Source organism: Zingiber officinale, chromosome 6B (assembly GCF_018446385.1).
Source record: "Zingiber officinale cultivar Zhangliang chromosome 6B, Zo_v1.1, whole genome shotgun sequence".
Lineage (NCBI taxonomy): Eukaryota > Viridiplantae > Streptophyta > Magnoliopsida > Zingiberales > Zingiberaceae > Zingiber > Zingiber officinale.
Genome location: NC_055996.1, coordinates 104,692,952 through 104,762,987, shown reverse-complemented (window position 1 = coordinate 104,762,987; position 70,036 = coordinate 104,692,952). Strand labels below are relative to the sequence as shown.

Below are 70,036 nucleotides of genomic sequence, written 5' to 3'. Positions count from 1 at the left end.
TCCCTTTAGCTTTACCATGAAATATCCGGCTTTAAGAAAAAAAAATACATAAGTTGCTCATAAGGTGTGCATCATAAGATAGACTAACAAAATATAGAGTAAAATATTAACTTACACATCCAATGGCTCACACCTTGTGAGCACCAAGTATATTTTCTTTATTTTTTTTTTTAGAATTTAGAATTTAGAATTTATATTATAATATTTAAGCTATAGAAATTAAAAAAAATACACAGGGTACTCACAAGATGAGCAACATGGGTATATAGGATAACATTCCTCATATACATGTATATATATATATAATTAGTTACTTTACTCACTCATTTATAAGCAACTCATATGATAATTTGACTAGTATTATTTATTTTTAGGGTTTAAAGATGAGATTTTGTCCAAATCTAATTTTCAATTCACACATAAAGGAAGTGAGAATTTAAAATGAAAAAAGAAAATTTTAATAGCAGGCGCTCATGGGTTGTCCATAAATGGATGAGTAGGCTAATAACATATATATATATATATATATATATATAGCGATGATATACTCCTCACCTCAATTTTTTTTTTTTTTTTTAAATTTACTTTTCCTTTTCGTAAGCGATGAAACTAAGTTTTCCCTCATAATGCTCCGTCCCTCACCGCACAATGCTCCATCCCTCATCATCTGGCTCTCGGTCCCTTGTCGTGACCGCTCCATCCCTCGCCAAGACAAAGGAAATGAGAATTTAAAATGAAAAAGAAAATTTTAATAGCAGGTGCTCATGGGTTATCCATAAATGGATGAGTAGACTAATAACATGATTTTATATATATATATATATATATATATATATATATATATATATATATATATACTGCTCATCCATACATGTACGCCTGTGGCCACTTGCCACCGTGGCATATCCTAATCAATTTTTTTTGTTTTTAAAATTTACTTTTCCTTTTAGTGAGCGACGAAACTAGGTTTTCCCTCGCAATGCTCCGTCTCTCGTCGCGCGATGCTCCATCCCTCATCATGCGACGCTCAGTCCCTTGTCGTGATCACTCTGTCCCTCGCCACAACCACTCCGTCATCTGTCCCTTACCACGACGCCGTCTCTGTCCTTTGTCACGAGCCTCTGTCCCCGTCCCTCACCGTGAGCCTCCCTCCCTCGCTGCGAGCTTCAATCCCTCATTGCTAGCCTTTGTCCCTTGCCACGAGGCTCCGTTGCTCATCTAATTTTGGGTACCTTGAGCTCCAATTTTTAAAAATAAAAAAATGACTATGATATGCCACGGTAGTAGGTACCCATAGACGCGCATATATGAGTGAGCAGCATATCATCGCTATATATAGAGAGAGATTTGTTATGGTGTGCACCTCACTTTCGCGAATGCGCTGCAAGACTAAGTCAGTCGAGACACTCAAAAGTGATTCGGGCACCCCGATTCCAACTCACTCGAGACACCTAGATTACTTCTAGGTGCCCCGACTCACTCAGTCGCGCAACACAGTCGTGGAAAGAAGGTGAGTAGAATATTAAGACTATATATATTTGATACCATGCACACTTGACACTACAGGCACACCCCATGAGCACTTAAATTTTTTTTCGATTAAATTTTTTTTTTTTGCTTAATGCTATAACCTAACCCTTAAACCATAAGGTAAAAACTTATTAGCATAACCAAGAGCTTAAAAAAAATAAGTAAAGAAAAAAAAATCAATGTTTCGATGATTCACTATGTCGCCCACGAGTGTCACTCATGAACGTCACCCACGGATGTCGCCCATGCTATATATATATATATATATATATATATATATATATATATATATATAATCATGATACCTTGTGTGACTTGTTGTCCGTGCGAGTGCGCAATAGGTACTCGAGGCACATGGAATTGATCCAAGCGCCCTAAGCATTTTTTTTCTTGTTGATGAGAATTTTTTTTTAAAAAAATCACATTTCATTAAATCTTAAACTCTAAATATACATAATATCCTGTGAATAACTAAAAAATTTTAGTGTTAATTTTTTTTTAGCTTGAACACTATAACTCAACCCTTTAATCCTAGAAGTAAATTTAATTGATTTAACCCCGAAGCTAAAAAAAAATATTATTAGACGCCTAAATATATATCTCATGAGCCTCTAAAATTTTTTAGTGTTATTTTTTTTACTTGAACACTATAACTCAATCTTGAAATTCTAATTGACTTAACTTCGAAACTAAAAAAAATACGACAATTTACCAAAAGGTGTGCCTTGGATATTGTATTTACCAAAAGGCGCATCTGTCACGCCCAGAGGAGTCCCTGTCCGAAGAAATTTCGGCAGCATCTCCCCTGTACAGCGGACAATCTGAAACTTTTCTACATCTCATATACCTCAGCCACAGGCGGCTGGAATAATAACAATAAATAAAAACACATTCCAGACCATCCAGCGGTTATATAAAATCGAAAAGTACTAATACTCGACTCAAAAACCACCTATTCGACTACAAAAGCTCAAAAGCGAACTCACCTCTTAGTCAGTCCAGTATTGAGTAAATCGAATCGTACGAAAGTCCATCAGCGGAAAGATTCCATCTGATATCCGTATGTAAAGTCAAACAAAACTAAAAGCAAAGTCGATGGCGGAAGCTAAAATAAAACAACAACTCGAAAACCGGTAGGAGGTAGCTACGTCTTTGTGGGGACCAGCGGTTGGAACTCCTCTGGCGGCGTCGACACGAAATAACAACAATAAAGGCGGGGTGAGTCCGACACTCGGCAGTCAATTGATATGCAAAGTAAAGAAACAACACCTAGCACTAATCATGCGTCTCACGATAAGAAAGATAAAAATGCATCCGAGTAAGCAGGAGAATCTTCTAACCAGTCTGAGTATAAGGTCGAGCGATCAAGTGGTATAGGGATCTGTGTGCATGTATCGACATAGGTATCGAACAATATGCGGCGTATAAATGCGTGACCCGCGAACCAGCAATAAACATCGTGCGTATGATGCGATGATCGTCTGGTCACCCCGGCGATCGATCATCGTACAAAGTGAGGCCGGTGGGTAGGGTGACAATGTGCCTCTGTCGTCACTACTCACGATGGTGGCCAGGTGGGCGGGATCTTTGTCGAGTACACTATCCTCTACCCCAATCGTAGATGGGGGCCTTGATGCTCTCGACTCCGGTACGCGAGAGGAGGAATCCCTGTAGGATAACTCGTTGTGTCACACACCGTGGCGGACCAGCGGTGCTAACGAGTCCTATTGTTGGTGCGACCTTGGGTCGAGTTGACTGGTTGACCGGCTCGAGTTGACTTGACTCGGGTTGTATTTTGATGTTTGACTTGGGAAGATTGTTGATGCGACTTTAGGTCGAGATTGACCTAGTTGAGTTGCGTGTTGATGTTTGACACTCGTGAGAGAGTTATTCTTGATATGGGACGAGAATAGATGTTTGGGAGATTGTGGAAGCTGCATAGTAGTCGAGGTTGACTGGTTGACTGATTCGGGAAAAAGTCAGTATGGAGACTTGCGGCGGAAAAGTCAGCGAGGAGCTTGGCGGGAAAAAGTCAGCAGGGAGCTTGGCGCGTGGGAAAGTCTAGCTGGATGTTAGGCGTGTGGAAAGTCACGGTGAGTGAAGCCAGGCGTGGGAAAAATCTAGCGGGATGTTAGGCGGTTGGAAAGTTACAGTGAGTGAAACAGGCGAGGAAAATCCGGATGGATCGGGATGATCGGACTTACGGTGTTGGAAAGTCAGTAGGTCGAGGTGATCGGATACTTGGCACGAAGAGGAAAATCGGATGGATCGGGGATGATCGGACGTCGGTGTGGAAAAGTCAGTAGGTCGAAGATTGGCCGGACACTTGTGGAGAGTCTTAGCGGTCGAGGTGGCCGGATGTTAGCGTGATATACCAACAGTCGAGTTGACGGATGTTGGCTTGGAGACTTGGGACTTGGTTTGGGCAAAACGAGCTCGGATCGATCTGAGCCGATCGGTGTCTGATTGGTATCGATCGGTGCGGTGACCGTCGGATAACAACAAGCGATCGTGGTTACGTAGGCTTCTTGATCGATGCAGGGACGTCGGCATGGGTTGATCGGTCCGGGACGATCGGGGGCCGAGTGGGATCGGTCCGAGGACGATCAGATTCTGCTGAGAGTTGGCGACTCTCGTGAAGCCTTCGATCGATGCGGGGACCCGATCGGTAGTTGATCGGTCCCCGGCCGTCGAGCGCGATCGCGGAGTTCGGGAGAAAGCGGCGATCGATGCGTGAGCCGATCGAGCTCTGATCGGTCCGCGACCGATCGGTGGCGATCCTTCCTCCACGGGTGCGGACCGATCGAGTTCGACCAACGGCTAGTTTCTCATTGTCTTCTTCGCGGTATAAAGGGTGAGGCATCTTACGTGCGAAAACTCTTCTTCCTCCTTCCTGTTGCTAAGTCTCTTTGTGCTTGAGTTTTGTTGAGCTCGTCAAAGCTTCGCGTGAGCTTCCCGATTGGAGCAGTGCTGCTGTTAGAGTTTTTGAAGCTGCTTCATCCGGCACTCGACGAGAAAGCAAATTGGTAGAGTGCTTGTGTATTCTTATTGTATTTCTTGCTTACTCTTTGTTCTTGTACTCTTTGTTTCTTTGCAGGAGTTGCAGTTTCTCCACCCACAAGGAGTATATTGTATTAGCAGGTTCTCCGGGGACTCATCCGACGGATTGAGTGGACTCGTCCACCTTACGGACATGCCGAGGAGTAGGAGCCCTAATCTCGAACCTCGTTACATCCTCGTGTTAAGGTTTGGTTTCTTCTCTTTCGTTTCTTTGTATTTTCATTGTATTGAATTGTAGGAAAGAAGCGAGAGATTTAAGGTTGTATTCACCCCTCTCTGGCGTCTGAAGGATCCTAACAAGTGGTATCGGAGCAAGGGCGCTCTTCGTCGGATCGACACCCGTGGGAGCAAAGCTAGAGATGGATCGATTCGGAGAAGACATCACGATTCCACCCTTCTGCAATGACTTCACGTATTGGAAGGTAAGGATGATGTATTTTCTTAGGACTAATATGTTGAACGGTTTTGTGTACAAGGTTTTCTCCTCGATGGATAAAGAAGGAGAGCCTCTGCAGAAGAAGCAGTGGACGAAGGAACAAGTCCACGATCCACGATCAACAATGAGGTAACTAAAACAATTGAATTTTCATTACCTTACTAATATTTTGTGTAAGATAGGTAAATACAACAATGCCAAGGAATTGTGGGATAACTTGGCGAAGTACCGTGAGGAGAGCTCCACTTCAAGCCATGAAGAGGAGCGAATTGGGAGTTGAGGGCTACTCGACATCCGAGGAAGAAGAGGAGGAGAGTTCCTCTTGCTCGAGTTCGAGCAAGAAGAGGAAGTTTCCACCTCAGGAAGGGTTGAAGAAGAAGCTCGTCTCCGTCCACAACCCTAGGTAACTCGAACACCGTGATTTCAAGCAAATTACACATAATGTGTTTTGAGTGTAGGAAACATGGGCACTTCTGAGTAAGTGTCGAGGAGGTTAGGAGACTCCCAGGCACGAAAGTCGAGGGAGGCGGGGTCCGACCTGTGAGGCAAGAAGCACGTGGTGTGCTTCAGTCTGGCGAAGGGGACATTATCGGTCGATGTCGAGGAGGAGCAACCTCGCGAGACGAGGGATGCCATCGATAGGGGGCTAAGGCGAACCACAAGGTGCCTTTAAGGCACCTATTGCAGATTGAATAAGAAACATGCTAGTAGTTTTATTCTATTGCAAATAATGATGAGCGTGTTAACACTAGAAATCAACACGTGCTTGGGTGCTAAACATGTTAGCTTGGGTAAGGATAACACTAGAAATACCAACCCTAGGTTTAACGCTTCCAAAATTAAGGAAAACCTGGGTAGAAATCCCAAAAGACTAGACATATGCCTAGGAATAGAGAAAATGACAAATTAAAACTTGAGGTATGAGAGGAAAATCAAGTCTTGAGGTCGAGACTTGATAATTTAAAAGGCTCTTAAAAACATGGAGAAGTCGTCTCTAGGGTTTGGGTGAAAACGATGTCGAGACGAAAGGGTTTGGTCATGAACACTAAGTCCCAATAGTCGAGCCCTTATCACGATGTTCCGTTCGATTATGGAGCAAAACCTAGGGCTAGGAAGATCACGAGGGAAGTCACCCCTATGGTTGACCTTGATGAGACCCAAATGACCAAGGCTTCAAAGCCTAAGAGGGTCGTTAGGAGGGTTGCTAGGGAAGTTATCCTAGTGAATATTTAGTGAACGATGAGCTCTAATAGGTATTGGGTTCCTAGGAGCATTTTCTTAGAAGGGTTAGAGTGTCAACTCGATAAGAAGGGTAGTTAACCTAACTTTGAGGAAATTGACACTCGAGGAGCATTTTAAGGTTTTGGGAACCTTTGAAAATGAAATGGAATAATCTTTGTCATTCACTCCTTGGAAGAGTAAGTTGTGCCAAAGTGAGAATATATTAATCTTACTTTAAATTGACACAATTTGGAAAAACCTAGAGAAATATCAAATTGGGATTTTGATATTCTCTTAGGTAATCAAGGCAATCCGGGCCTTAACTTAGAAGTGCTACTCGTGTAGAATTTTAAATGGTATAAATCAAACAAGAGATCAAGAAATGTCAATTTGGGTTTTGACATTTTCTTGGAGCACTTTGGGCAATCTAGGATTAGAATTTAAGTTAGCTAAGTGATTAAGGATACTTAGATAGATAATCTAGGTATTTTATTTGTGTTAACTTACCATGGTTGTTTGCCATATGCCATGTCATGACATCATATTTAATTTATGATCATTTGAAATGCCATGATAATGCTTAGGTTATTATATGTCATGTGTTAGTTTAGTTTGAACTTTATGCCATGACATTGGCACATGTTTTTACTTATGATATCATTATATGCCATGTCATCATCTCTTGCATTATAATCAATAAAATTGATTTAAGGATGACAAGCATAATTTGATATTGAGATCAATTGATGTTTAGAAAATGCGTGAGAACTTATCTAAGATAACCTAAACCCGTATCTCACATCAAAATTGACTTGGATGTGTTTGATACACTTTAGATGTGTGTGAGATATTAGGATCATGAGTTAGGATCAAGGTGCATAGGTCTTGTACCTAGATGAGCCTAATTCGAAATGAAGGATCGTAGGGAAAGCTTGTGTACAAGTCGTGTACATTTAGCCCTAAGATTATGGTCCTAAATTGAATGGTTTTAAAAGAATTTTAAAATTGATTTGAAAAACCTTGATGAAGCTTTCGTAGTGATAGCATTCATCGTTGAACATTGTGATCTGAAGTTGACTTAACTTTGAACTATTTCAAAGCTTTTGAATTTTGTATCAAGATTGAAAAATGGAAACTATTTTCATAGAAAACTATTTTTCCATGATAGTGTATGTTATGAGGAATGTATCCTCAAAATTTCACGATTTTTGGAATTTTCTGGAATTTATTAGGAGTTTCTGAATTTCCGGAAGGGGAAATCAGAAATTCTGATTTCGATGGCTGGATCGGTCCGGGGACCGATCCATGGGGTTCCTGATCGGTCTGGGGACCGATCAGTGTGTGCCAGTGTCTGATTTTCAGCTGTTGGTCTGAAATTTCAACTGGAAGTTGGGTTTTGTGGATTTCTAAAGGTTTGAAACTCTCCAAGACATTGTTGGTGCGATGGTCGGGGAGTTGACCTTTAGGGGAGTTTTACCTAATTGTCAAGGGGAGTTGACTTTTAGGGGGAGTTTTTACTCTTAAAGACTTGAGTGATATGGAATTATCACTAAGTTGGTTGTTGAGTTTAGTATCAAGGGGGAAATTAAGAGTTTCAATGAAAGGTATGGGACTTTCATTAGGAAGAAACTCTTGACCTTGATATCCTCCTTTTCTTTTTGATGTGTGTCAAAAAGGGGAGAGTGTTCATTGGAGAATTATTGAAGAACCCAAGCTAGGTTATCGGGTTAACCTAAGCTAGGGGAAGAATGTCAAGGAATGTTCGAGGAAGAACATTGGAATACTTTTTGATGTGTGTCAAAAAGGGGGAGAATTATTGGAGAACCCAAGTTAGGTTATCGGGTTAACCTAAGGGGAGAATGTCCAGAGAATGTTCAAGGAAAGAACATTGGACATTGGAAGATGGTTGGAAAACCTAAGTTAGGTTATCGGGTTAACCAAACTTGATTATGGTTTTGTCAAACATCAAAAAGGGGGAGATTGTTGGTGCAACCTTAGGTCAAGGTTGACCTGGTTGACCCGACTCGAGTTGACTTGACTCGAGTTGTATTTTGATGTTTGACTTGGGAAGATTGTTGATGCGACTTTGGTCGAGATTGACCTAGTTGAGTTGCGTGTTGATGTTGACACTCGTGAGAGAGTTATTCTTGATATGGGACGAGAATAGATGTTTGGGAGATTGTAGGTCTGTTAGTAGGTCGAGGTTGACACAGTTGACTTGATTAGGAAAAAGTCAAGTATGGAGACTTGTGACGGAAAAGTCAGCGGGGAGCTTGCGCGGGAAGAATCAGCGAGGAGCTTGGCGCGTGGGAGAAAGTCTGGCAGGATGTTAGGCGGTGTGGAAAGTCTGGTGAGTGAAGCGAGCGGTGGGAAAGTCTAACGGGATGTTAGGCGGTTGGAAAGTTCAGTGGTGAAGGCAAGGGAAAATCCGGATGGATCGGGGATGATCGGACTTACGGTGTTGGAAAGTCAGTAGGTCGAGAGTGATCGGATACTTGGCGAAGGAAAATCCGGATGGATCGGGGATGATCGGACGTCGGTGTGGAAAAGTCAGTAGGTCGAAGGTTGGCCGGACATGATGGAAGTCTTAGCGGTCGAGGTGGCCGGATGCTAGCGTGATATAAGGAGTCGAGGTTGACGGATGTTGGCTAGGAGACTTGGGACTTGGTTTGGGCGAAAACCAAGCTGCGGATCGATGCGGACCGATCGATGTCTGATTGGGTATCGATCGGTGCGGTGGCCGTCGGATAACAACGAAGCGATCGTGGTTACGTGGGCTGCGATCGGTGCGAGGGACCGATCGGCATGGAACTGATCGGTCCGGGACCGATCGGGGCGAGAGTGGGATCGGTCCGAGGACCGATCAGTTCCACGAGAGTTGGGCGACTCTGCGTGAAGCCTCCCGATCGATGCGGGACCCGATCGGCTGTCGGTCCCCACGGCCGTCGAGCGCGATAGCGGAGTTCGGGAGGCGGCGATCGGTGAACGGTCGGGCACCTCTGATCGGTCCCGGGCCGTCTGGCGATCACTTCCTCCGATCGGTCTGCGGACCGATCGAGGGAAGGTTAACTTCTGGCTAGTTCTCATTGTCTTCTTGGCGGTATAAAGGGTCGAGGCGTCTTACGCGAAAACTCTTCTTCCTCCTTCCTGTTGCTAAGTCTTTGTGCTTGAGTTTTGTTGAGCTCGTCAAGCTTGCGTGAGCTTCCCGCTGGGCATTCCTTCTTGTTAGAGTTTTATGTTTCTATTCTTCATCGGACTGAGAAAACTAGATTGGTGCTTGTGTATTCTTATTGTATTTCTTGCTTACTCTTTGTTCTTGTACTCTTTGTTTTCATTGAACGTTTGTGAGTTTCTCCACCCTGAGGAGTATATTGTATTAATGGTTCTCAGGGACTCGTCAACGGAGTTGTTGGACTCGTCCACATACGGACCTAGGGAGTAGGGCCAATCTCGAACCTCGTTACATCCTCGTGTTAAGGTTTGGTTTTCTTCTCTTTCGTTTCTTTGTATTTTCCATTGCACATTATCAGGAAGAAGTGAGATTGGGGTCATTATTCACCCCTCTCTAGCGAAGGATCTACAATCACTGATTCTACTGAATCGACCACTAACCCATGGTGGTGGTGTGTGCGAGATCCATGTAATGGTGTGCTCAGCAATAATGGGCGGACTATCGTGAAGCAATCATCAAATGATGCATGCGATAACCATATAAACATCGACCTAATCCGTATATATGAAAAGTACCCTAGGTCGTGAATCATATCGAATCAAAGGTACAGGTATAAAAACCTAGGTCCCGAACATGGTGAAGCATGGTATATCACTACCCGTATAAGCATGTATAGACAGGTAAAGTATACATGGGATGCAAAACAAATCAATCAATCAAACATGTATCAAGATTTGGGTAGTGATTAACCGAAACAGATAAGAAACACAATTGATGCAATATGTTAATTTCATTACTAAGCATATCAAAGACAAAAAGTCAAAAGTACCCGCCTCCGAAAATAGAAAGGTCCAATCTGACTCCGAGATACTCGTCTCGCGTCAAAGTCCTGTGTTAAATCGCACAGTTTAGCTAATTTAATCATAAATAAATAGCTAAACTAATTTCTAATCCACTAACCAGTTAGGGTTAGTTTCATTAACCCCAACTACACCGTTATACAACTTCTAAACCTAAATCAATATTTATTGCTAACACAACTAGCAACAATCTAACACAAAGATCAAAACCGTAAACCTTACCTCAATTCAACCGGATCAAGAAGGAGGAAGTGGTGATCGACCACAGCTACTTTCCGCAGCAAACAACCTACTGTTGATGCTGGAACCAAGCAAATCCACAGATCTCAACAGAATGGAATAGAATCTCCTCTCTGCTGGATTCTTCCCTACCATTCGGATCAAGGTGAGATCAAGAACACCACAGAACATCATAGTAACCAAAACTCACCTCACTGATCTCAACCATGCATACCCAATTCTATGCTAAATCCCTTCCTCCCCAAGGCTCGGCAGAAGGCTCGGCAGTGTACTGCGGGGTGACGCCGTGAGATGAGTGTCGCGGCTGAGCACAGAAGAAAAGGTCGGCACTGTGAGTTGTGGCCGGTGGTCGGCTGGCGTCACTGTGCTGGCCTCGTGCGGGAAGAGGACTCAACAGTGGCACGTCAAGGAAGAACTCAGCACCTAGGTCTCGGCTAGGGCAGAAGCGTTTGGGGATCGGCGCCAGCAGAGGAAAACGGTGGCCGGCACAAGGAAGCAGCCGAGAGGAGGCAGTGGCGTCGGCGAAGATGCTAGGGCACCAGGGTGTGAGGCACTGCTCCTTGCGTCGCCGGCGGCTGCACTAGGTCGGTGGCGGCGAAGCAAATCTCAGCGGCGGCACAACCCAATTAGGGCACGGCGTCGCTGTGGTGGTGGCAGAGGAGAGAAGAAGAGGAGAAAGCTTCGGGTGTGCGGCTCGGGATGAAGAAAATGAAAAGAAGAAGAAGAAACCGCAGCGCGGCGGTTTGGGCAGAGGAGAAGGTCGCGAGGGGGAAGAAGATATCGGGGAAGAGGAAAACGGCAAGGGAAAAAAAAATAAAGGAAATAAAGAAAATAAAAGAAAAAGGAATTGTAAATATAAACATTTCCTTACTTAAATGGGGTAGCCTAAACAGGCTTTTCCGGACCCCGTTTTATCCCCGTTAACTCGTCCGTACGAGCTCCGAAAAATTCCCGAAAAATTACCAAAAATTCCGGAAAATTCCTTTATTCATATTCGCCTATTTTCCGGTATTTTACAGCATCGTAGTTTGGTTTTTATCAAAAGGCGCAGTTTATTCATGTGAAATTCCCATTTTTAACCCTACCGCCAACGTCCCCTCCTTCGTTGTGAATTTCCAGGCATCCGACCCACAATTTGAATTATTTTGACTTTAAAATAATGTTGCGTTCATTTTTCTCCCTCCGTCTGTCAACTCGGCCATGCCTGGGTGTTCTTCGTAAGTCTCCAATTTCAGCTCTAATATTGTGGCGAAATCGTCCCCCTAGTGAAACCCTAAGTAATGTGTTCGTACCTTGATCAAGCGACATCTAGCATTTAGACCTTCTGATCCAACGTTTGCGAGGCTCAGGTGTAGGGTTTTAGGGTTTCCGTCAATAATCTTCTTTTATAATGGCGCAAAGAAAGGGATCCGGTGTATCGTCCTCTCCACTTCAATTATCTGTAAAGGTATCACCTTTTGAAACTCTGTTAATCTAAAACTCTGTGATTTTGAAAAGCTCAACGAGTATGATTTAAAAATTTTTAAATTTTTAAAATTTAGGGTTCAGTGGATGTTGGTTAGAAACTACACTGGAACAGTGTATTAGGTCACTTTAAAAGTTTTTTTCAAGCATCCACAAAGAAAGGAAAGCATCATGGATCTGTGATTTTACATGACCGACACATAGTAGTGATCAAACAGTCACCCTTTAGCATTTTTTTGGACATACAAGATATGCAGCATATCCGTGGTATTTTGGTCAATATATTTCAAAATTTGGATTCAAGTACTCAAACCTTCAAATTCTCAGGTATAATGTAATTTTATTACGAAGTAGTTGTATAGTAAAATCAAATATTTTGTAAAGGTGAATAATCTGGTCAGCTAATGGCAGTGATAGTGGGTTCTTATTGCAAACGAGAGGTTTTAGGCCTGATACGATATCGTATCAGGCCTAACATGATCTTGATACGATATCGTATCAGACCTAACGTGGGCCTGATACGATATCGTATCAGGCCCAGCGTGTGGCGAATACTTATGTATATGTTTGTAGATGTCAACTAATCATTTAACTTGGTCAGGCGTTCCGGTTGCCTTCACAAGAAGAGACGTTTCATTGCTCCTTGGTATTGCAAATCGAGGAGCTTCGATTCCGATCAATTCAAATAAAGCATGTGGTGACCTCTTTCTAACATACTTCTCAAACAAAAAAAGAAGCTACTAGATTAAGAATTGAGGAGTTGCTTAGATTTTATGGCAATCGCGTTGAAAGAGAAGATGATGTTTTATTATTTTGTAAATTCTATATTTTGTATATATTTGTTTGTGTCTTATTTTCTTTTAGTACATATAAGGTCCCGTTATGTCTTATAGATATAGTAGATGATTTTGAGAATCTTGCTAGATTCAACTGGGTTAAAGCTATCCATGAATTTATGGCTCCACAATTATCTAAGATTGGGGACATATTTTCTTCAACTCGGACAATACATTCTAACACCAACCTCTCTTACCTAAACGGCGTTGCTGGTCTTTTGGCAGTAAGTTTAATGATCCGTGCCACTTGGCACGGAACGGTGCACCTCTTTTCTTTTTTCAATGATATATATATATATATATATATATATATATATATATATATATATATATAGTACTCTCATCTAAATTTATTCTAGTTAATAAAGAATTATAATTTATATCTGATATTTAATTACCATTTACATTTATTTAATTTAATTTTTTAAAATAAGGACTATAGTAGCACGTTTACTATTTTATAAAAGGGGATATAGAATCAAGTTTTATGAAAGAAGACTATACCAGGCCCACATTGGGCCTAATATGCTCTCATATCGGGCCCAACAGAGGCTGATTTTTTTTTTTTTCAATACTTGCTACAACACCTACAGAGCTTTAAATCATGAATTGCTAGCACCGTTGGAGTGCTTGAAATGTCAGAATCCCACTCGAACTGAAATGAGTCCAATCAAAGGTGTCTAGGTCCATCAGTGGGTTTTGACTAAAACCCACTGATGGCCCTCCCCTACTTGGATTTACCTGAAATCATTTTCTCTGTGAAGGTCTGAGTGGGGAGATGGTATATATATGATGTCAAACCTTATTTATACCCCCTGTATAAGAAAGTCTTGCTCTGTGCCACTTGGCACGGAACGATGCACTATATATATATATAATACTCTCATATGATCTGAATTATTCTAGTTAATAAAAAATTGCAATTTATATTTGATATTTGATTACCTTTTAAATTTATTTATTTATTTTTTTTTTAATAAGGACCATAGTAGCACGTTTACTATTTTATAGAAGGGAGATATAGAATCAAGTTTTTTGAAAGGAGACCATACCAGGTCCACGTTAGGCCTGATATGCTCTCATATCATACCCAACAGAAGCTGATTTTTTTTTTCAATACTTGCTACAACACCTATAGAGCTTTAAATCATAAATTGCTAGCATCGTTGGAGTGCTTGAAATGTCAGAACCTCACTCGAACTGAAATGGATCGAATCAGAGGTGTGTAGGTCCATCAGTGGGTTTTTACCAAACCCCACTTACTTGAAATCACTTTCCCTGTGAAGGTTTGAGTGGGGAGATGGTATATATGGTGTCAAACCTTATTTATACCCCTGGATAAGAAGATCTTGCTCCGTGCCACTTGGCACGAAACGGCACACCTCTTTTCTTTTTTCAATGATATATATATATATATATATATATATATATATATATATATATATATATATATATATATATATATATATATATATATTTGTACTCTCATATGATCTGAATTTATTCTAGTTAATAAAAAATTATAATTTATATCTGATTTTTGATTTCCTCATATTCTCGTTCAATAAGAAGGTTTAAGTGGGGAGGAGCTATAAATTTAAAACAATGCTTTTGTAGTTTGGAGAACAACAGCCACCATTTTATTTTTAAGTCAAATATGAGGTAGAGAGTAAAGGTATGTTACGATACTATTAGTCGTATCTGACTCCCCGTGATGTAGACTTAAACCCTATTGGAGCACCTTTTAAATTAATTTTATTTACTTTTTTTTAATAAGGTCCATGGTAGCACATTTAAAGTTTATGGAAGAGGGATATAGAATCAAGTTTTTTGAAAGGAGACCATACCAGGCTCACGTTGGGCATGATATGCTCTCATATCAGGCTCACGTTGGGCCTGATATTCTCTCATATCAGGCCCAATAGAGGCTGAATTTTTTTTCCTTTTGCAACCCTTGCTACCACATCTACAGAGCTGTAAAATCATGAATTGCTAGCATCGTTGGAGTGCTTGAAATGTCAAAATCTCACTCGAACTGAAATGGGTCCAATCAGAGGTGTCTAGGTCCATCAGTGAGTTTTGACCAAAACCCACTGATGACCCTCCCCTACTTAAATTTACCTGGAACCACATTCCTTGTGAAGGTATGAGGTGGGAGGAGCTATATATGGTGTTAAAACATATTTATACACACTGGGTTAGAAGTTCTTGCTCCGTGCCATTTGGCACGGAACGGTGCACCTCTTTTCTTTTTTAATGAACGAGAACCGCTGTCCAATTATATTTTTCAAGGATCACTACAATCCCTTTGTCCGAGTTTTAACTCATTTATATTTCAAACCATATTTACATGACTTTGAAATTACAAACCCCTTCTTGTTGAATTGAAATGTAGAGATATGCTAAACCTATTATGTTTCTGAATATTCACAATTGGTAGCGCATTTTTATTTTACAAAATGGATATATGGTGTGAATTATTAATTATGCCTTGCAGGTGATGGTTTACACTTCTCATACATACAATAACACTGTATCATAAAATAAATACTACATAAAAGGATACAACAATAACATTACTTTCCACGCCTGTTTTTCTTACAATTCTATGTATGTACTGCATACAAAACACATGAATCAACTCCTCCAATTTATAAGTCAAGACCCAGGGGCTGGCGGTATTCTACAGGTCATCCGATTATGACCCAGTTGTTTGCACCTGCTACATTTGATTTTTACCTTCCCAGTATGTTTCGACTCGATTCTTGCCTTCTTTTGCCTACCCGGCTGCACAAGGCTACGGGACATAGAATTATAATGTTGTACTATAATGTTGTTTACTCCCCTAGGCCAAAATTCCTTGCTTCGATAGGGATAAATACTATCCATGTATGTTGCATTCCAATTTTGTGAATGCAAATAATGTTCACAATATGAGAGTGTATCCATGTTCCGGTGAATGATAACGGCAATTGCATGTGAGCAAGACAATCCTGAAATTTGAAACTCCTCGCAGTTACAGTATTTTCTCTCCAAATCAATAATGTATGAAGCACTCCATGTCTCTACTTCCATTTCAGATTGAGAGTAGGGGTGGACTTTATATCGTCTAGCTTTCTCCCTCCTTGATTCCATTTCTTTGGTAGCATGTGGTGTCAACACAACATACCATTTCATGACTTCCTCCCTACGGTTAAAGAACCATTGAGCTACCTTTCTTCTGGTATTATCAATTAACTTGTTTATGGGAAGTTCACGTGTCTCCTTGAACAAAGCATTTAAACTCTCTACACAATTGGTGGTTAGCATTTTGTACCTTCTGCCACTAAAGTGTGCATTAACCCATCTTTTAGGGTCAATGTTCTGAAGCCACTTATGAGCATCTGGATGTTTTTCAAGCATGGACTGCATTATGAGAACATATTGGAGTGTTGTGTTTGCACGAGCTGCTGCCCAAAATAGGCCTAAACCTGACCTACTGCCAGTATTTGTTACCATATTGCAAGACATGTGGTAGCAACAGAAAGCATGATGTGTGGTAGGGTATACTTTCCTAACTGTTGATATAATGCCGCGATGTCTATCTGATACTATGCTCATTGACTTTGGATCAACATCAAAGAATCTCTTCGTATGATCCAAAAACCACTCCCATGCAGACCCACATTCAACTTCAGCAATTCCAAAGGCTACTAGGAGGGCATTGTCATTAGCATCAATTGTTGTAGCCATCAACAACACACCCGGATATTTACCTCTTAGGTGTGTGGCATCAATTCCAATTAATTTGCGAAGATAAGACCTGAATACTCTTCTATAAGCTTCAAAACCCCAAAAACATCGTTGGAACTGATTATCCTCATTCCTGTGTAGTGCCACATAGATTTCATGATCCCTAACTCTTAACTCACGTAGATATAATGGAAGATCTCTATATGCTTGGTCATAATCTCTAACGACTTTCTTCATTGCTTTCTTTCGAGCTATGTATGCTTTTCTGTATGATATGGTCACTCCAAACCTAGCTTTTATATCTGCTATAATCATACTTGGCTTGTATTGTTCATTAGCAAGAAATTGCTCTTCAACAAAAGAAGCTACAAAGGATGAAGAGCATGCTTGATGATCATCACTTTCCCTAATGGTGTCACATTGGTATTCCTTTATATATTTCGTAACAATGAACTCTACATCCCCCGGGCAAATACTCTCCATTTACACGGTTGATTGAAGTAGACGACTTTTACTTTATTTTTCCGAGTGTCGACTGGGTTATATCTCATATGTTTAACCATGTCATGTTTCACAAGAGCATTCTTGAACTCTTGTTGAGACGGAAAACTCTGTCCAACAAAAAATTCATGCTCATATGTTGCCTCTTCAATTGGCCTTTGGAGCAATCGAGAATTTAGAATATATGAATCATCAGCTATTGGGAACTTCTCCTCTAAGTCACTGTATTGCTCTGAAGATATTTCATATTGTTCAATCTACATATCATCAGCTAAGAATTCTTGTACATCTGTATTACATTGCAATTCCTCTCCAATTTGGTTATAGTACCCTTCCTCCTCCCTCCAAGTAGGCTCAAAGTAATCACCAAGTGTTGTACAAGGATTTAGAACATCTTCTTAAATACTAGCTTCTTCATTTAGATCAAATGTGAAATTACTGCTTGTGTTTCTATTTGTGTTAGACACACAACTATACTGCGAAGATGATGGAATATTTGTTCTGGATAATTCTCCTACATTAGCTCTATATCCAATGCTAGAATTTGTATCAAGCGTATTTCATATTTCAGAGAGAATTTCTTCAGTTAGATGATCGTCTCTGATAAATTAATTACAAACTAATTTAGTAAATTTGCAACTACATAATCAGGTGTTGTTGTTAATTTGTAATTTTGCTCAATACAAACTACTAGGAAGGGTTGAGCGAGGAAAACATCAATATTTTGTAAAACTTAAGTTTTAACCAAAGATTACGTTGGGCCTGATATCGATGATATCATACCCAACGTGGGTCTGATATCATCGATATCAGGCCCGTATTGAAGTAGACAATTCTTGTTTTAAACTTGGGCCACCACTGACAAAATGCGAGGCCTAAATAAAAAATGGTTAGCCCAACTTAACTAACAATCTCATAAACTAGCAATACTTAAATCGATTAAGTATTCGATTACATCATATTGCAGGAGTTGTTGAATATTTATTCCCCACACAACCAAAATAAACGATAATAAAGATTTTTTCCATCACCCATTGCAACAATATTGTAATTTTTTTTATCATCACTATCCTATTTTTCAGTAATAAATCTATAACATACATGACTAAATCTTTACATGTATTCTTCTACTAATTTCCCTCTTGCTAGAAGTTTGTCCTTCTCGGCTGACGTTCTTAACTGCAGTTGTCCTTTGGTCTCCTCTTGAAACTCTTACGGCAATATCGCAAAACCCTAACTCGTCTAATGCAATCCCGCCAACCAGCACGAGCAGGAATGACAAGTGCAAGAGGTTCATATTTCTTTTGTGTTTATAACACCACACAAAGGGATGAAGGGAGAGAGACGGTGAGAGGACGTGTATCCGAACCACAAAATAATGTTCAATTCTATTTGTGGCTTGGATGTTTGGATAATGGTGATTGAAAAAGGTGTTTGCCAGGTAGCCAGAGGGGTAATCTGAAAATTAAAATTTTAAATCTGCGTCTTTTGATATAACCCTAACTACCATATGTCTTTTGGTAAATACAATATCTAAGACACACCTTTTAATAATTTGTCAAAAAAAATAAACAAAAAAGAACTACGAATCGAATCAAGGGTCTCAATCATGCACAGACTATAGGAATGAGGATATATATATATATATATATAGAGAGAGAGAGAGAGAGAAATGTTAGTCTACGGACTTTTATTACGGAATGGTACGGACCACCCACCAAGTCATTTTTTTTTTCATACAATCTTTTTCTCTTCTCTGTTTTTCCTTCGTTCTCGCCGAACCGAAGCAGCTCACCGCGCCTCCTCGCGCGCCCGCCACCCGCCCGGCCGCTGGCCATCTGCTCACCGCCGGTGGCCTCCGGCCGCCTAGACCCACCCACACTATAACCCGAGGGGTGAACCCGTCGGGGATCGCAGCATGGATTCTGGCTGCTGCCGCCTACCCGCCGCCGAGCTGCTTCCGCTGTGTTGAATTCCTACACGGTCGGGCGGTGGGCATGGAGGAGTCGCAGAACCACCATCCGTGCACGTCCCACATCACGTCCACCGTCGACTATGACGAGGTAGAAGGCCTTGCTCGACTCGAGCCCCGACTCGTAAGTGGTGGCAGAGGTATCCTAGTGAAGGCTGATGGCGGAATCACTAGCAACGAAGGACCTCCTGCCCTACTTTTTCCTCAACAAATGGGCGTGGGGTTTCAAGGGTGAAATTTCATACTTTACGGTGACGGAGAGGAAAGCGCCACCGACTTGGTTGGCGGACCAAACAACTTGGGTGAACAGCTCCTTGCCGGAGGAAAGGACGGTGCGGTAGAAGCAAGTGATGGCGTCCTGGACGGTGACGAGGTGCAGTGACGAGGCGGCGAGCATGCAGCGAGAGAACGAGGAAGAAGAAGAAAATAGAAAGAGGAAATATTGTATTAAAAAAATAAAATAATATGACATGACAATTAGTCCGTAGCATAACAATTCTATATATATATATATATATATATATATATATTAAATAATTTAACAATAAAAATTTAAAAAATTATTGCATATCGTACAATCGTGTATATATTAGATTAATAATAATTAATCTTATTATATAATTGTTGAGCTTGGTTTTGAGCTCCATAAATTGTTTAATAAATGAGTTTAAACAAATGGGATTGGACGCATGGCTTTGGATCTTGGTCAAAAAGTTTTTGGATTATTACTTATTTTAAATTTATGAAACTATTATTAACTAGATCTATCTCTCCACATGTTTAGTGGACAAAATAGGCATTGCGAAACATCTATTTAAAATCAAAATTGGACTAATTAAAAAAGTATTGTTTTTTAAAAATTTAGCCTTCCACTCATCACTCTCACTCAATTGTTTTCTTATTAATATACAATAATTGTCCGATAAAAAAGAAAATTAAATAAATATATGAAATAATTGACCTTCTTCCACAATTGGTTTCCCTTCGCGGAGCAGCTTACCGCAAGTAGTCGGGTCACCTCCTTTCCGTTTATTTTTCTCGTTCCTCTCTGTTACTTTTACCGCCTACTCGACTCCCAAGTTCGCATCTTTTTCTCCACATACACCAAATTGAATCAGGAGCTGCGGCGACCAGCGAGCCGAGGACGTAACTGGCACCAACCCTAACCCTTTCCGCTGGAGCTCCGATCCGCCTGACGCCTCTACATTTCCTACCTCCCGGGCGGCGGTGCCGCGATGAGCTGAATGAACCATGGGCTGCTTCCTCACCAAAGAGGCTTCCGCTGCCCCCACCCCATCCTCCCTCGGCAGCCGCCGCCGTGGCCGAGATAAGGAGCGACCTTCCGGCGCCGTCGTCTCCGAACTACAGTCCCAGGCGGCACCTCCAGGGATCGACACCGTCGCCGTTGCTGAGGTCGACTCCCATGCTCGGAAGGAGGACGCCAAGCGGCCGGATGGAGATCGCCCGACGCGGCGTAGGCGACAGAGGCTTGATCCCAGGCTGAGCAACCCACCTGGTCATGTTCAGGGGGAACAGGTGGCCGCCGGGTGGCCCTCCTGGCTCTCAAATGTTGCTGGGGAGGCCATTAAGGGCTGGACGCCCCGCCGTGCTGACACCTTCGAGAAGATCGACAAGGCAATCTTTCGTTTTTCGCTCCCCCATGCTTTTGGTTCGGTGAGTTTGGCTGCTAAAAGTGGTGCCTTTTTCCTGTTTATTTAGATTGGCCAAGGAACCTACAGCAATGTTTACAAGGCGAGGGACATGCTGACCGGAAAAATCGTCGCTTTGAAGAAAGTTAGGTTTGACAATATGGAGCCGGAAAGTGTGAAATTCATGGCGAGAGAAATCCTTATTTTGAGGCAGTTGGATCATGTCAATGTGGTGAAACTGGAAGGTTTAGTGACTTCCAGGATGACTTGCAGTTTGTATTTAGTATTCGAGTATATGGAGCATGATCTTGCTGGTCTTGCTGCGAGTCCCACTATCAAGTTTACTGAAGCTCAGGTTACACTACCATGATAGCCATTTTATGCGTTTAATAAAAGCATGATTTTTATCATGATATCCATCTGATATTGATTTCTTCCAGGTTAAGTGTTATATGCGTCAGTTATTGTCAGGGTTGGAGCACTGTCATAATAATGGTGTGCTGCATCGGGATATTAAAGGTTCCAATCTCCTAATAGATAATGAAGGGTTGTTGAAGATTGCTGATTTTGGCTTGGCTACATTCTTCGATCCAAGCCGCAAGCATCCCATGACCAGCCGGGTAGTAACACTTTGGTATCGAGCACCGGAGCTTCTCTTGGGAGCCACTGACTATGGTGTGGGTATAGACCTCTGGAGTGCTGGCTGCATTTTGGCAGAGTTATTAGCTGGGAAACCTATCATGCCTGGGAGGACTGAGGTACCATGTGGGTTTAGTTCACTGAGGAAAGTGTTAGCTATTCCTCCTTTATATGTAAAGTAGCTGCTGTTCTCCATAGCATTACTGATACTAGAGGATAATAATGCAAGGATTCAAGTTAGGCAGGACAAATATATCGTTGTAGAATTTTACTTGTATCCAAACATGTAGAATTCATGCTCTTTTGTTGCCAGAAACACATGAATGATAGTGTAGATTGATAATACATTATTATGAACATGTAAAAAGGGATTAAAAAAAATTCAGAAGAGTATGAGGTACATTGATTTTCATCTCCTGAAGTAAGCTTTTAACATAATCTCCGAACCAAAGACTCGAATTGGCAACAGCTATGCCAGGAGTGACCATTTTTTTTTAATCCAAACATCAATTTCATGTTAGTTTTGAATTTTTGGACATCATTTTCAAGGTAAAAGGTGAGGTTTGTAAATATAGAAACTAACTTGAGGTGTGTCTGCGTAGAGGCTATACTATTATACAAGCTATAGGCTGTTTAAAATGTTTGCTGAGTATCATCAAGACCTTACTACACTATGCATATACTACTTGAATATACCAGTATTAAATTAAGATTTTTTGTTTTGTCTTAAACGTGTCTTTTATTATGGCTGGTGTGTTCTGAAATCTGAATGTTTCCATCTTTATTAGGTTGAGCAGCTGCACAAGATTTTCAAGCTTTGCGGATCCCCTTCCGAGGAGTATTGGAAGAAATCAAAGCTGCCACATACCACTATTTTTAAACCCCAACAACCATACAAACGCTTCATAAAGGAGACATTTAAAGACTTTCCACCATCTTCATTGCCACTGATTGAAACTCTTCTTGCAATTGATCCAATTGAACGTTTAACTGCAACAGCTGCTCTAAATAGTGAAGTAGGTGCCACATGATGTGAACTTGTTTACGCTCAATATAATGTTTTTGTTTTCTTTTTTCTGCTATGAAGAATATTGCAAATTGTACTAGCTGCATTAAAGAAGGGTCTCCTAACAACCATCTTCATATAACAACTATCTACTAATAATAATTATCTTCTAACATTTATTTTGTTATGATATGGTTCATTCTGGCCCAAGTAATGTATTTGAAACTTTTGCATTTTTGTTTTGTCTGTTAATATATATTTTTATACTGTAATCACTACCTGTTTTGATTTGTGCAGTTCTTTAACACTCCACCATACGCATGTGAACCATCAAGCCTCCCGAAGTATCCACCAAGCAAGGAGATGGATGCTAAACTGAGAGATGAAGAAGCAAGAAGGTATTCACAATCATTCCTACTGATTTCTTTTGTTTATTACCAATGGATCATGGAAAATGAATTCCTCCTGAAATCACCTTTTAAAATATAATTTCCACTATGGCTACTCTTTTTTGTTAAAAAAAATATGGTTTTTTTTAATGAAATATATGGTCTTGCATCTGCCGTTTAAGAAAATAATACTATATTCTGCATGCCTGCGTAGCTTTTGGAATATGTTGTTATCTTGGAACTGCTTTTCTATGGGTGGTCAAGGTACTGCAAAGACACCATAATGAAACTCAAGATAGGATGGAATGGTAAAACAAACGGCTTAAGTAACATGGTAGCTTCTTTTTAGAAATGTCTTTCCTTAAACTCTACTTCAAGCTCCCAACTCCACGGAGTCACACTGAAAACAACAATCGATATGGATAGTTGAGACATAAATGGACTCGAAGTCACTTAGGAAGCTGCAATTTTTATTCCACATATTCCATGTGTTTAATGATGCCAATTTTTGTAGGTTGAGAGCTGGTGGTGGGAAAGCCAATGTTAGTGGAACAAAGAAGATGCGCACACGAGAGCGAACTACAAGGGCAATTCCTGCCCCTGAAGCTAATGCGGAACTTCAAGTTAACATTGATGTAAGTGAAACAGTCTTTTAGTTTTTTAATCATTTGATTGCAAAATAATTTAACATTGGTTTGCCACTGTGAACTGTTGTCTTCCTACTTTTCATTTATAAGGAATAAGATTACATTCATTTCCTAATCAGAGCCTAATTTACACAACACCCTGCAGACGACACTAACATATTCTCCATGGTGTTTAAATCTTGATTGGCTAAAAGAATTATTGTAAACTGTAAATAGGTTCCCTTTGGTAGTTTAACCATATCAAAATATAATTTTAAGAGTATATATCAAAGAGTACAAGGAGGAAATAGAGAAGGCAATAAAAATGCAGTGCTAGATTCAGTTGAGTTTTCATGTACACATTGAATCAGTAAGAGCCAACTTTGCGAACTGAAATGTTCATACACATGTTATTGCACTGTGCATCTTTTACATTAACCTAAAGAGGGTGACAAATCCAAAGAGAAGATTTTTGTGGCTGATTCTTGCGGCTTGTTTTTCTTTTGTATTTTGTTTTTAACCTATGCAAGGAAACATGGGTGCTAGTGAATTTTTTCCATAGTTCACATGAGAGTCATTATGTGCGTGTTGTTTATTTTCTCAACACTAGTTTTTCTTTGTATCTAAATGACGGCATTTGTAATGGTCAGTAACCTTCCCAAATGGAGCTTACTATCAATGAACAGTTCAAGTAGAGCTATTTGTATGCCATTTGGATTTCTAGTTAAGATGTTAATTTACCCTCCTGTGTGACTGACAGAGACTGCGCCTGATTACTCATGCTAATGCAAAGAGTAAGAGCGAGAAGTTCCCACCACCTCACCAGGATGGAGCACTTGGTTATCCTTCTGAGTCATCTCATCCTATGGATCCTGCATTCGAACCGCTAGAGTCCTCGTTCAGCACAGTATTTCCCTATCAGAAAAGTGAATTGGCAATGTGGTCTGGCCCCTTGATTGATCCAGCTTCCACCGGTGGCCCAAGACGAAAGAAAAAATCTGCAGCGACTCAGATGCCTGCTAACTTAAAGCATCTTTCGAGTGCTAATGCTACCAACGAAACATAAAAACAGTCGAGAGTCGAGACCTTCACTCAAGTTAGATGAACAGCGGTCCATATGAACTGGATAGATCATCCATTGCTGCTGGTTAAAAACCCCTCTAAATTAAATTGGGAGTTAAAGCAGCTCCCTTCGTCCCCTTATTCGATTTCTTCTACATCTGTTGATTTTTTTGTATGGTTAGCCTTTCGATAGATGGCTGCAGAGAAATTATTCTTGTCATGTATATTGTTTTTGTTTTTTATGCGATTTGCTTGTTTATAACTGGATTCTGGCATTGGATTTGTTCAGTGAAATAAGTGTTCGGAATCCTGTTATTGCATCCATTTGTATATTACTCTTGCCCATGCCATTTAGATTTCTGTCTGATGTTGACAAATGCCACATTAAAAACCTGATTCATGTACTCAGCATAACTTAATGTGGTCTTAGCTTTTGAAGAATTGATATATATATTTTTCCAATATTCATATGATAATAACTCTGTCCATGATGATTGGTCATGGTCGATTTCAAGTCCGGATAAGAGGAGGGTTATGTTAGGTTGTCAGTCAGCGTCAAAATTATAGTAAATATTTAATAAATGAATCTATTAAATTATTGTGCTAATGTTAGGTTGTTCTTCGGAAAGAACGCGTTGTAAGGTCTGATTGTAATGTCTCGGTAAGGATCGCTATATCTCCAGAACTCAGGTGTAGTGCTTAAATATGTAAGAGTTTGCGTTACAATGTCCGACTGTAACGTCTTAGCAAAAATCGCTACATCTCTATGAGAACTTGGATGTAATGTTAAATAGGCAAGAGTTCTCACACCATAGGTTCAATAGGAATAAATATGATAAGAAAACTAATAATTTAATATTTGGAACATGGAACATAGGAACTCTCACCGGTAAATCAATGGAGGTAGTAAATATAATGATTAGAAGAAAGATTAATATTTTGTGTATACAAGAGACAAAATGGATAGACGAGAAGACAAAGATGATAGAGAACTCGGGTTTAAGTTATGGTACACTAGAAAAAGTAAAGCAAGAAATGAAGTTGGTATTATTGTAGATAATTTGTTAAAGGATGAAGTTGTAGGAGTAGTTAGAAAAGGGGATAGAATTATAACCCTTAAGATAATAATGGAGAAAGAAACTATGAACATAATTAGTGTATATGCACCACAAGTAAGATTAGATGAAGTTACAAAATCAAAGTTTTGGGAGGACTTAGATGAAATATTACAAAATATTCCACCAAATAAAATGATTTTAATGAGAAGTGATCTAAATGGACATGTCGGAGTGAAAAATGAGGAATATCAGAGGGTACATGGGAGTTATGAGTTTGGAACGAAAAATGAGGAAGAGAAAACTATATTAGATTTTACGATAGCATATGACCTTATATTAGCTAATATAATTTTTTTTAAAAAAAAGAACACTTAGTCACATTCAAAAGTAGGAATAATAAATCGTAAATTGACTTTCTTATGGTTAGGAAGAAGGATAGAAAGATTTGTAAAGATTGCAAAGTCATCCCTGGAAAAAACTTAACTACCCAACATAGGTTAGTAGTATTAGATATACGCCTCAAATATAGTATCAATAGAAAGAAAATATATACGATTCCTAGAATTAAATGGTGGAAGTTAAAAGATGAAAAGTAAAATATATTTAAGGAGAAGGTAAGTACAAGCATTAGGTGAAATATACGATGACTCTAATACAACATGGGATAAGATGATATCAAAATTGAAAATAGTATCTAAAAGTGTACTTGATGAGTCAAAGGGATATGCACCACTAAGTAAGGAATCTTGGTGGTGGAATGAGAAAGTATAAGAGAAAGTGAAAGAAAAACGAATAGCTTATAAGGAATTATATATTTGTAAGAACGAGAAAAACTTTAAAAAAATATACAATAGCCAAGAAAGAAGCTAAGAAAGTAGTGAGTGAAGCAAAAAATAAAACTTTTGAACGATTATATCAAAAATTAGATACAAAAGAAGGAAAAAAAGACATTTATAGAATAGCTAAAGTGAGAGAAAGAAAAACAAGAGATCTTAGCCAAATAAAATGTATTAAAGATGAAAGTAATAGGGTATTAGTAAACGATGGAGAAATAAAAGAGCGGTGGAAGAGGTATTTTTATCAACTTTTTAATAAAAGTTTAGGTGGCCAACTTAAATTAGGTAATTTAAGTAGGTCAAATGAGCATAGAAATTTTAATTTTTATCGTAGAATTCAAACTTCAGAAGTAAAACAAACTTTAAATGAGATGCACAATGAAAAAGTCGTTGGACCAGATGATATTCTGATAGAGGTATGGAAGTGTCTAGGGAAACAAGGTATTGAATGCCTTACAAAATTATTTAACATGATATTGAAAACGAAAAAAATGCTTGATCAATAGAGGATAAGTACTCTAGTTCCCTTATATAAAAACAAGAGAGACATGTAAAATTGTACAAACTATAGGGATATTAAATTAATGAATCATACTATGAAACTTTGGGAAAAAGTAATAGAAAAAAGATTAAGGAAGGAGAGCATAGTGACCGAAAATCAATTTGGGTCATGCTTGGAAGGTCGACAATAGAAGTTATACATCTTTTTAGATAATTAATTGAAAAATATCGGGAATAAAAATAAGATCTATACATGGTATTCATTGACTTAGAAAAAACTTATGATAGAGTCCCAAGAGAAATTATATGGAGAATTCTAGAAAAGATAGGTGTTAGGGTAATATATATTGATCTAATTAAGGATATGTACGAGAATATAACGACCAAAGTAAAGACTTCAGACAAAATAACTGGAGCATTTTCAATAAAGATAGGGTTACATCAAGGATCAGCTCTAAGTCCCTATCTTTTTAAACTAATTATGGACGAACTCACTCCACACATTCAAGACACAACACCGTGGTGCATGTTATTTGCAGATGATATTATTTTGGTAGATGAAACACATGAAGGAGTAAATGCTAAGCTAGAATCTTAGTGGAAAATACTAGAAGGGAAAAGTTTTAAACTTAGTAGATTAAAGACAGAATATATGGAATTTAAGTTTAGCAATATTAGAAGTAATGAGACAATTGTTAAGATGAGAGAGGATGAGTTGTCCGGAACCGAGAGATCTAAATATTTAAGATCATTTTTGCAAAACGATTGAGGGATTGAGAGAGATGTCTTACATAGAATACAAGCAGGATAGGTGAAATGGAGGGGAGTGTCGAGTGTTTTATATGATCGTAAAGTATCTCTTAAATTTAAAGGTAAGTTATATAAAACCGCAGTTAGACCTGCTATATATTATATGAATGTTGGGCTATGACTCGAGCACATGAGCAGAAGATAAGAGTTGCAGAGATGAGAATGCTAAGGTGGATGTATGGACATACGAGGATGGATAAAATAAGAAATGAGACCATTAGAGAGGAAGTTGGAGTTGCATCTATTGAGGAAAAACTCTGAGAGAAATGTTTAAGATGTTATGGACATGTACTTAGACGACCAATAAATGCTCCAGTTAGGCGATGTGAAACTATAATAAACATGCATATCAAACGAGGAAGAGGAAGACAAAAAAAGACTTAGTTAGTAATAATAAAACAAGATAAAATTTATTTAAATATAGATAATAATATAATAAGAGATAGAGCTTAATAGCATAAAAAGATTCATATAGTCAACTCTACCTCATAAGAAAAAGTTTGATTATATTTATTGTATTCATATGATAATTTTATATTAAGATTTTTTTTAATCCTTAAAAGCTTATTTAATTGGTCTTGACAACATGTTCTTCGTATCTTTTTCACTTACCCCATATATATATATATATATATATGAGACTCATTTGGTCTAGTCAATTTATATGCAGGCGGGCCCTCTAGCTCGACTAACCTATTCAAAGTGGCTAATGCGTTTGGTTCCTCAAATGCTCTTATATCTGACAATAACGCCTCTTGAATTTTAGGTAACGGGAAGGATTACTTGACCGTGCTGGAAAAAATATGGATACGTGATATTTCATTATAACACTATCGTAACGGGAACTAATGGCGACGACAATTATAACAGCGGGATATGATGTAACGGTTTTTGCTCTTTACATCGAACGCTGCACCTTCCTTCCGTCCTGTACCTTTTCGTCGAGGACCGATGGCGACGGCGAGAGCGAGCGCCGGCCTCGCTTACCCCGACAGGTTCTACGCAGCCTCCACTTACGCCGGATTCGGAGGATCTCCCCGCTCCTCCTCCCCCGCCGCCTCCAGGTTCCAGAACGACGTCGCCCTCTTGCTCTACGGCCTGTACCAGCAGGTGGGTTCCAACTCCATTCACACCCCTTGCATTTGTTTATTGATTCTGGTCGTTCCTCGACATTCCTCGGATCTATTCCGTGTTGTTTGTGTCGGGATCGGGGCTGATCTATTGTTGTGACTTGAGATATGGCTGATCACTTCTATGAGACGTATATTTTCCACATTGGATCTTGTTTTATGATAGATCCACGTGTTTTTATGGACGAACGTTTGTAGATTATTATATTGCATATGTAATTTAGTTGAATTCATTTCGAAATTGATTTGCTGATACAGGCAACAGTTGGACCTTGCACTGTTCCAAAACCTAGAGCATGGAATCCCGTGGAACAGAGCAAATGGACGAGGTTAGTTTTTTTTTCTTTGAATCTGTTATCATAATACCGGATCTGTTTAATGTGGATTGCTAATACTTTGATAACTGGAAGAGAAAAATTGCATTATTATGTCATCGAGATAATCTTCTGTAATTCTGCATTGTAGTTTTTAAGAATCTGAGAGATCACATTTCAAATGTAAAAGAACTAACCAATGAGCTATGAAACATATCAAGAGTGATTAGACTCATTAGGCAATGATTATAATGCAAAATTCAGTTTGGTTTTAGGTTACTGATTAAAGTACTTGAGCAATAAACCATGATAAAATAAATTACAATACTCTTACATTAGTGTGTTCTAGGAAAGGAACATACATGTAAAAGTTATATTGACGTGAAAAATATAATGCCATCTAGTCTTGCCAAGACTGCATTCGTAGTTTCCAATGGTACTATTGCCCTTCAGTACTTGATGCCTTATCTTTGTGTTGATTAAATAGACTCTTACGTATTAAGGATGAACTTTTTATTTCTATGTTATGCACTAACAGTAGGATTAGTGAGATGATCATAGTTAGTTCTAATAACAGAACAGAATGGTATGCTATAAACAAGATATGAGTACCTTCTCTAATGTTTGAAATGCCATTTTAGCAACATGAATTGAAGAATCGAAGGCATAGTACTGATATGAAGAATTAAGTGCCCGTTAGGTTTAAAGAAGAATTTTATATATTGGCTTTATGGCTAGCAATGCCTGTTTCATATATTGGTTAGTCGTGAAACATGTGAATTATTATTATAGAGGGCATCATGAACAACTTTATTTCAGCTTGAAAATAATAGAATGTTAAAGAAATCATTTTGTATGGATTAGTCATGTGGCCATCTTTGGATAAGACGTGGAAGAGAAAATGAAGAAACTTTATTCATCAACTCCAAGACTATCTATAACACTGTATAGGCCCCTTATATAGGCTTTTGCAGGCAAAATAAAGACTTAACTCTTATTAAGACTCAAATAATATAAACTTAGTCCAATGACAGACTGATGCAAAATGTAATATATATTAAACTGGACTTTGAGCCAGTTATTATGAACTGGTTTGTCACTGCAGTAAGCAGTGTACACTTCTAGTAGATTGGAAATAATTTGAAACGAGGTAAAGGATAAAGGGAGGTTCACGGTAACTGTAGGGGTGAAATGATACACATTGTCTAAATTGTGCCAATAGCGGGAAACAAAAACAATAAGTTCTCTTCTAAAATAGCCAGAATACTACGATTTTGGGTTGTTGTTCTGGCATTAATCTTCAAATTTATACTTTTAATGCCCTTTATCTGAATATTTCTCATGCACAAAACTATGTCTTCTCTTTTCATTCTTTTGCTAAGGTCCTTTGGATAAGTATATTTCTGAGAATTATCGTATCAATATTTTCTTCAATCTTCTAATGGCCTGATTAAATGCTGTAATTTTTTCTTTATTTTTTGACCCTTGTATATATGAGTCGAGCAACTTTTTTTTGTGCATAGTTGGTATGGACTGGGAAATATGGCTTCAACAGAAGCAATGCGTTTGTTTGTGAAGGTATTAGAGGTATGTGGATGCCTTTGTTTTTTATCATTTTCTTTTTGCTCACAAAGATATGATGTATTGTTGTTTCTTCTCTTCTAGGAGGAAGATCCTGCTTGGTACTCAAGGGTTCCTGAATTGGCAGGAGAGCCTGTTGTAGATGTTGAAATGCTTGTGAGTTTTTTTAGCAGACAGTGTCAACTATCAATTTAAACCTGTACTTGAATCCATAATCATTATTTGTAGGCTATCTATGTTCAGCCTTCATTATGCATGCTTACACTGTTATCTTCCTTAGAAACCAAAAGAGGAACTGCATACTTTATCACCATATCAAAATGGTAATTCCTTGCCCAAGACAAAAACTGTTTCCACTGAAAGTGGTATTGTGACTGAAACAAATGACAAGGATGTCATAAGTGAAGGTCTTGGTTTGGTTGGCATGTATGACCAGTGGATTGCACCATCAGTATCGGGAAAAATTCCCAAACCTCGTTATACGGTATTCTATTACTGTTTCATGAAACTTATATGGGAATATTGAACATGTTCTTTAGTTGATCACTAAATGTTATCTGACATCTATTTACATTTTACAGCATGGCGCAGCTGTTCTTCATGAAAAAATGTACATTTTTGGTGGAAATCACAATGGTCGCTACCTTAATGATCTCCAGGTATGTAATAATGTGGCTAATAATAATGGATGTAATTTGCTTTTGATTGAGAACCTAGTATGCCGATTTTTAGCCAGAAAGTTTGTCTCAAGTTTGGTACTCAGAATCTCAGTTAAGTAGTCTGAGATTTGTTTGTGATTTTCTCATCTTTATTTGCATTTTGTTTCTCGCCTAGGTTTTTCTAATCACTGGTGGAAGTGATTAGCAGGCAACTCAATGATGCTTTGATGTCTTCAATAGCATCATATGGATTCACATAGTTACATGACTTGGAATTGACATACTTTTCTTCCTTAACATTTCAAGTCCTGTATATTAGTTAATACTCCTTTAATTCTTGAATATTTCTGTTTTTTTACCTCTTTTGAGTAGTCATTTAATGCAGGACATTAATGTAGCATTTTTGTTGGTCAAGATTTTACTGGATTTCCCAAAATCACATTATTATTGTAATACTATTATAGTCCTACAGGAAGTCTTTCCAAACCTGTAAATAAAGCTACTAAAACTTTTAAATTCCCCACTTCTTTCTTTAGGAATTGTTCAATTGCTTTCATTTGTTTTGATAAATAACCACTTCAACTTGTAATTCTCTTCTTCAATTTTCATTTTTATTTCTTTTTATTAAACTAATCAAATATGAACCTGGCTGTGTTTAATTACTGAAGGTTCTGGATTTGAAAACTTTGAAATGGTCAAGAATAGAAGCTAAAGCTCTAGATGGACCCTTGGATTCCTCTACCGCCACTTATGTTGTTCCCTCTGCTGGTCATTCCTTGGTAATGAAAAGAATTCTCTTTAGTAAGATTAATGATTAATAGTCGCTCTATTGTAATCTAGACTTCTGAACTCACTTTTAACTGTAGATTCCCTGGGGAGACAAATTGTTATGTATTGGTGGGCACACCAAGGATCCATCTGAGACTATCGCAGGTCTAATAGTGTATTTATTTATTTAGTTTTTTATATACCTACTTTTACCAATTATTATGTTTTTCTCCTCCCAAGTGACATTACTTTACCATTGTGGCAGTGAGGGAATTCAATCCTCAAACTTGTCTGTGGACAAACTTGAAGACAAATGGGAAACCACCGGTAGATTTGCTATATATATTATCAACCATTAATTCAAATCAGAAACTCAATTTTAATATCTTCTCCTTGAGGCTAGATGTTTTTGACTTTTGATATTTGAACTCTGTTGCCAGTTGCTTTTTCAAGAATTTCATGACAGTGGTTTGAGAATACTTTTTATATGGCATTCATAAGTATAATTGTGGAAACCTAATGTGCCTGGGACACATCAGATTGCTTGTATATGACTTTTGCAATACCACACTTATACCATTTTAAATTGGAATTGCTAAACAATTAATTCTCATTATAAGTATTCCTTGCTTTTTGCTAGTTCAAACCTACAATTTAGTCTCCATAAAATGGAGATAATATTGTCTATTTTGTTCTTAATCTGTTTTCTGTAGATCTCACGTGGAGGCCAATCAGCTACCCTTGTTGGTAATACTGTAGTTATATTTGGTGGAGAAGATGCTAAGAGATCTCTTCTAAATGACTTGCATGTTCTTGTCTTGGAAACTATGACCTGGGAAGATGTCAATTATGCCGTGTAAGCTAGCCTTATGTTAATGTTCTTTGAACATATTTTTTGCTCAACGAATAAAATTGTCAATAGGTGAATTTTGATTTACATATTTGAACATCATAACACATGTGGACAAATAATAATTATACGTTCATCCAAGTCAAATTTATATTGTTCATCATAGTTTAGATTAACTCAAAATAACCAAAGAAGTTATTGATCATAGGCTTTTCATTTTAGCAATGTTGGTTGCACTAATCTAGATGCCTTTTCCTATAAACAGCTACTACACAATTAGAACAGGACAAATCCAAACTTATTTACATTATAAACTTGTTATCAACTATTACAACTACAAGATGGTGTAAGCTCCAGTAGTTTGGTGTTGTAATTAGATTTTGGTCAAAAGATATTCGGATAAGCCCAGAACCATACAGATGGATACTTATGATACAATGGGTAATAGGAGTTTATGCTCTCACCGCTCTTCCAATAATTTTAAACAATTTTATTAGTTATATTCATACTAGTTTCTTGCTTTGGATGTTAGAACAATGGAGAGTTAGTATATAAACTCAATGGTTGCCACAAATGGCAGATTCATGTTGAGTTATTGATTCTCCTGCTTGAGAAAACAGACGTCCAATAAGATTGATGGAGAAGTTTCAAAAAATAGAGATTCAAACAATTTAGCTTGTATTAGTTATGTTACACTAGAAAATGGATGGAATTAATTGATAATTGGTCAAAACAAGTGTGTAAATGGATTGAATTGGTTGAAATGTGGACTAATTGGGCAGTTTCCGAAAAATTGGCCTGTCTAATCAGTTTCTAGTCAATCCTAGCTTAATTCCTAGAATTTTCACAAGTGACAGAGAAAGAGCATTCCTTGCTCACTTGAATCCCACCTCATTTCTCTCAGCTTTCACAAGTTGATATTTACCATGAACCCACTATTGTGTCACCCGAATTCCTCATCTTTCACAAATTGTCATGTACCATGCTCATTGCTTTAGAAAACTAATTGTAGGTTAGGAGAGAACACAATAACATCTTTTTATCCACATAAAGATTCTTTAAAAAATAAAATTTAATTCATATGCAATTCATGATTCAACTAAACCTTAAAATATGGAACAATAACTTTCTTAAAAACATATTACTAATACAATATTATTCAACAATTTTATATTAATACATGTAATAGAATCTACTTTTTTATTTATGATATTGTTGTTATTATGTTAATATATTTTGTGCTATTAGCCTTACTCTATTCATTCTATCATTTATTATTTTACTATCTTTTATTGATAATTTTCTATTTAGTTATACTTAATATGCATTGAATATATATTTTGTAATATCATTTATGAAATAATTTTATTTCTCTTTCGCTTTCTCATTTTATTTTATTTTATTTTTCTAGTGATTCTTATCCCATTCATCCTACCTACCCAATAGCATATTTACTCAATTTTTGGCCATCTAATTCGATGCCAATACCAATTTTGAGAACTATGATAATCTTGGAAAGTAGGATTGAATAGTACAATGATTAGATTGTATATCCTTGTCAAACTATACTTGTAAAATACATAACTAGTTGAGTAATTGGACTGTTCACAATATAAATATATAAATTGGTCATTCCTCTGACAATTTGAGCTTTTGAGAATAAAAGTTATCCAGTTTAATATCATATCGGAGCAGGAGCAGAAGGATTAGGTTCATTAAGTCGAGTACCCCACCCACACATGAAGGGAGAATATTGACAATATAAATTTATAAATTAAGGTGTCTTTCTTAACAGTTTAGAGTTTTGGGAATAAGTATTTAGTCAATCAACTCTAATAGACACAAAACAGGGAGGCTGACAAAGAACAGGTGAAGCTACAAAGATGAAATGCTCTGTAAAGTTGGATAGCTTTCTTTAAGCACAATGAGTAATCGCTGGGTTGTTGGTGTCTTCTTTGACTTTGTTTAACTTCTTGAATAACTAATATGTGAGTTGGGTTGAGTCTACTCTTGATACAAGCTGATATTACTGTCTACTTATCCAGTGAGTCTCAAGTATCTGCCAAGTTGTTTGCCTTTACATGACACATATAAATCTGTGTTTGGAAAGTTGACTTACAAGTCCAACTGTTTTAATCTCTGAGCTATATTTGAATTTTATACATTGGAGTGTTCATGTTAAAATGAGTGGTGATCCATAAGTCATTCTCTTTTCGTGATCCTTTAGAGGCACACCTCCCTCTCCAAGGTCAGTCCATGCTGCTGCTTGCCATGCAGACCGGTATCTTTTGATTTTTGGCGGTGGGTCATACACTACATGCTTCAATGATCTTCATGTCCTTGACTTGCAGACTGTAAGAGCTACTGTCCCTTTTTGGTTCTATAGAAGCATGATGATGGATAAGGTTTTATCTTTCTTTGACCTTTTCAGATGGAGTGGTCAAGACCAGACCAGCAGGGTGTAACACCTGGTCCACGAGCTGGCCATGCTGGTGTTACAGTGGGAGAAAACTGGTTCATAACTGGAGGTGGTAATAATGTCAATGGTATGTTTGAACCTTTTTCATCGGAGTAAATCACTTAAACTTATTACCGAAGTTTTAATTATTCACATTATACTTACCTACATGCTCCTTTTTTTTTCTTTTCCTTTTTTTTTATAAATGTTTTAGCATATGTGATTTCTTTCTGCAATTGCAGTCGAAACAGTTTGAGAAATATACTTAATCACCACTTAAGGAAGGCTTCAATGCAAGTGTCAAATTACAACCATAGGTTCTTGAAATAAAAAAAGATCTAAGATACCCACAAGTCAACTATTAGGATGCTTGCTCTGGATTGTCCTATTTCTAAATAAGGTTCGAGTGGTTTCATCTCCTAAATATAATTGTATATAAGCTTTTTGCATACCAATTTATAGCAGTCTATTTATTAGTTTTTATTTTCTTAGTTTCATCTTCTAAATAAAACTGTATATAAACTTTTGGAATACCAATTTATAAGGGTCTATTTATTATTATTTATTTTTCTTTCTTTCTCCCTATAATTAGAATGGGAAGCAGGTTGTCCATGTTGATCCATACCCAGATTGCATTGTTAAGTATATTCAATTTTACTTGATTGTGCGTATGCATCACATGGACCAGTATTGTTTTGTTTTCTGATTTGGTGTTCTTCCTCTGATTGGTTGTACATTGGTGTATCAAGTAGCATATTTGCAAAGGTCAATGTGGGTCTGATTTTACTTGATTGAATGGAACTTAACCAATCATAGTTTTTGAAGTGAATGATGTATGATATGTAAGCTTTTTAAGTGGATTTTTTTTATAAAAAAATATTTATTTATTATTTACTTTGCATTTTTACTCTCCTAATTTATATTCATTCTATATCTCAGGAATCTCTGAAACTCTTGTTCTGAGCATGGCAACATTAGTCTGGTCTGTTGTTACAACTGTTGAAGGACGAGTACCACTTGCTAGTGAAGTAAGCTTAACTTCTCTATCACTCAGTTATCAACAAATTGTCACAATAAAGCAGATACTGTTTCCAATATTGTCTATTGGTAAATTTCTGAGAGAGAACTGAAAACAATCCAAGACTTTTCTTTTTGGACATGCACTTTTAGCAATCAAAAAATTCACACGGAGACCCTTAAGAGTTCAATTTTCAAAAAAAAAGTAATTAGAAAATATACCTTTTTGCCCCCTAAACTTAACACTTACAACCACATGCTATTTGTTAATAACTATACTCTCAAACACCATGCCATGTCATGAAACTTAATGCAGCAGAAACATTCATGAAGGAAGAAAGTTGTTGGCATTAAGAACCTATGCACCTTATTTTAATTAATCAAAGAATAATCTCCTGTTGCATCTGACTGTTTGTTGAATAATGTGTACAAATATTAGCTCTTATTAGTATCTTTCTTTTTTTGTTAGGGTTTAAGTTTGGTCACAACCACCTACAAAGGAGAAGATTTTCTTTTATCGTTTGGAGGTTATAATGGTCATTATAACAACGAGGTCAATATAAATATTACTCCTGTTTTTCCTTGTATTTTGTTTCACAATTTGTTTAACATTATATTTCTTATTGATTAGGTTTTTGTTCTCAAACCAAGCCACTTATCAGATTTACAATCAAGGATAATCGATGGGTCTGCATCACATTCTGTTGCTGTTGTAGTACCAACAACAAAAACGAGTAGGGATATGGAACTTGAGATTGAAGCAACTCAAGATAAAAAGATCAAAGAAATTGAGGTGGACAATGGTGACTCAGAGCTGGTAGTACTGTAACATGATTTCACAGAGTATTTGTGCAATTTAATATTTGCTTGTTCTGGTGGTTTTATGACAAATTATATAAATCTGTCAATTGTATTAATTTGGCTAGGATCTCAATTCAGGACTTTAGACAGACAGATGTGTAAAACAAGATTGAATTCCATTGCGGTGGCATGAAGGCTGACTGAGCTCGTCCAAGTTGAAAACAATTTGGTCTCAAGGTAATCAAGAATCTGGTTCACTTAGCTTGAGTTTGTCATAATTTGGCCTGAAGTGGAATGAAGTTGGGAAGCAATTCTCCTGGAAGTTGTTTATCTTGATTGGTTAGGAAGCAGCTCAACCTAGATAGAGGAGTTAGGTTTAGGTGGACTCTTCTAACTCACTTGAGTTGGACATAGTTTGGACTACTAATTGGAGGTGGATTGGAGCACGCTTGTACAGGTCTTTGCATGGTCTAAATGGACAAGGGACGAGCTAAGCAAAGACCCATAGCCTACTCTAACCCATGTCCATTTAGTGGTTTGAACTACATCCAACTTGGGCTAGTGGAGTCTACCTCAACCGTAGTCCTCCATCTCAGTTGAGTTGCTTTCAAACTCAATCAATACATGAACCACTTTGAGTTGAGTTTCTTCCCAATTCTTGCAGAAACTAAGATCCAGAGCACTTCAGACTAAATTATAACCCCAATTCAGGCAAGGTGAACTGGACTCTAGATTACCTTTAGAACCAATTATATTCAACTCAGATGAGCTCAATCGACACTTAAGCAACCTCGATAGGATTCAACTTCTTGTATTTATCTGGCTACAATTCCAAATTGAAGTCCGAGCTAACTTAAAATTATTTGCAGATTCTTGTGATCTGTTATAGAATACACCATAGCATTGCTATCCATACATACAGCTGAAAATCAATTAGTAAACAATGCACAAATTTTGAGGTCAACCATTTTTTTTTTATCATGTTTCATGCATGGGAAAATTGATATGTGAAGTTCTTAAAGCATGTTCTGAATCTCTAACTTGATTCTGAATTGAAAAATCTAGAATGTAAGACATGAGGGAGCTGTTGAAAACCTAGTGGACGCTCTAAGGACAGAGAAAGAAGAACTGGAAGCAACACTTCAGAAGGAGCAATTGCAGAATCTGCAAGTTAAGCAAAAACTAGCTGAAACCGAGACCAAGAACACTGAACTCACAAAGGCAGATTTTTTGAAACTTTTGTCACCCTTTTACTGGAATATGGTTTGCTTAAACGATATAAATGATTACTTCGTAAGTTTGTGAACTTTGCAGGAACTTCAGTCAGTTCGTAGCCAGCTTGCTGCTGAACAGTCAAGGTGCTTTAAGCTTGAGGTATGCACTCTCAAACACATAGACCACTGTTTGGAAAATGAAGGCGTGTCTCAATTGCTTGAGCTTAACAGTAAAAAAGTAATGATATGTCTAATGCACACAAACATTCAATTGGCAAAAAGCTTGAAGTTGTGTCTTCATCCGATATAGGATGATTTGTGAATATATTGCATTGAGCAGTGATAAGCCCATAGAGGATCAATGAATGTTCATCTTTGGTGGCCTTTTGTTGATTTATAAGTGCATGATAATTTGTGAATAAATTGCATCAAGGAACCATCATGATGTCCATCTATGGTAGTAACTGACTGATTGTGGATTTAACACACTTCCATCTTATGTATGAATAAGCTAGAAAATCAGAGTAAGATCCTCACCATTCCAGTCTCGTTGTCTCTGCTCTTTTTTTTTTTATTGCGAAACTAAATGCATGCCCACCGTTCACATTCATCAGCTTTCTACTAGCTCCACACCCACGAATTAAAAACAATGATTGGCACTTCTAATCATCTGTTTTTATTCTTTTTTCAATAACTGAAAATCTACTAAAGCTGCATGTACCTAATGCATTCTGTAATCATCATCAATACACAGGTGGATGTTGCGGAGTTAAGACAGAAGCTAGAAACACTGGGAAGCGTAGAGAAGGAAGTGGAACTTCTTCGACGGCAGAAGGCTGCTGCCGAGCAGGAAGCTTTGAATGCAAAGCAGAGGCAAGTCTCAGGTGGGGTTTGGGGTTGGCTAGCTGGAACCCCTCCCTCTCCATCCTAACCTTAATCACACTGCCAACACGAGTAATATCCATTACTATTTACTCATAGCATTTTTCCTTCTTGTCTTTATTATTGTGATTATTTTCCTTAAGCATTCGTTTTAAGTAAATGCAATAATTTTAAAAAATGTAGCCTTTACCATCGACTAATGATTGAACATTTATAGTGTGTATTACAACAATTCTATGCTGTTTTTTTTTTGGTTCACTATTTCATTTGGGAAATGCAAACCGATTGGCTCACGGAATAGAATAGAATTGACTAGGAATTGATGTGGTTAGATTGCAAACTCAGTCGAAGTGGTTCCCAAATTAATGCAATTATTGAAGGGCTTATATGGGTTGTCGAAGTTAAAGTCATTTTGTGTGAAATTCTCATAAAATATTTTTTTTTTTTTTAAATGTTTGTGGAAATATAAAATTGTGAGCAAGAGAATTTCCTATTCGTCACATTTTGAGTAGATGATTTCCTCTCAAAATGAGGTGAAACATTTAGGGGGCGTTTGGTTTGTATTTTCTATGTTATTTTCTGTTTTTATTTTTTGAGAAAATAGAAAACACGTTTGGTTTGTGTTTTCCAAGTTCATTTTTAAGAAAATGAGAGAGTATTTTTTAAGAAAACGAAAAACATGGAAAAATTATTTTCTAAAGAAATAAAAAATGCACATTTTTCAGAAAATGAAAATGAAAATGGGACAAATCAAACGCATCCTTATTTTTTTCATTCACAGACGCTTCATCCTCATCAATTAAAACCCTCTCCTCCCCCAACAGAACAAAAAAAATATTCATATAATTTTCATCCTTTACTCGTGGAGTTGGAACAAAGCAAGGCTCCCCCAACAGAACAAAAAAAATATTCATATAATTTTCATCCTTTACTCGTGGAGTTGGAACAAAGCAAGGCTCGGATGGTAGATGGGCAACTGTACTCGACACTCTTGATAAGAGTCTTGAGAAGTGTTAGTGAGTCTTCTTGGATGGGTCCAGTGACTAGCGCATGAGGTGTTGTCATAATAAGGTCTGAGTTTTGAATCTCGATAAAAATTGAAATAAATACCTCCCTTATGTGCTAGTCATTATTCCAAAGGTTAGTAGTCGTTCGTGATTTACCTCCTCCGTGTTAGCCCTGGGACGAGTTGACCGGGTCGCTGAGGGCGAGCGTATTCGTCTTTTTGCCACAATTGAGAAGTGGCAGTGATGCCCCCTCGATGGATCTGATGGTTAGCGCATGAAGTATTATCATCATGAGGTTCGAATCTTGATGAAATCGAGATAAATATTTTTTTTATGTGTTGGTCATTATTTCAAAAGTTAGTAGTCATCTTTGTGACAAAAAAGGCGAAACACTCGCCCCCAGGGCTCCCGTCGTACCCTACCCAAGGCCATCAAGGAGGTAAATCGCAGCATCCTAGCGAGCATGTGACGGACAGGGTATAATACGGAGATAGAAGATTTATTCTCCAGCTGTCCCAAGGATCAAGTTAATAGTCATCTTTGCCACCGTGAGAAATGGCAGTGATGGTTCTAATCTAATTGATTAGAGGATGATATATTGGATCAATTGTTAACATTCAATTGTTAACATGTATGTATTGTTAGAAAAAAAATCTCTCTCAATCCTTAGTCAAGTTGATATTTGATTATAAGTTAGAAGCTGGGATTGATCAGCATCCATGATCTTCTTCCAAGATAATTTTACCACCTATACTCGACGATGCCCCCGGTTTAGCCGAATCATCAAAATGCCAAACTCGTCGATTGAGCTTCGGTATGCTTAGGCTCGTCTCCAACAAACTCCCCCCTTTCAGAGAAACTCATATCCAATTCGGTCTTTGGAACATCCTCATGAACACATGAAAGAACATCCTCAAAATTTGCATGAACATCCACAATTTCAAAACTTGCCTTGAAATAATGTAGCGATAGATACCTTCCTTTGGCGTATCAGCATTAGGAATAGCTTCAATGGTTGGACTGGTAGCTTCTCCTGACAGAATGGGAGAGTTCTCATGTTTTTCCTGCTCGGCGACATGTACTGCCCGCCTCATCCTTGATTTGCCTCTCGTTTTCTGAGACTTTGAGAGTCTCATCCCGGTCCGTTTCTTTCTCCTCAACACCAAAAGCACATCTCGTGAATCGTACACGCTGTCCGAGTCCAAGTTTTGAGATGGCGAACCATCTTCTACACTGCCAGCATCATCTCTCTCCTCGAGAGCTTCATCAAACTCATCGTCGTCGATCTCGTCATCCTCCTTCAACCAGCTCTGCATCAGCCGATTCGCTGTCCCAAGAGTGCTCCGATGAATACTTACTCTCCGATGTCGGAGGCGGTGCCGAATTCTTCGGCCTTGTTTCCTATAGAAATAAAAAGTAAACTATAATTCCAAAGCACAATAAAACGTCGCGGGGGTCTAGCTCATATGGTAGAGCGCTCGCTTCGCATGCGAGAGGCACGGGGTTCGATTCCCCGGACCTCCATACGAATACAACCTTTTTTATTTTTTTTTTTTGCGAAAATCTTTTTTATTATTTTTTACGAACTTCAGTAGTAGTTTATTGGGTTCACTCATTCGCCCAGTTCGCTATCATCGTCTTCTTCGCCTGCGCTCCAAAAATGCGGGTCTACGCCACCGCTGGCCCCAATCTCTTCTCATCGCCGCCTCCCAACCCCCGCATCAACGACCCCCTTCCGGCCAATTCCCCACCCCCTCTTCCTCTCCCCGCCAAATTAAGGAACAAACAACCACCTTCACCATCGAGACCACCACGTTTTCCGCCGCCTCCTGCGAAGAAAGCCGCACTCAAAGCCACCCACCACCGATCCCGGTACTACAAACCCGTCTCCGAGGGGGTCCTCACCGGCGATGAAATCGGCCGCTCCGTCGTTGTCGGCCCCTCCGGCATCTCCTACCACCTCCCTGGCGCCCCCTTCGAATTCCAGTTCAGCTACTCCGAGACTCCTAAGGTCAAGCCCCTCGCGATCCGCGAGCCCGCCTTCCTCCCCTTCGCCCCGCCCACCATGAACCGGCCCTGGACCGGAAAGGCGCCGCTTTTGTCCAAGAAGGAGAAGGAGAGGAAGAAAAATATCCGACTTTTTGAACCTTTGGGCCATCCAGACAAGGAGGGCGAAGGAGAGAGTGGGGAGGATGAGAAGGGTAAGGTGATGGAGATGGTGGGTACGCCTGCCAAATTGGGCTGGTATCCTAAGGATGGCCGGAGCCGGGAGGAGATACTGGGAATCCCGTTGAAGAAGTGGGAGATTCATGCTCTTATCAAGCCAATATTGTCTCACAACCGTCAAGTGAACATTGGTAAGCATGGCTTTCCCGTTGCAAAATCAAATAAATCTATGTTTTTCTTTCGATGTTGATTGAGTTTAGAATTACATTATTCAGCTATGCTGTTAATCATTGCCGATTTATATCTATCCCTTGCATTTAAATCTTAACAAGGACACAAGGTGATTGTTTCTTTTTATTTCTCAAGCGATTTGAAGTGCTGGAAATTGCTTGCAGTGGAAAGTGATTGCTTTTAGTACATCAAAAAATTAATGGTCATTAGGTGGACTAATGTCATAATGTTTCTATCATTTACAAACCAATTGCCATTCCCTTAAAGCAAGTGGATGCAACCTCTTTCTGATATTGCATATTCACATAACTGTGAGTAATAAAAACGTTTATAAATTCAATATCCATGTAAAAGAGATGCATTACTGAATGGTAGATCCCCACTTTCGAACTTAGTTGTCTTCTAGCAATAAACATGAGTCTTCTTTCTTATTCAGCCGACTGTGGTGATTTACTTTGGCTCATTCTATTGATATGTTTTGAGTTTATTCAGGCAGGGATGGTTTAACACACAACATGTTAGAATTGATTCATTCTCATTGGAGGCGCCAGCAAGTTTGTAAAGTTCGATGTAGAGGCGTTCCCACTGTCGATATGAACAACATCTGCCTTCACCTTGAGGTGCATACTTTTTAAGCATAATGTTTGGCAATTGTGTACCATTTTATACAGTGTGCACAAAATGTATGATGTATTAACAAAACATATGATGTGTTCCACACGCTTGACATTGTTGATATGGACAATATCTACCTTCATCTTCTTGGTATTCTCAGCTAAAAAATTGATTTTGTTGTAGAATATTTACAGTTCAGTCATGTAAGCCCATGTGAGACTATGCCACCATGGTAATGTGACTGCTTCCTGACCAATTAGTTGCAACTTTTCTCTTATCACACTTATTTTGGCTTAAGATTCCTGCAACTAGAGGGTAGTTCTATGACTATAGAAGGTGATCGCTGACTGTTATTAACAGGAAAGACTCTGGTTGAGACATTCAATCTTAGTTATTAGTAATAAGTTAATCTGGGGTATGTGAAACTTTATCAATATTGACTACAATGTTTGAGCTACTATAAGGTAGAATCAGTGTTATAAGAACATGACAAGGTTCCAACTGGGAATAACAAGAGATAGCAAGATCTCATTTGATAAGAATTCAATAAGGCAGACAACAGGAAGTCCATGTACACAAGTTTTATGATTGATGGAAGAGTATACTTTATTTGTCAGTGAGGTTATCTAGCTTTTACGAGCATAATAACAGCTAGATAACTCAGTTGGTAATGGTAAGAGCCTTTGTTGTGATCGGCAAGATCTTGGGATAAAACCCCATCTTCATGATAGGATATATGATACAATTAATTAAAGGCTTTGCAATGTATGCTTATAAAAAGCAGATCAGGAAAAAGAAAATCAATCTCCATATTCCCACTGCTTAGAAGTCAAGGACTGTGAGGATAGCCGATTTGTACAAACCCTTTTCACTTGCAAAGTCACCTTTAAACATGATGGAAGATTTTCCAATGAGATATGCAATGCATTGCACTTAAAAAAAATTCCGTTGGTTTGGTCTACTTGTGTATCTGTTGCCTTAGTGCCAGCCACCTATACCAATCCCAAGCTGCAGGACTAATTGCTCTAGCAATCTATGTTTTTCGTATGTTACTTGCAAGCAAATTACTGGAGTTCCTTTTGATGCTAGGAAAAGACCAGAGGGAAGATCATACATCGAATTGGAGGTGTTCTGTATTTATTTCGTGGCAGAAACTATGATTTCCGTACACGCCCAAAGTACCCTATAATGCTGTGGAAACCAGCAACTCCAATTTATCCAAAACTTATTCAAGAGGCTCCAGAAGGACTAACGAAACTAGAAGCAGATCTGTTGAGAGAGAAAGGGAAAAAACTACTGCCAATTTGCAAGTTGGGTAAGTTCAAACTTCTTCATACCTAATGTTTACCTCCTCTATTCTTTTTTCAGTTTCACTTCTTTCATGTTGCTGCCCATTCCAAAGACACAATAATATAAGTTGTCCAACTAGAATAATCAATCAGGATATATTTAATCAGTAATATTCCTTTGCTCAAATATAATACATGTCCTATATATAACTACATGTCTTGTCTCTTCTGTTCATTTTATTTTTTTTTTCAACTCTATTAAAGATGAGTCATACTGAAGCTTTGTGTTAACTTCTCCATAAGCTGAAAAATATTATGGAATTCTACTTGCAGCCAGAAATGGAATATACATAAAACTTGTCAAGGATGTGAGGGATGCTTTTGAAGGAAGTGAGTTGGTTAAAGTTAATTGCCAAGGGATGGAGGCAAGCGATTACAAGAGATTAGGTGCTAAGCTGAAGGTTCATGAGCAACTGCTTTCTTGCTGCTAAAGAATTAGTTTAAATTCTGAACAAAAATAACAATTCAAACACTCACACCTTCCTGGAGTAAGCACAGTAGTAGTGGCATCATTTAGTGACTTTGGGCTTGTGATTACTTTTACAGGAATTGGTTCCGTGTGTTTTGCTGTCATTTGAGGAAGAGCAAATATTGATGTGGAGAGGTAGAGAATGGAAATCAAGATATCAAGGTCCTTTGCGTTTAAATACAAAAATTCAGAAAATTGAGGACGGCGAGTCATCAAATCTGAATGAATCAGGTGCCTCAAAAGCTTTCATTTCTTTTTGCTCAAATCAACCATTTGGCAAGACAGTTATCATAAGCATTTTACAACTAGTCGAGGTGAAACAATACTGATAACTGAATTTGTACCCGAATGCCTTAATCTACTATCACTATCTCACACCAGGACTTTGATTTTTCAGTCTGTAACTAGTCCTGTTCTGATTTCTGATACTAAACACAGGATCTTAGTTTTGTCAATTTCAGAAAGTGCCATGTGCTATGGTGTGCACACCACCGTGATTCTTTACCTCATTTCAGTGTTTTCATTGGATTTCAAAGTCGGTCCTTCCGATTAGATCCAGTGCAATTTTTGTTTGAAATCTGATACGTTTTAATTTGAACACAGGACAATCAAGTGCTTCCACTTCAGATACTGCTCCTGGCATTGAGATTATAAGCCCAAAGATGTTTTCTTTGTGGAAACGTGCAGTTGAATCAAGCCAAGCATTGTTGCTAGATGACATTGACCTCACTCCAGATTCTCTTCTCGAGAAAATTGAGCATTTTGAAGGCTTGTCGCAGGCAATTAGCCATTCGTATGACGCCTTGATTCTTCCTACCAGTAAAGATCCTGAGGGGTCCAAATATTCTTCGGAAGGAAGGTTTAGATTGGAGGCCAGTGATGTTAGCTATGATGAATTTGGGAGAGAGAACAAAAATGGAGAAGACCATTATAACTACGACAAGAGCGATTATGATAGTGATGATGCTTATGACCACGATGAGATCGAACATAGTGTTCCTTTCGGATCATTACCTGTTGATTCAATAGCAAAGAGGCTTGGTGAGGATTGAAATGTTTATTAATTTGAAAGGCAAACGTGTAAATCATTCAGCAAGTAATTCTACATATTGATATCCGCATTTGGCAGTTTGTAAAATGCAGAGTGTTGATGATACTTTAGTAGAAAATCAGATCAGATGAGCTTCGGGCCATTTGGTTTAGTTAGAGATTGAATTAATGGATCGACTTGTATGTTGAATTCATCTTAATACTGCTAGTGGATTGTCCCTAAAAATTAATTGTTAGATAATCTAAATTATGATTATATATTTTTTTTATATATCAGGTATTAGATCTTGCAAACCAAATCTGTCTGGTATGGGAATCAAGCTCTCGCTGAATCTGAGCGCAATACAGAGTTGTATTTCAAATAATAATATTAAAGGAAAATATTATTAATAAAACATTTTTTTAAAAAATGGATGACGAAATGAATTATGCGAATCGGGTCGGATTCTAAACGGCCAACCCGCAAGAAGGAGTGCCCGTCTCGGCCCTTTCATTGGCTATAAAAGGGTTGCCTCTCGATTCGCGAGCAAACCCTAATCGATCTCCTCGCCGCCGCCCCGTCGACGGATCTCGAGCCCTAGCCCTCTCGGCGACGCCGGCAAGATGCAGATCTTCGTGAAGACGTTGACGGGGAAGACGATCACCCTCGAGGTGGAGTCGTCGGACACGATCGACAACGTGAAGGCGAAAATCCAGGACAAGGAGGGCATCCCGCCGGACCAGCAGAGGCTCATCTTCGCCGGGAAGCAGCTCGAGGATGGGCGCACCCTCGCCGACTACAACATCCAGAAGGAGTCCACTCTGCACCTGGTGCTCCGCCTCCGCGGCGGCGCCAAGAAGCGCAAGAAGAAGACCTACACCAAGCCCAAGAAAATTAAGCACAAGAAGAAGAAGGTCAAGCTCGCCGTCCTCCAGTACTACAAGGTCGACGACGGAACTGGTAAGGTCACCCGTCTCCGTAAGGAGTGCCCCAACGCCGAGTGCGGCGCCGGCACCTTCATGGCTAATCACTTCGATCGCCACTACTGTGGCAAATGCGGCCTGACGTACGTCTACAATAAGGCCGGGGCTGAGTGATGAACACCATCGTATTGTTTTCTAGTTTGATAAAAGTCTGCGATTTACTAAGATACTGTTGTCTTTAATGATCATGTTTTATCGATGCAGTTTTGGTTTAAAAAAATTGCTCTTTATTTAGTATCGAACGGTAGTCTTGTTTAAGTTTCAAGAATGATTGAGATAACGCTCTATTCGAACTGTTAATTCAATTTGGTGATTCTCCATGGTTGCTTATATTGTCTCATGAAATCCATCTGTATGTGCCCGAGTGCAGATCACTGACTTGTTATTACAATTAGATAATTATTGTTAGAATTTTTAGTTAGATCTTGGTTATTAGACGGAGAGTTTCTTTCTTTGAAAAACCTAGAATTTCTCTAGTTTGTGAAATTTCCACTTGCGTTCTTCATAATCTCTTCTTTAGGAACCTACTGCGTTTACTACGATTTGCCTGCATTCAGCCATTTATGAACCTGTTTTTGTGATGACTAGGCCTTGCAAGATTCCTTGGTGTACGATTCATAATTTTTGTTGATTGCTTGGGCAAATTCTTTAAGTAGAACTATCTCTTGATTGATCCAAAATGTTTTTTTTTTGTCTCTATATCTGTGTTAATGTTCTTTCTAATTTCCTGATTGCAATGGCATTCATTTTTTGATGGGAATGAGTTATGAACTGTTAGAATTTGCGATGTCTAAATGTTCTTCCTGTTTTAATAGTTAGATTCGATGAATAAGAAGGGGTGAATACTATAAAATATATAAGAAAAATTAGAATGGAATTGAACTAAATCATTTATAAGGATTAGAACAAATTATTAAAAGGTTGAATAGGGAAAACAATGGTAACGAATGCACTCTGGTTTGTTCTTTTGCACAAACTTGATAAATGAGAAGATTAATGGGAAAAAAATTCATTTGAATTAAAGTATTGGTCGTACTGTTATTTTTTATTTTTGCATAAAACCTCCCAATTGTCATTAATCGTTATATGTAACAATAGGACATTAAAGATTCACTAGAGTTACCAAGGTTCGAAATTTAGTTGAGTTGGGGCAAGGGTAGATTTTACGGATTTTTGGTTGTGGAGGTCGGTTGCGGGGTTAAATGCGATGAGCGCGGATGTACCCGGTGAGTAAATAAAAGTAAAGGCTGTTCACGAATAAGGAGAATGGTTCTTTTTCAAAAAACATAGATCCGTTACCATAATGGTCAGTGCCGGTCTCATAGATTACTAAGCAAGAAGGAAGGTGTGATTTGAAGGTATTTAATATTTTTTTAAGAAAAAACTATTAAAGATACTTAATATTTTTTTTTAGAAAATTAATTATTCTTTGAAATAAGAAAATTGTTGGACTGCTGAATTGTTTGCCGTAAGTGTTTTTTTATTTATCTTGATGGTTAGTAGAAAATATTTATCTTGACGGTTAGTAGAAAATATCCGTGAAGCCAAGTTAGTCACCTCATGTTCTATATTATCTGATCTAGTTTTTTTTTTTTAATTGCTCATGGTGTGAGGATAAGAGATTGAAATTTTTTAGGTAATGAGAATTTAAATCTCTCCTAAGATACCTTATTTGTTAGCAAAAAAAATTTATTAGACCGAATTGATCGTCTTCAGAATTAACGGAACCGTAAGAGTATATATGAATTATTAAAAAAAAAAATAACTACTCACTGTTAGTGTTCTATGCTTAATAATCATGATCTTCTATAAGGCCATAAATAAATTGAACAATTTAGTGTTCATTAATAAATTAAATTGAACAATTTAGTGTTCATTAATAAATTAAATTGAACAATTTAGTGTTCATTAATAAATTAAATTGAACAATTTAGTGTTCATTGATAAAAATTTATTTATATTCATTTAATATACATAAAATTAATTAATAAATAAGTTTAAAAACTCATTAAACTAAATAAACTTGAACACACGTTTAACTCATTAATATTTGTGAACAATATTTATGAATAATGTCCGTGAATAATATTCTCAAACCATGTTCGTCAATAACTCTTATCAATATGTTAAATAAATAAAAAAAATTAAGTTTGAATTATCAAGCTCAATTCAATTAAATAAAATAATAAATCAAATAAGTAAAAATTTCAAACAAACTTGAAACTTGAATTGAGAGTTCGATAATATCAAAACGAATCAAGCTCAAGTCAAGTTTGAATTGAGAGTTCAATAACATCTAAACGAACCAAATTTAAATCAAGGTTCAAACAAATTCAAATTCATAAAAAATAAATTAAATCAAGCTTGAACAATCATTTCAAATATATAATTTATTTTAAACTCAGCTTGATTTAATTACCTTAGCAAACAAATTTAAATATCCTAAAATTCAACTCGGCTACAACCCTAGTCTAGTCTAGTCTTCTATAGTTTATAAAAGGCCTCAACCTATCTTGTATTGAATTAATCATCGTCATTATTTAAGTTTATAGTTTAATCATCCTCAGGTTTGGCGTGATTAGTCTTAAATTTTCGATTAATTTCATGTGGACTCCTTCAGAATCAAATTATGTCTCCGGCATGCTTAAGTTTACAAGAGTACAAATTTAAATATAATACTAGCCTTCGATAAAATTCTTCGAAATCTAGCTCACTTAAGCCGCTCAATTATTAGTCGGATCGCTCTACTTGAAAACAGAAAGGAAAACACACATTATTCATGATCAACTTGACCAAAATATAGCTATATATAACAAGAGATATGGTTTTTGATGTATATAATCATTATCAATGGCAATGACACAGACAAAACCAGAGCAACCAAAAACAAGCAAACAAAAGATTATGGTAACTATTCAAGTACAAAGGAAAGAAATAGTTTGAAGTTGATTAACCGGATGAACAAGTATCATAGGATTTCTGATGTGGCATATACTACCGCTGAAAGGAGAGGGAATATGAGCCTGTGTTGGGGTCTTTTACAGCTTTGAAGTTGTCAAGATTCATCCCAAAACGTCCCAACAATGAGTTCCCCATCTCTTTCAGCTTCCCTGCAATATTTTTGAGAACACCAAAAAGTTAACAGCAATGCTCAAAATGGATGAAACGTGAGTGAGAATCTAAATAAAAAGCAGCAGGAAAATTTTGCATGATTTGAATGCGAAGCAACAGAATATTTAAGTTAGCAGTCCGAAACATTTAACACAAGCTGAGTGAAGAAGAACAATGCTGACCAATCATTTCTTCCTTCATTTTCTCCCTTTTTTCTGCTGCAATTGGCTCCAACCGTCTTATCCATCTTCTACCTTGGTCATTGGAAGGATCCAACTCGATAACCTTTTTCAAATCTGGTGAAAATTTTGAACAAACAATGCACATCATGAATTCTATGAATAAGAATACTCAGAATGCATCTAGTTTTAGTGGACGATATAAGGGAGGAATTGATGCAGATAGTTTAGTAAAGAAATTGAAAACCACCACATGTAACACGAGATGACCTACCAGCAATAGCCTCCTCGTAGTTTTCAAGTTTTTCATGAGCTTCTGCTCTTCTAACTAGTGCTTTTATATAAGAAGGATTCAGTTCCAATGCTTTTGTGCATTCAGTTACAGCATCTGTGTATTGATTCTGAGGCAGAAGACAATTCAACAATAGGGATAGTTAATGAATAGATACGATAAACTAATAACTTGGGCTTGATATCTACTACAATGAAATCCTAGTAAGCTCTAAGGTATGAAGAGAAGAAAGCTAAATATAGTCAGTTTGGTAAGAGCATAATAGCAAAATATGTCAGAACGGACATTCAATCAAATTGCATCAAAATGTTTGGATTTGGCAATCATACATGGTGACAAAGTGCATCCTATTATGGAAATGGAACTATAGTTGCTAAATATTCTGATTGACAAACATATCCATAAATTCTGATCCATAGAATGAAGGATCAGTGAAGCAAAATATACAGTTTGTCTTAAATTTCCTTTATGGAGCCTAGAAGGGCCAATTCCGCATCAGCATTTTATCTACATCAACTTCTTTAATTCTACTAAACAATAGTCCCAAATGGTAAATCTTTAATTTATTTTTAATTCTATCAACCTCTAGTTATGATGCAAAACATTATGGTGTTTTGTAGATTCTTCAATGACCAATATAACAAAAGGAAAACGAAATAAAAGCCCAATCCATCCCTATCTGTAATATGCTTTACTAAAACACACACACACACATCTACTTCTGATGATCAAGAAGAAAATCGAAAGAGTCTCATAAACTCAAAACAATAAAACATCAAAACAGTCTCAAAATTGCACAACAATACAAGATAACAATGAATATCACACTAATTAGATTTTTAAGGAAAAAATATCAGAGTAGTCCTGATTTGAAAATGGCAATAGCTACCGATGATTACAAAATAAACTAAAAAAAAAAAAAAATAGTCTGTATAAAATCATATATGATGAAGGCTCTAAAGAGATCAGACAACTAAAGTCATTTGAATAACTGAATCTACCTAGAAACATGTCCAACATCTTTTGCCGTGGGGTAACTCTGCTAATAATGCCCACTTCTCATTAACGAACTACTGTTGAACGCATTTTCTTTCACATGAAGAATGACTTACCAATTTCAAGAAGCAAGCAGCCCTGTTGCCATGAGACATAGAGCATACATCTACAGATGAAGGTAATTCAGAAGCAATCTGCAAGGCAATTTCATACTGCAAGAGAGCATCCTCATATTGACCACTTCTAAAGAGCTTGTTCCCTTCCTCTTTTGCATCATTCGCTTGATTGAGAGATTTCTGTATCAAAAAGGAACAATCAACGTTCACTACGTTGAGTATGGAAGGAACAAAAAAAAAATTCTTTCTACTATATATACATGGTATCTGTAAAAGGAATTACACAAAATGACATGCCGACACAGATCATATTATATATGTACCAATTGTACATCAAATTTGAGAGAGATATATAAGGTTATCATATGGTTAATAAGATACCACCTTGAGGATTTTGCACAGAAATCAGAAAATTTATTTACAAGTTCACAAATCCCAAATGAGAAGATTGCATAGTCGAGCGAACACAAAAATCTCAAAAGAAAGACAATCTGATGTTCCTCAACTGTCACTGGTTTTCAATGCATCTTACCCAACCGCAAGAATCAATCAAACAAAAAAAAATTATGTTCGTATTATAGTCACATCTTTTTTAAGTCAAATAAAGCATATGGAACGATATAATATGTTAAACTACAGCTCCGATTCCAGGAATGAAAAGTTGCAAGTCAAATTGAAAGAGGATATCAATCGGAACGGTGGGAATTGCTCGAATTAGAGATCAACACACATGAAATAACAGATGAAAGGCCGAACCTCCCTCAACTGTTCTTCGGTCAGTGCATCCTCAAACGACTCCTCGTCGCTTTCATGTTCCCCATGCGCCGGAGCGTCCGCAGGTGGGGCGTTCGCATGGGCTTCACGGATCTCCTCGGTCTCCGGCTCTTGCTCGATGACGACCATATTTCCTCCTCCGACCGATGGGAGGCTTGAATCGAGTCCTTCACGATCAACGACCGTGACCGCTAGGGTTTTGCTACGCACTTACGCAGAGGCTTCGAGGAGGAACGAAGGCAAACCCAAGCGACCAGACCCGCTTCTGAATGATTCGGACCGACCCGGCTTTTACAGTAAAGACAGAAACTTTTATTTTAACCCCTGTCATTTTCATATCCTTGTCAAAATCTAATTTTTTACTTATCCACCATGCACAATTTTATTTTACAATCCTCGTAAAGGAGTCTTGAGTGCAACATGGACAGAATATTTTATAATTATATTTTTATATTATAACAATTTTAAATAAAAATAATTGTTGTTAACGTATTTTATATTTTCTATATGACATTTTACCGTTCATAGAATTCATTATTTAAAAATTCATCAAAACCTCGCTAACTTAACAGAAGTCTAAAAGTGCAGTATAAAGAAACATGCCATCGACGCTACTAACTAGTTTAAGGTACAACCACACTACAGCAGAAGGAGACACCAAACATAACCTCATACAACCTGCAGATGCTTAAAAACATAATCTTATTTTACAACATAACAGGCTCATCGAACGAATTTACTTGTGATGGCCGATCTGGGAAATCTTTTCTTGTGATGAAAATCACAGTTAAAGGATCACCTTGTTGAGCTTATGCATGTACTTAGAATCAACATGGAGACCTTGTGCTCAGAGTGAGAGCATATTACTGAGATACACATACCCGAAAATTCCATACCTTAGTTTGCAAGACACATCCAGTTATGGCACTAGTTGACTATAGTTTCTCAATCCAGTGGCTTGGCATTTTTGGATGGAGATGATGGAAGCCCCAACCTCAGCGACAGGCCCCATCCTTCGTTACGCGTCTCTGAAATTGTTGAATCACCTTTTGAGGTACCGGTGACAAATTTGCCGCCAATAAGGTTCTGCTCGAAACTGGTCTCTGCCTTGGACATGAAGCCACTCGTGGTGGCTGCTGTCATACGATACATTTGGTCCTCGCTGAATTGAAGAGATTGATGGTATGCCATCCCAGGATGATTATCGCTGTAATACATGGGATATGCTCCAGCCAGATTTGGGCAGGTAAAGCTTGAGACATGAACAGGCAATTTTCCTTTGAAAGCGGAGGGTTCATTCTTCTTTGAGTTTGGGCATTGGATTCTGTCCATACTTGAGTTCCTATGTCCATGAGATGGATCAGGGTTGTTGGACTCAGTCCCGGGAATCCTGCTACAAGTTATATTTGTAGGTTTAAAGAAAGTGTACCAGGATGGAAACTGGGAGGTATAGTTGTTCGGGTTGCTGAAATCTGGAATCCCCTTGAGGATATGTCCGAGGCTGCTTGTGTTACTATCAGAGGTTTTCAGCGAGGACGGTCTGACATCACTTGCGTTTGGACTAAGATAGCACATTGGGTTGCTGCGGTGCTGGCTCTTCGAAACTCTTCTCGGAACACAGCCCAGGTTAAGTGCCGCTATGATGATAAAACACGAAAACAAGATAGGTGGATATCTGTTACAATAGGATTCACTTGGATTCCTTTAATTGCATTAGTTATGAGCCATATTACCCTACACAACTTGTGGGCTATAACGTCAAGAGCAGATAAAGCTACAACCATTTTGTCCTGAGCTATATGCTATGAATTGATGGATAATAAAATGAGGCGATATTTGTTACCACATACTAACTTAATATAACAGCAGAGTGGCAGTTGGGAAGATGTACCTTCAATACAAGGCTGCAAGAAGTCTCCAATCTCAGGGGAGTCTTCCTTCCGGATAATGGTGTCAATAGCATCAGTTACTCGATCTACTAATGTCTTCAAGTCCCCGTATTCTGCCTGCATTTTCACTCACCAAAAAGACATACAGGTATTGAAGAAAACACACATGATTATGCAGTTATAGCCTTGTCATTTGAATGTCTATTAAAAAAAATATCTAATTTAGCCTTGACAAATTTCTTATTTAGCTAGATCTAAGATGATGGGCTTTCAATAGCATTTTATGATGCAGCACCATTGATTCAATGACTAACTACAAGTGGGTGCCTTTCAGTTAATTTCAAGCAAACTCAATCCTAAAAAATAACATAATATCACAGAAAAAGGAATATGAGAGACAGGTGAACAGTTAATATGTTACGATGCACTCTTGCCAATGGAAACTTAAACTAAGAGCATCCTAAGGATAGAAACAAGGTTATAATATGGTGGAAAAACTAAAAATATGAACCTCGGAGTTGGCTTTAGAGTACATGATCTCCTCAACCTTCAGAACGACAATGGGGAGCTTCTCCTGCCACTCCTTATTCTTCCTGGTGGCAGCACTATGCATATCATTGGCCAATCTGCAACCAAAATGAAAATTTGACCATTTCACCCAATAAGAAAATGGAGGCAGCAGTAAATGGTAATAGCAAATCGCAGAAAAGGTGAAGGAGCAAAGGATGGATCAAACATCTAATTCTTCTTGCGCTGTCAGAAAAAAGTGGATAGCAATGAGCAAAGGTAGAGAGAGAAATATATGTACACGTATAAATACAAGTAGAAGCATACAGACAAGAAAATGGCCCAACCTGAATATCTCTTGAATAAGGGATCCTCGAATTGGCTTGTGTCTGTCACTGTGCCAAGCACGCTTCACACATTCATATGGCCTTGGTCCTGGTCTGGGCATTGTTTTTTTACCTTTTCTCACTCCTTTTTCCCTCTGATTAACAGTATAAAACCCCTTCTGAGAAGCAGAATTCATGAGCCACAGTCATAACAGAAAAGGAAAATCAAAAGGGAAATTTTTTGCCTCTCCTCCCTTTAAGAAATATCAAACCTCAGTCACACCAATAGTAATGCATCTTTAAAATATTAGATCGATAAACATAAACATTTGAAAGAGTTAGCTGGAAGTTTCTATCATATATCAAATGGAAATTTTTCCCCTTATTTGATGTCAAAATTGCAGGTTTTGGCATGGACCTAAGACTGATGACTTCATGCAAGTAACTCGAGCTAATTATAGATATGCGCAAGGATGGTGGCATCTTCATCTCAAAATGCCACGACTCTCAGCCCAATTTATGAGGAAATTAACCAAGATAGAGTTTGGCAGGCACCAATAAAGAGGGAAAAAAATTTAAATAGAAAAACTAGAACAATCCAACGTTCCTACCTCAAGTTATCAACCCCATCACAATGTAGCAAAGATGGTTACCATAATGCCCGAAAATAGAAGATTTTACTACCAAACGACCTAGAATAAACAATAATAGTGGAGTAAAATCCTGCAGATCCGGTATAACTAAGAGAAAACATTTCAACCCACTACAAAAACTCCAAATCTACACAGACTACAAAAGGATTGGAGTGTAACAACGAGTTTAGCTAACCTTGGTCACCTACGAGGCAGCAAAGGGGAAAGACGACAATTGCATACACCGTCACGTAGGCCGTCCTCCTACTCCTCGTCGGGCAAGGCAGCGGTCGAAATAGCTGCTCCCCTTCTTCGCGATCGGAAGGGTTTCGACATCCGATTTCGAAGAGAAATAGTTAATAGTTATTGCCTTACTGCTGACTATGGACACGTGGACGGACGGATGAACGACATGGATTGGAATGGAAGGAGGACGTGATAACATTTTTGTTTTCAAAAAAAAGCCAAAAGGAAAAATAAAGGGAATAAAATGGATTTTTTTTTTTTGCATTTACTTTCACTTTAATTTCGTTTTAAAAAAAAAATCAAAATGATTTTTCTTTCTTAAAAATGGTAATAAAATATGCACAAACAATGAAAATCTATAAGAAATGAAAATATTAAAAAGAAAAAAAAAACTTATTGATGAAGAATTAAAGCACAAAGGTCCGAGGCTCCTAACTTAACACCATTCCAATTCAAGGGAAGAAAATCGTGAAAGCACTTCACTTTAATTTTTAGAACATTGAGAACATATTTATTACCATTGGCTATCTCCTTTGATAAATTACATAGCTGACAGCACAATAATTTAGAACATAACATAAACATTTTTTTTCCAAAAAAAAGTGGGGGAAACATCCTTTGTGTGGTAATCGAAACCTCCCTACACATAAGTTTCCAGATTGATCTCCTCATCTTATATAGCAGTCTCAGCTACATGTAGTCTTTACATCAAGCAACCTTGTTCCATGGCAGTGTTAACAGATCAGTGATCCAAAGCACTTCTAACTGATAAATGAGGCCCTTGTGCGGATTTGACTGTAGGATCGTGATCAAGGAAAATAATGATCACAGTTATGTCATCATGAAAATGTCGGCGGACCTTCTTGTCAATCCTTTTCAGGTCTGAATATCGCATCTCTCGTTTTCTAGCTGCTTCATGGAGAGCAGCTTTGATGAGCCTTCTTGCACTTCCCTGTGATAGGAAAAGTTGCAATGCTTAAGGTTTTGCAAATTCATGTATTTCTTAGGACTAGAGGAGCTAAGAATAATGTTTTAAAGAGTCAATGTAAAACTATAGAGTTCTCACATTTCGATAAAATAAATAAGGACCACAATGCATCTCCACTGTTTATGCTGAATCTTGAAAAGAAAACAATATAGGAGTATGGGGCATATGATTGATAGTGTTAACCGAACGCCTAAGCCACCAGAAAAGTTTTTAACAATCGCCTACAAAGTTTGTTAACTGACTTTGAGCATTGTAATGAAACCTAAGATGTACGGCCATTTGCTAGAGTGGAAGAGCTATTTTACTAGAGACAATTTATAACCTCCAAAGTAAAGAATCTGTATGCACAGAAAAAGATTAAACACTTTTGGCAATACACATCCCTATTTAAATTTAAATAACATAAAACTAGAGTTTATTTGCTAGGAAGAGAGAAAATGCATGTAAAACTGCCTTGGATGTCATGGCACAGTTAACCAGATTTGGAAGGAGCAAAACCTGTACTCCTTCGAGAGAGAACAAACCATTATGCAATGAGCGTTAACTATATTAAATGGAACCATCAAACCTTCACTCATAGATATGTATATAGTAAATTGAAATGGTCGGTTTGGGTTACAGAAGAAAATATGTTGTTAATGGGACTGATACTGTCTGACAGAGTATGTATATGTCAGAAATAATAAAATTCCAGTCATCCAGAGTTGGACCTTCCATGACACTCCCCCACTTGGATCATCGCTGATGAACACCTCTGATAGTAGTCTGGTTATTTATTGGTGCTGCTCCACAAGAATCCCATGTTTTGATGCGGTAGAAGGGTGCCGGCTCACACTCATAATCATTCATCTCATCGAATCGCAAGGATCAACGCATCCAAATTAGGAATACTTATATGTAGGTATATCTAAGAATTAAAAATTATGTTCAGTAACTAATTCATTACTAGTTATACTGAAAAAAAATTGCAAAATTGTTCTCTCCAGAGAAAACGTACAAGGAAACAAATGGCAAATAGCATGACTATGGAGACAATAGAGAAGTGGAAATGCTTACTGAACGAGGATGATTGTAAACAATCTCAACTGCCTGTTGGTCATTTAGGTGTTCCCATAACCCATCCGAAGCAAATATGAGGAAAGAGTCACTTGCTTGAAGATGATGAGAGGTAACAGATGGATTAGCAGTTAAGATAGGCATGTTTGTCGGTTCAGCTATTCTGAACTTTGAACTGATTGGCTCTCTGTTATACTGCATATGCTTCATATAATCCAAATTAGGAATACTTATATGTAGGTATATCTAAGAATTAAAAATTATGTTCAGTAACTAATTCACTACTAGTTATACTGAAAAAAAATTGCAAAATTGTTCTCTCCAGAGAAAACGTACAAGGAAACAAATGGCAAATAGCATGACTATGGAGACAATAGAGAAGTGGAAATGCTTACTGAACGAGGATGATTGTAAACAATCTCAACTGCCTGTTGGTCATTTAGGTGTTCCCATAACCCATCCGAAGCAAATATGAGGAAAGAGTCACTTGGTTGAAGATGATGAGAGGTAACAGATGGATTAGCAGTTAAGATAGGCATGTTTGTCGGTTCAGCTATTCTGAACTTTGAACTGATTGGCTCTCTGTTATACTGCATATGCTTCATATATGCATCGCCTATGGATCTAGAAACCTGCAATTGATCATACATTATTAACAATAAAGTACACTTCACAGATCAAAAAAGTGTTTGTGTAGCATAAATTTAACAAAAAAACAGTCTATTGATAGGAAAGTATTATCCTTTCCCCGTGAAAATAATTAAGAGTGATTATTTATTACCTTCAGATATTTTTGGCACAGTGGTAATAATACCACATGTCAGTGTATAATGAAACTAAACAAAGAAAAAAAACCATCAATTAGTAAATGATTCATGGTTCTGTGACTAAAGTGACTGATTACACTGCTTGAAACAATCAATTGGTAAATGATTCATGGATGCTCCGAGTAAGCTGATTACACTACTCATTGTGGCATAAAGAAAGTAGTCGATAAGCCGCATCATGATAAAACTACAAGAAATATAAATGATGAACATATAGTTGGCAAAAACCAAGTAATTGATAGAAATTCGAAAGAGGCATAAGAGAGAGAGAGAGGAGATAAGAGAAGTATGCTAAAATATTTCTTCTTGCGCACTTACACCACACAAAGAACTCTTATATATATAGTGAGATTCCATTAGTTGCACAATGAAAAGATAAGTTTTTAAAATTTTTCATAGGATAGAAAAAGTAATTGTATAGTTCATAATTCTCTCTAATGATAAATAGTAGCTAGAGTTTGATTCCCTAATCTGGACACATTGCTAAGAAAAAGAAAACAATATAAACTAAAACACATAAAGTTCCATTAAGAAATTTCTAGAAAATTCAACTACCACAAAATGTTTTAGGTGGGTTACATGAAATCAAACTATGGAATAACTTACAAAGAGGATTCAAACAACCAAAGCTGGATACAAGTATTACCAAAATAAACAGTAATCAAAAATAAGTTTGGAAATGTTCAAAGATATTACCTGTATGATGCCTTTAACTCTCCAAACTCCATGTTTAAGGACAACAATATTTGGATCATTTGGATGCTGGGACCTAAGCTCCTGTCTTACAGCCTCCATATTAGCATTGTGCTCAGTTGACAAAGCTATCGCAGCAATCTCACCAGTATTACCAACTTTTCTACCAAGAACAACTCGAGAATCACCAAGATTTGCCACATAGAGAGTTCTCTGACAAACAACACCGACAAGGCAACATGATCCTGTAGTTGCAATGTCTGGCCTAGAGCTCCATAGTTGGCCAACCAATTCAATAAATTTTTCCTCTGTTGCTAGGAAAGCTCTCCGAATGCTATCACATGTTACACCTTGTGGTCCAACTGAAATTTCTGCATAAAGCACCAAATGACTTATAAAACTATCAAAAATAAAAATTCATAATAAAGTCTGGAAATCTTATAGATTCAAATAAAAATTTAGCAATCTATGATAACCAAACAAAAGGGAAGAAAAATATAAAAAACTATTTTCACTAAATTTGAAATCCATGTATTCTGGAGGTCCACAACATCAAAATTTAGTGTAAATAACATTCTTAATTAGAATACAAAACAATCTAGCTTAATAAAGATGTTTATTTGCTACATGGCAAACACTAAAGACAAAGGAGGTCAAAGGTAAGAATTTATCTCCTAAGATCTGACCAGTTGCAATTTCACTATGTCTGACATCATTTTCATAATGGAAGTGCCACATGATATAAACTGAAAAAACTGTTTTGGAGTTGAATTCATACATCATGAGAATTCTAAAAACGGAAATCTCATTGCATGAGACTCCCACCAATACCGGATTGTACAACACCAGCAAACACATCCTTATCTTTGTGCAGGAAAGAGGCTATTTCCATGACAAGCTTATGTTCCATTGATCCAACGGGCGATGAAACCCCAGGTCCTTTAAAAAAAAGATACATGGGCTGATGATCGTGAAGTTTTTTTTTTTTTTTGTTCACTGTATTCAAGACCTAAACTAGTCTTGAGAAGCTGAAGATATGAATGGACTAACCTAAGCACGATGACTATATCAAATTTATCAAATTTTGATTAAGGGCAGTTGCTGCATAGTGCATAACTCATACTATATAATTTTGGTAAGAGGTTCAAGTGGATGAAGTTGAATAAATGGAAGTGAATGAATTTCGAAATTAGGATTGTTCCAAACAATAAAATTTCACAAAAGTTAAGATGAGTATGTACGGGCAAGTAGTGAAATAGTGAATATTTTGATTTCGATATGTACGTCAAGAAATTATGGTGAAAATGGAATCTTATCATAGGTAAAATCATCAAAATTTGACACGGACAGGCCATTCACACCAAGACAAGAACTACCAAGAAAAATGATTGGGGGAAGTCGGGACTCCACCTCTGAAATGAGAGAAGAGATTATCGCAGACAAATCGCGCGGCGTCGGGGCCGCCATGGCCGTCGTAGATGCCAACAAAGGTGCCAAAGGGGCCCGATTCGATCTGGCTCTGGTCCTCCAGGATCTGGTTGGCCTGGACGACGGCCATCGAGAACTCGCCCGCCGAGCAGGGTCCGTGGTCGCGGTACCACAGAAGACCCTCCTGCCCCTCCCGGCCCGCGGCACCGTCACTGCCCCCCGCGCCCTTGCCTTTCCCCGCAAACGGCCTCAACAGCGACGAAAGCAGCCTCATCGATGGTCGGAGCATACCACATCTCCCAAACCCCCTGTCCCAAACCCGTAGGCAATCGCTTTCGATCGAGTGCGGGAGAGAGAGAGAGAGAGAGAGAGAGAGGCGAGAGGGGAAAGAACGGAGGAAGGAGATGGTGCGCAGGTTAGCGGCGGAGGGGACCTAGGCGGGGAGCGCAAGATAGCGTGGCCTGCGGAAGAGGCGACAAGGCGGCTTTGGGACGGGAATTGGGTCCCTTTCCTCACTAATTCTTTAGATCGCCAACCTTCATCTCACCCCAAAACACACCTTCCAATCAAAAGCACCCGCGTAGCAGATAGCCAACGGGTCCCAGCGAGATCATTCGAATTCGGAAACGAGGAAGTGATACTGGCGTGGATTCGTGGAGAAGGATTTAGATTTAATTATAATTCTACGCGTACCTGACCGAACTGGACCTACATCTCGTGGTGGGGCGGTGGGCCCCCCACGGAGTCAGCTAGGATCAAAGATGGCGGGCGAGTGTTTACTTTGGGTAGACCGAAGACGTGACACGTCGTCGACTGAGTTTGTGGGGTCATCTGCGACACGTCGATTTTGGAGCCGCGCGTTGAGTATCCGTGGCGGAATGACTCGGACTGGAATGTCAGTGGTTGTTCAGGGACTGGATCGTCCTCTTTTCTGATCCGTTCCTTGATAATGAATTGATTCAGTCTGTATTGATTAAAAGATCTATTCCCGGTAATATACATGTGTGCACTTGCCTCACCAATGTGGGTAGCCGGGAACCGAGGTCGGATCCTCTTAATCATACTTTGTAATTCAGATGATGAACCACTTCAATGAAAATTCATGGATCCTACTTGTTATATAGATAGGATCCATGAGATCTCATCTATCAACAACCCCTGATCCAGAAGTGGATAAGGGGTTGCGGTCCAGAAGATCTCGACTACCTTGAACCCTAACTAGATCGCAACAGTAGTGGAGGGCAGAGACGAGACCAGCCCGGCGGCAGTGCATTCGAAGGACTTGCAGTTGCAGAGAAAAGCCCTCGACAAAGCTCACTGATCGCATCGAAGGCTACCAGCTTGATTCCAGTCGCGTGCAATCGGTCTCTCTCATATTTCCTCACCTTATGGATCCTTTTTTATGTCTTTCTTGGAACGCAAAGTGTTGGCTCATAAGATAGAACTCGCTTGGTTGACTGTTCCTTTGGCTTATGACATTTGCAGGCCATGGAAGCTCTTGCTTCAGCTAAAGCTTATTGGAATACGATGAGTAAATGTGGGTTAAGTAACCAGTTTTTGGTTTCATTTGCCTATGAAATCTGAAGATTTTGTTTGGTTACTTTCACTTGGTTTACAACCACCCTCTTGCTAGTCCTAGAACTATTGAAGATCTACTTTCTTCTCTTCTTCGAAAATGTCCCAGAAGCGATGAAACCCCTTACAGTAATAGAGCACGAGTGATTCGAGTGTGTATTTTTCTTTACAACCGAGTTCCTCGTGTCTATTTGTGTCGTTAAGGTACGTTCAATCAACCGATCGAGCTATTCGGTCGATCAAAAAAGTTGACATGGCAAATCACTTTTATTCACACAACGGTCGCTTGCCCGATCATTTGTTGGCATGGTGGATCAGCTTTATTTGTTATAACGGCCAACCATGGAAGATGATTGTTTGATGATGTAGTCAACACTCTCATCCACTCAACGGTCGTTTCTCTCTACTAAGTGGAGTTCGGTCAACCGATCCCGTTGGTTCGACCAATCGGTCTTGCTAGTTCGATCGATCAATCCCGCTGGTTCGATCAACCGATCCTAATGGTTTGGTTGACTAGATTCAGCTTCTTGCATAGTTTCCTCCTTCTCACTCCAGAGTACTCTTCCGCAATTCCTCATCTGAGTCTGTCTGCTCCCTTCCCGTATCATCCTTCTCGCTCACTCCGTTTTTTATCAAGGTTCACTATGTTGGAAGAAGAATTATGGGAGAAAAATAAAAGAATTATGGAAGAAAAATGTACTCTATGTGGAAGAGGAAAATAAAAAAAAAATCAACTTGTTTTAATTCATGGGAAAAGTTATGTATTCATAGACTTATTTGATAACTACTAATCTCAAATACATTGAATCTAGACCCTTTTATTTTATCATCTCATCATATCCTATTTCCACGAACTCTTATCCTTATCAAGAATTGTTACCTCATCATATTCTATTTCTATCTTCCTATCATGAACTCTCATTCTTATCAAGAAATGACACGTCGTCGTATTCTATCTCTATATTACGAACTCTCATCAATAATTGTCACTTCATCATATTTTATCTTTATCCATAATTAAGTTTAATTTTCAACACCCCCTCTTAAACTTAATTTTGCAACTCCAAGCAAATTTCGCATCTTTATGAAGTCTTCAAATTTAAATGACTTAGTAAAAATATCAGCAACTTAATCTTGAGACTTTGTGCATTCACTTGTACATCTTTTCTTGTAATGCACTCTCTGATATAGTGATAGCACGTATCGATGTGCTTACTTCTATCATGGAAGACTAGATTTTTTAGTAGTGATATTGCGGGCTTGTTATTAACTTGAATCTTGTTGTCTCTTCTTGTGGTAAACTTAGCTCATTCAGCAAATTTCTAAGGCAAATAGCATGACAACACACATAAAGTCGCAGTCATGTACTCCGCTTCACAAGTAGAAAGTGTAACAATAGGTTGTTTCTTCGACATTCAAGTGAAAGTTATATCTCCTATAAATAACCCAAATCATGTAGTGCTCTTTTTATCATCCATATCTCCACCCCAATCACTATCGATATATCCTTCAGGTTTGAAATGGTTAGATATTGAATAAAGTAATCCAAAATATGTCGTACATTTGATATAACGTAAAATTTTCTCAGCGATCTTAAGATGGGTGATAGTTGGAGCTTTCATGTAGCAGCTAGCAAGTCCAACAGCATAAAGGATATTAGGCCATGTGCACATCAAGTATCGTAAACTTCCAACCAAACTCTTAAAAAATGTTGGATTAACTTTTTCTCCTTCATCATGCTAAATAGCTTGACTCCACATTCTACCAGAGTATTTATGGGCTTACTATTATCCATCTTAAACTTTTTTAATATCTCTTGTATAACCTACTTGTGTAATGAAGATTTCATCCTCCTTTTAGTTCACTTTGATGCACAGATAGTATGTCATGAGCTCAATATCAGTCATCTCAAACTCCTTAGTCATTGCTTCTTTAAATTCTTCAAATATACTTGGATTGCTTCTTGTGAAGATCAAGTTGCCGACATATAAGCATATAATCAAAACATCTTTATCCTTACTCTGAATGTATAGTGTATGTTTATAAGGACATTTGATGAAGTCTTTCTCTTGCAAGTACTTGTCTATCCAGCTATTCCATGCCCTTGGTGCTTACTTTAACTCTTAGAGAGCCTTCTTCAATTTTAGAACTTTGTCTTCTTGTCCTTTGACTTCATAACCTGATAGTTGCCGAATATAGACTTCTTTGAGAATTCTATTTAAAAAAAGTAGATTTTACATCTATTTGATGTATTATCCACTTATTTTGGGCTAGCTACTAAAAAAATGATTAGTCTGATAATTTCTAATCGAGCAACGAGAGCGAATACCTCATCATAGTGAATATCAGATCTTTGACTGTAACCTTTTGCCACAAATCTTGCTTTGTATCTTTCAAATTATCCTTTGGCATTTTTCTTTATTCTGTACACCCACTTCACACCAATCGTTTTATGTCCTTCAGGAAGTGGAGTTAACTCTCATGTACCATTCTCCTTAATCGCATTGATTTCTTCATCCATCATATTTTTTCACTTTTTACTCTTTATAACTTCTTAGAAATCTATAGGATCACAATCGGCAAAGTGACAAAAATAGAGTAATATTATATTGATTTTTAATTACCTCATAAATGCCCCGTAAGCTTCTGAAGTATGGTACTCTTTTACTTGAATTTTCATTTGAAGTTGATGCAGATGATTCCTTGAGTACTTGATGTTGATGTTACCAGTGGAGCAATAAGCTCCTCTCTTGTTTGCTCCACTCATAGTTGCTCCATATCTTCTTCTTCAAAGTATGGGAAGAAGTTGTAATCTTCATTTTGCTATTACCAATTCCATTTTTTTTCTTCATTAAATACAACATCCCGGTTGATAATTGTCTTTCTAGTATCTGGATTGTATAATTTATACCCTTTTGAGTTAGTATCATAGCAAAAAAAAATAAACTTTTTACTTTTATCATCCAATTTGTTTCTTGCTTCATTATACACATAAACGTGGGTTATACTCCCAAAAACTCTTAGATGAGAAATCTCAGGCTTCCTCCCACTCCATGCTTCTTGTGGTGTATTGTCTCACACATTCCTTGTTGGTGATCGGTTGGATAAGTATACTGCACATGCAATTGCTTCTTCCAAAAGTTCCTTTAGTAGCCTCTTGTTTTTGACAATACTCCTTGTCATGTCAAGGATGGTTCAATTCTTTCTTTCTGCTACTACATTTTATTAAGGGGATCTTGGAACTGTCAAGGGTCATCGTATTCCATTGGCTTCACAAAATTCTTGAAATTCCTTTGAGGTAAATTCTCCTCCTTGATCAGATCACATAGCTTTGATCTCAAGACTGCTCTCATTTTCTATAGTAGCTTTAAATTTCTTGAATATGCCGAAGACCTCCGATTTTTGCTCTAAGAAATATACCTAAGTTTTTCGAGAAAAGCCATTTGTGAAAAGATTGAAATAATTATTCTTACTAAGTGAACTTAGCTTTATCGGACCGCAAACATCCGTATGTATAAGTTCAAGCGGCTTTTGGGCTTTTGAACTTGGCTCATTTGGAAAACCTCTTCTAAATTACTTCCCACGCAGACATGCTTCACATAATTGATTAGGATGTTTGATGCAAGGTAATTTTCTCACCATCTCTTTCTTTGAAAGCAATTCTAGTCCTCTGAAATTGAGATGCCCAACTCGAATATGTCATAGCCAAGTGATGTCTTTATAATAAGCTTTGAGACAATTGATAACATCATTTTGAATATTAAGGAAGAACATTCTATTTTTTGACATAGACATTTTAGTAATTAAGCAATCAATATCATCTTTTAAGATAAACATATTATCTTTTAGATAATATCATATTGTCTTAAGCTTAAAATGTTATTCTTCATATTTGACATAAAGAAAACATTCGAGATAAATTCATGTTTTCCATTCTTCAAACGGATGAGAATGTTATCTTTATCTTTTACCTTGATCTTTGATTCATCTCTGAAGGATACATTACCACCAACTTATTCATCAAGTTCTACGAACATGATTCTTTTCACACACATATGATTGCTTGAACCAGTGGCGAGATACCACATTGTACATTCGCCCCTTTCATTATTTTTATATGCTAACAGTAAGGTGTCATCTTCTTCTTTCCTTTCTTCTATATAGTTTGCTCTTACATATACTTTATTTTTGGACGATCTACATTTTTTAGCATAATGTCTAAATTTGTCACAATTGTCGCACTCAGCTTGAGATTTATCGTACCTTGAGTTTGTGTGTGTCCTCTTGTTGAAATTTCTCCTCTTTCATCATTGTTGTTGGAAATCCATCCTTGCTCACTAGCACGAGCTCGTCCATATCCACAACCTCTTCCACGTTGACTTCTATTATCACTGAAACTTGCATCTTTCTTTGCCTGTTGAAGAGTCGTCTTTAAGAGTTGTTGAGTAATTTCTTCATTTATCTTCTTATTTTCTTCATGGGACTATAATGAACTTGGGAGTTGCTCTATCGTCATGGCTTGTAGATCTTTGGTTTCTTCAATGATGGTTGTAATAATATCAAATTTTAAATCCAATGATTGAAGAATTTTCTCAATGATAGTTACTTATTATAGTTTCTCACAATTTCTCTTTAGTTGATTGGAAATTGTAGAGACTCTGGAAAAATAATCAGATACCAACTCACCTTCCTTCATACGAAAAGCATCAAATTGACTTCTTAATATCTGAAGTCATACCTTTTTTACTTTTTCCTTCTCCTTGATATGAGACAACTTTTCCCATGATTGCTTGGTCGAAGTAGCACTTGAGATTTTCTCAAAACCATCCTCATCTAAAGCTTGATAAATGAGGGAGAGAGCCTTCTTGTCTCTCTTTCTTCAATCTCTCAAACTGTCTTTTTCAATCAAAAATAATGTCGAGTCATCACGTGGCTCAATGTAGTTTTTTTCTATAACCTCCCAAACATCATAAGTGTTGGAATCTCATGGTAGTTTTGATGTGATCAACCAAGTTAAAGTTAGGTCATGTGTATTTGATTCTTGTGTTTATGCAGGAGTTTAGGAACATAAGAAGTCGAGCGGAAGACGCAGCTAACGAGAATGATGACAGAGGAAGGGAGCCGACGGGTTGGGTACATCTGAGGGACGAGGCACTGTGGAAGAGTACACCGATGGACGAGAAGAATATATGCAGCGTTCGAGGGACGAGAAGCCGGGGAGGAAACCTGCTCGAGGAGAAGACTGGAAATTAGATTCGGATGAGCCCTATTCCGGATAGACTAAATCACTCAGTCGATCGGAACAACGGAAGAGCTAAAAGGGAGCTGCGGAGCAGTTGGAGGCGCCCTCAATAGGGATTAAAGGCGCCTCCGCGCCTTTCAGAGGGAAGGAACCTTCAACCCACCATGAAAGACACCTTCAACCTTGATTGAAGGCACCTTAAACCTTGCAGAGGTGAACGTTGCCGAGGATAATGTTTTATCCTCGGCAGATAAAATTTCATCCCTTGAAGTCACCTTGAACTTCTATTGGAGGCGCCTTCAAACTGAGGATAAGATTTACAGGAGCTATAAAAAGACCCGTAGACCTAGGAAATGGGTATCAACTCCAATATTCATTTCCTAGCAACTGCCTGAGCAATTAACGAGTATAAGAGGCTTCTCCACCTTTAGCGAAAGAGATCTTTTAGAGTTTTTTCATTGTCCTTTGATTAACAATCACCTAGGTTGTAACTAAGTAAATCCTATACCTCGTCTTTTTAGTTGTTAATTTAATTTACTATTATTGTTGCTTTTAATTAGAGTTGAAAGAACAAGAAGAGTGTTGTTTATTGTTGACAGGCAATTCATCCTTCTCTTGTCGGCCACCAGCAGTCCAACAATTGGTATTAGAGCCAAGTTGTCTCAGAAGGACTAACTGCTGACTGAAGCACCGAAACAATGGTCAGACTGACGATCTTCCCACCTAAGTTCGAGGGAGAATTTGTGTCTTGGAAGAAACGCATGGAGGTATTTTTCAAAATTGATTTTGAAATACTGTTAATCACTAAATATGGTTTTGTAGCTCCAAAAGACTCTCAAGGAAATGAAAAGGAAGAACATCAATGGACCAAGAAGGAACAAGTACACTTCGTAGCGAACGGAAGAGCCGAGTTCCACCTACTCAGCGTACTTCCACCCAGGAAGTACTCAGATAGAAGATTACAAATCAGCAAAGGAACTTTGAGAGAAGTTCCTGGAGTTGCACGAAGGAACTTCCGAAACAAAGCTCGCGAGACGGGACCTACTTCGGAACTAGCTGACAAACCTCCGGATGGAAGAAAGCGAAACAGTTGCACATCTGCACTCGAGGATCAAAGAACTCATCATCGGACTCACGAATCTCGGAGAAAAGATAATGAACTGAGATTCATTAAAGTATGCTTTGAACGCATTTCCTAAGACACCCGAGTGGACATCTATAATCGATTCATTTTACAAATCTAAAGAACTCGAAGTTAGTTCATTAGAAAGTCTTTTTTTTCACTTTTGAACTTCATGAATCAAGATGTGCAGACTTGTGAAACAAAGGAGAAAAGACAGTCCACAACATAGCACTAAAAGCCAACCAAAAGGGCGAACCAAATTCAGACTTTGAAACATCCATCGACACAAATAAAGCAACACTATTGGTAAAGAAATTTAATAAATTTATTCGATCTAATAAATTTAAACCGTATACAAAAAAGGGACTATCGGAATAAAAGGAAGGTCTGATGCTACGACTACAATGAAGAAGGACACATCAAGGATGATTGCCCCAAACTAAAGAAGAAAGAGAATGGCAAGGGCAACAGACCAAAGCACAAGAATTTGAAGGTCACATGGGATAAATCGAATCCGAGATCGAAGCTTACATCAGACTAGCTCTACTGGCTGACCACCAAGAAGAAGACGAAAGTAGCTCAGAAATGAACATCGATGAAAATGGAGGATTATCATAGTAGAGCTCCGATGAAGGGAGAGCATCAGTTCATGAGGTAAGTGAGGTACGTGCTATTTCACCCGCACAATCTTTCCAATTTATCAAAATACTTTCTAAAAATTTGTGTTAATTAGAAAATAAAAATACTAATTTGAAAAGATAATTAGCTAAGACATACCCATTAGAATTATTTGATAGTTTAAAGTTAGAAAATGAAAAATTAAAAGAAAAAATAGAATTATTCAAACAAAATTCTGCATGCACAAATATCTACAATCATTCAAATGTTAGACCTATCAGTAGGCTAAACTGG

The 70,036-nt window shown here is 38.0% G+C and overlaps 7 protein-coding genes, 1 long non-coding RNA gene and 1 other non-coding gene across 14 annotated transcripts; 5 read left to right on the top strand and 4 right to left on the bottom strand.

Annotated features, from left to right (window-relative positions):
* Positions 1–10,251: 10,251 nt before the first annotated feature.
* Positions 10,252–11,313, bottom strand: LOC121988661. The gene is made up of 3 exons (XR_006114069.1): positions 10,710–11,313; positions 10,502–10,647; positions 10,252–10,308 (listed from the first exon to the last, which is right to left on the bottom strand). It is a non-coding gene; the product is annotated as an uncharacterized LOC121988661 (long non-coding RNA).
* Positions 11,314–20,089: 8,776 nt separating this feature from the next.
* On the top strand, positions 20,090–24,715 carry LOC121988660 (probable serine/threonine-protein kinase At1g54610). Its single transcript, XM_042542204.1, has 7 exons — positions 20,090–20,659; positions 20,744–21,028; positions 21,114–21,431; positions 22,101–22,328; positions 22,616–22,716; positions 23,222–23,342; positions 24,094–24,715. Exons 1-7 carry the CDS (start codon positions 20,276–20,278, stop codon positions 24,397–24,399), a joined length of 1,743 nt encoding a protein of 580 aa, XP_042398138.1. The 5' UTR covers positions 20,090–20,275; the 3' UTR covers positions 24,400–24,715.
* Positions 24,716–28,500: 3,785 nt separating this feature from the next.
* On the top strand, positions 28,501–39,506 carry LOC121988659 (acyl-CoA-binding domain-containing protein 6-like). The gene is made up of 18 exons (XM_042542203.1): positions 28,501–28,710; positions 28,989–29,059; positions 30,568–30,631; positions 30,710–30,781; positions 30,906–31,109; positions 31,207–31,284; positions 31,953–32,063; positions 32,151–32,217; positions 32,318–32,379; positions 32,766–32,908; positions 35,130–35,256; positions 35,334–35,448; positions 36,300–36,388; positions 36,847–36,930; positions 37,009–37,194; positions 38,244–38,399; positions 38,493–38,552; positions 39,147–39,506. The coding sequence occupies exons 1-18, from the start codon at positions 28,552–28,554 to the stop codon at positions 39,321–39,323; spliced, it is 2,025 nt and encodes a 674-aa protein (XP_042398137.1). The 5' UTR covers positions 28,501–28,551; the 3' UTR covers positions 39,324–39,506.
* A 2,226-nt stretch (positions 39,507–41,732) lies between these two features.
* On the top strand, positions 41,733–41,805 carry TRNAA-CGC. The gene has a single exon. It is a non-coding gene; the product is annotated as a tRNA-Ala (tRNA).
* Positions 41,806–41,888: 83 nt separating this feature from the next.
* LOC121988658 (CRS2-associated factor 2, chloroplastic-like) lies at positions 41,889–46,249 on the top strand. The gene is made up of 6 exons (XM_042542202.1): positions 41,889–42,638; positions 43,171–43,298; positions 44,383–44,608; positions 44,916–45,043; positions 45,189–45,342; positions 45,715–46,249. The coding sequence occupies exons 1-6, from the start codon at positions 41,942–41,944 to the stop codon at positions 46,161–46,163; spliced, it is 1,782 nt and encodes a 593-aa protein (XP_042398136.1). The 5' UTR covers positions 41,889–41,941; the 3' UTR covers positions 46,164–46,249.
* A 423-nt stretch (positions 46,250–46,672) lies between these two features.
* LOC121988657 (ubiquitin-40S ribosomal protein S27a) lies at positions 46,673–47,444 on the top strand. Its single transcript, XM_042542201.1, has one exon. The coding sequence runs from the start codon at positions 46,765–46,767 to the stop codon at positions 47,236–47,238; it is 474 nt and encodes a 157-aa protein (XP_042398135.1). The 5' UTR covers positions 46,673–46,764; the 3' UTR covers positions 47,239–47,444.
* A 2,468-nt stretch (positions 47,445–49,912) lies between these two features.
* On the bottom strand, positions 49,913–52,880 carry LOC121988656 (tetratricopeptide repeat protein 1-like). The gene is made up of 5 exons (XM_042542198.1): positions 52,575–52,880; positions 51,819–51,998; positions 50,689–50,815; positions 50,418–50,531; positions 49,913–50,234 (listed from the first exon to the last, which is right to left on the bottom strand). Exons 1-5 carry the CDS (start codon positions 52,719–52,721, stop codon positions 50,119–50,121), a joined length of 684 nt encoding a protein of 227 aa, XP_042398132.1. The 5' UTR covers positions 52,722–52,880; the 3' UTR covers positions 49,913–50,118.
* A 295-nt stretch (positions 52,881–53,175) lies between these two features.
* LOC121988655 lies at positions 53,176–56,284 on the bottom strand. Of its 3 annotated transcripts, none has more exons than XM_042542195.1 (6): positions 56,143–56,284; positions 55,336–55,493; positions 54,993–55,107; positions 54,484–54,598; positions 54,022–54,229; positions 53,176–53,934 (listed from the first exon to the last, which is right to left on the bottom strand). In XM_042542195.1, the coding sequence occupies exons 2-6, from the start codon at positions 55,434–55,436 to the stop codon at positions 53,538–53,540; spliced, it is 936 nt and encodes a 311-aa protein (XP_042398129.1). In that variant the 5' UTR covers positions 55,437–55,493; positions 56,143–56,284; the 3' UTR covers positions 53,176–53,537. The 3 variants fall into 3 exon arrangements, with proteins under 3 accessions (XP_042398129.1, XP_042398130.1, XP_042398131.1); XM_042542196.1 differs by having other exon boundaries at positions 55,336–55,469; XM_042542197.1 differs by having other exon boundaries at positions 55,336–55,490; positions 56,143–56,282.
* Positions 56,285–56,650: 366 nt separating this feature from the next.
* On the bottom strand, positions 56,651–61,661 carry LOC121988653 (probable protein phosphatase 2C 42). Of its 4 annotated transcripts, XR_006114068.1 has the most exons (6): positions 61,167–61,661; positions 59,760–60,127; positions 58,807–58,868; positions 58,237–58,411; positions 57,891–58,087; positions 57,008–57,144 (listed from the first exon to the last, which is right to left on the bottom strand). XR_006114068.1 is itself a non-coding variant. In XM_042542194.1 (5 exons), the coding sequence occupies exons 1-5, from the start codon at positions 61,471–61,473 to the stop codon at positions 56,935–56,937; spliced, it is 1,122 nt and encodes a 373-aa protein (XP_042398128.1). In that variant the 5' UTR covers positions 61,474–61,654; the 3' UTR covers positions 56,651–56,934. The 4 variants fall into 4 exon arrangements, 2 of the variants coding, with proteins under 2 accessions (XP_042398128.1, XP_042398127.1); XM_042542194.1 differs by lacking the exon at positions 57,891–58,087 and having other exon boundaries at positions 56,651–57,144; positions 61,167–61,654; XR_006114067.1 differs by lacking the exon at positions 58,237–58,411 and having other exon boundaries at positions 58,632–58,868; positions 61,167–61,655.
* Between the last annotated feature and the right edge of the window lie 8,375 nt (positions 61,662–70,036).

Coding starts and splice junctions, on each gene's coding strand:
- LOC121988660 (XM_042542204.1), top strand. CDS start 20,276: ATGGGCTGCTTCCTCACCAAAGAGGCTTCCGCTGCCCCCACCCCATCC. Junction 20,660..20,743: donor CCTTCGAGAAGATCGACAAG/GCAATCTTTCGT, acceptor CTGTTTATTTAG/ATTGGCCAAGGAACCTACAG. Junction 21,029..21,113: donor TCAAGTTTACTGAAGCTCAG/GTTACACTACCA, acceptor GATTTCTTCCAG/GTTAAGTGTTATATGCGTCA.
- LOC121988659 (XM_042542203.1), top strand. CDS start 28,552: ATGGCGACGGCGAGAGCGAGCGCCGGCCTCGCTTACCCCGACAGGTTC. Junction 32,064..32,150: donor CCTCTGCTGGTCATTCCTTG/GTAATGAAAAGA, acceptor TTTTAACTGTAG/ATTCCCTGGGGAGACAAATT. Junction 36,389..36,846: donor GAGTACCACTTGCTAGTGAA/GTAAGCTTAACT, acceptor TTTTTTTGTTAG/GGTTTAAGTTTGGTCACAAC.
- LOC121988658 (XM_042542202.1), top strand. CDS start 41,942: ATGCGGGTCTACGCCACCGCTGGCCCCAATCTCTTCTCATCGCCGCCT. Junction 42,639..43,170: donor CAACCGTCAAGTGAACATTG/GTAAGCATGGCT, acceptor GAGTTTATTCAG/GCAGGGATGGTTTAACACAC. Junction 45,044..45,188: donor GATTAGGTGCTAAGCTGAAG/GTTCATGAGCAA, acceptor TTACTTTTACAG/GAATTGGTTCCGTGTGTTTT.
- LOC121988657 (XM_042542201.1), top strand. CDS start 46,765: ATGCAGATCTTCGTGAAGACGTTGACGGGGAAGACGATCACCCTCGAG.
- LOC121988656 (XM_042542198.1), bottom strand. CDS start 52,721: ATGGTCGTCATCGAGCAAGAGCCGGAGACCGAGGAGATCCGTGAAGCC. Junction 50,532..50,688: donor CTACGAGGAGGCTATTGCTG/GTAGGTCATCTC, acceptor AATTTTCACCAG/ATTTGAAAAAGGTTATCGAG. Junction 50,235..50,417: donor AATGAAGGAAGAAATGATTG/GTCAGCATTGTT, acceptor AAAATATTGCAG/GGAAGCTGAAAGAGATGGGG.
- LOC121988655 (XM_042542195.1), bottom strand. CDS start 55,436: ATGCCCAGACCAGGACCAAGGCCATATGAATGTGTGAAGCGTGCTTGG. Junction 55,108..55,335: donor CTTATTCAAGAGATATTCAG/GTTGGGCCATTT, acceptor TTTTGGTTGCAG/ATTGGCCAATGATATGCATA. Junction 54,230..54,483: donor CTTGCAGCCTTGTATTGAAG/GTACATCTTCCC, acceptor TTATCATCATAG/CGGCACTTAACCTGGGCTGT.
- LOC121988653 (XM_042542193.1), bottom strand. CDS start 61,473: ATGCTCCGACCATCGATGAGGCTGCTTTCGTCGCTGTTGAGGCCGTTT. Junction 60,128..61,166: donor TCTCTTCTCTCATTTCAGAG/GTGGAGTCCCGA, acceptor TGCTTTATGCAG/AAATTTCAGTTGGACCACAA. Junction 57,145..58,631: donor TTTACAATCATCCTCGTTCA/GTAAGCATTTCC, acceptor TTCCTATCACAG/GGAAGTGCAAGAAGGCTCAT.